We start from the raw sequence: 72089 nt of genomic DNA, 5'->3' as shown, positions 1-72089 counted from the left end.
CTTAAATTCCACATATGAGTAAAATCATAATTGTCTTTCTCTGATTGACTTACTTTGCTTAGCATAATACCTTCTAGTTCCATCTATATCACGGAAAATAGCAAGATTTCATTTTTTGATGGCTGAGTAGTATTCCATTGTATATGCATATATCCCACATCTTTATTCATTCATCTGTTGATGGACATCTTGGCCCTTTCCATAGTTTTGCTATTGTGGACATTGCTGCTAGCACATTGGGGTGCAGGTGTCCCTTCAGATCACTACATTTGTATCTTTAGGGTAACCACCCAGTAATTACTGGGTCATAGGGTAGCTCTATTTTCAAGTTTTGAGGAACCTCCATACTATTTTCCAGAGTGGCTGCACAAGTTTGCATTCCCACCAACAGTGCAGGATGGTTCCCCTTTCTCCACATCCTCACCAACATGTCATTTCCTGATTTGTCAATTTTAGCCATTCTTACTAGTGTGAGGTGGTATCTCCTTGTGATTTTGATTTATATTTCTAGTATCTTCTTAAGAAGACTCTGTAGTCTCACTGGCGTGTAGCTTCCCCTAGTGAAAGAAGCCAAAAACCCAATTCTCAGTTCAATTCCAGGTATGTGTTCCCAGTGGGGCTTGGCATTAAGGCACTGACAAATCCAACAGCCATCTTTTGTAGGTTATGGTCAACATTAGGGCGAGCAATGAAAATTTAGCCAGCGACCCAGAGTAGGTTCTTCCCATGGTACAGAAAGTGAATTCATTGCTCATTGTTACCCAGTGTTTGGCAAAACTCAGTTAAAAGAAATAATACGATGCACTGCCTTAGGCATACATAACCCCTCTCTTTCTGGAAGGCCTCTGACACCTATCCCTGAACTCCAGGAATCTGGCTCTGTACATGCATCCCACTGCTGGGCATCTGCAGACCTGCCTTTACTCAATTCAGCTTTGGTGTAACGCTGTCGGGGCCGCTCATGAAGCCTTGTCACTTGGCCACTGTCAGGATGTCAAAGACACCACTCACCACATAAAGCAGTTCAGGAACTCGCAGGAGAAATGTATTGCTTTTGATGACAGCAGGAACAGTGATACTTGTCCTGAGCAATCCATTTGTTTCCATTTTATACACAGTGTGAATTGGAGAACTCTAGAGTTCCCATTTGCACGTTGGTTTCCTGAAAAGCAAGCCAGATCTGTAACAAGTGTAGTCTGCTTTCTGATGGTCGTCTCATTTCTGGCTCTACTTTTTTTTTTTTTTTTAATTCTCTCAGCCACTGTTTTCCCTTCTCCCCTCTGCCAAATTGGTATTATCTTGCTGTATCCTATGCACCTGTGTAAGTGGCCTGACATACTTTTTAAAAAATAATAAATTGGGTAACAGAAAAAGAAGTCTGAAATAGTATGGCACAAACTGAGAAGCAGGGTTGGCATTTAGAGCAAGGTGAGCCCCCCAGAGGGACAGGGCAACTGGGGAGGCTGGCAGGCAGAGGGCCCGGGAGCACACCACAGGCTTGAAGAGAAGTGTGCTTCCAACCACAGGGCACACATGCCAGGGGACACACGCCAGGTGGGAGGAACTAGACAGGGAGGAGCTTTGTCACCCTGTCATGCAAAGTCCACGTGGGGGGACACAGAAAAGCCTTGGGACACAGAACAGGATGGGAAGACTGGCGTGGACTTGAAAATAGACACAGAAGTTGAGGCACAATGTGGGTCACATCTGACCTTCCTTTTTGTGTGACAAACACAAGTGTCCTGGTTCCGATCCTCAGGAGTAAGGGATGGAAGTGGCAGAAAGGGGATTGTGTTAGTTTCCTACAGCTGCCACAGACTGAGGGACTTAGACATTTATTTTCTCCCAGTTCTGGAGGCTAGAAGCCCAAGACCATGGTGTTGGCAGGACTGGTTTCTTCCAAGGCTTTTCTTGCTGGCTTACTGGTGGCCTTCTTTTGAGGTGCACCTACATGGGATTTCCTCTGTGTACACCCACATATCTGCCCCCATTCTCCTCTTCTTACAAGGATAATGGTCATATTGGAATAGGATCCACCCATACATGCCCATTTTATCTTAATTACCTCTTTAAAGAGCCAATTTCCAAATGCAGTCGCCTTCCGAGGTAATGAAGGTTAGCACTTGAAGGCATGAATTTGGTGGGGTGAGGTGGGGGGTATCACAATTCAGACCCTAACAGGCACCCACAGAAGCTTCTGGAGAAGGTGCAAAGCATATGGTAGCTAAAATACAACATGTAAAATGCCATTTGTCTCTGTGAGATGTGGCTCCCTGGTGGAAGGAGGCTGGGATAAGTGAGCAATTTTGGAGAAGCATTGGCCACGCAGCCTGGCCTCTGAAAATCAAGGTATCTCCCATCAATGGTATCAAGAGGCAGGGATGAACTTTGGGCCTCATGGAGGGAACAAAGGAATTTTGCAGACGGTGACCATGACGAAGACAACACACTTTAGGATTCACCAATGAACGCAATAAGTGATAAAAGACATGCAGTGGCTCAGGATAGCCACACAGAGTCTGTCATCACTGAGCTGGGCGGGGGGGGGGGGGGGGGGGGGGGGGGGGGCGGGAACATGACCAGCATGACTTAGATGGTTTTCTGGTCCTACCAACACTGACCTTCTATAGACACTCCACTCTCTGGCTGAGAGGGCCAATTTTCTCTTTTCTGCTCTCATCCCTGAGCAGAGAAAGTTCACAGACTGTGCTCACACACCGTCTTGATGTCTGGAATTGAGAATGCATTGTCCGAGTTCTGTGAGAGTAAGGCTTTGGTTATTCTCAATTTTCTCTGAAAAACAAACAAACAAAAAAACAAAACAAACAAAAAAAACCAACAACTGTGTGGCTGCCTTCCATTTGATCCCATGATCCCATTAACCCTGGGCTTGCCTGTGTAGTGCGGAGCCCTCTCTGCCTCTCTCATCTGAGCTGGAGGCTGTGTCTAGCATCTGTGTGCACTTCGTAGAAACAAAGTGGAAACATCACCAAACCCCGCCTGCCCTGTGAATGGGAAGGAAATGTCACCTCCTTTTAAAAAGGTTGAATTACTTCCAGTTGTGGTCCCATCTAAAAACTGAATCCTTCATCAGGAAAAAACCTAGATCCCATGACATTTTCTCTGCTACCTATGAAATATCCTCTTTCCAATAATAACTCCTGACATTATAATTTAATCACTTCAATATTGGGTTTGTTAGATGAGCAAGGAAATCCTCTTTCTGCCTCTACTATAATCTCTTCAAGGTTGATTTTTTAGCTTCTGTGCTACTCCAGCCACACAACCCCACCAGAGTAGACAGCCATCCCCGCAGGTTATACCCATTATCCACTCAGATGATTAAGGGAGCCCTCCATTTTTATTCTAAATGGAAATTTTTTGAGATGAAAATATTAAATGGATAAAGATGGGCTTCAGATACAATATGGAAAAGCTTAAGCTTGAAAAATAGAGAATTCAAAGTTATTGAATAAAAGGTGGAGAGTCAGAAAATTCTGGTCGTATAGCATTCAAGGCAGATAAGCCTGAGGTAGGGTCAAAAAGGAGGAGGCTGGGTTACTAGTCACAGCACACCCAAACCTGGGGTGACAGCTGATGTGCGTGAACTCCCCAAAGCTGCATGAAAATGAAGGACCCCAGAAACAAAGGAGGAGAATTCAGAAATAGCCAGAATTAGGAGAGAAGGGAGGGGAAGGCCAGCCAAGATATTGGAGGAGGACCAGGGCTTTGAAAGTGGACCCTATGTCAGAAAATCATGCCAGACCCTCCTGCTAGCAGGAACACCAGACAGGCCACACGACAGGGCGATCCACCAGCAAGCTCCTGCAGGAGAGGATGCTCCCAAGAGAAGCTGTTTGCCTCCTAGCCCCCTTGTGAGCTCCTCTCTGCCCCGAACAGCTTTCCAGCCTGTCCTCGGGTCCATACTGATGGGGGAACAGCCGTGATCTATGCTGTCATTGAAACTGCTCAGCACTACCACCTGGCTCCCTCGCCCAACGGGGCGCTGCTGATTTAGTGATATTGTCCCTGTTGGTGGGAACAAACTGCCCAAGTCTGCAGTGAAAAATAACAGTCAATAACCTTGCCCGTCCAGAGAAGAATGGGTGAAGTCAGGACCTCTGCTAGAGCATGTTCCCTTACATCCTCCCTCCACCTCTTACTAAGAAATCAATATCTTGCCTGTGGGAGGACTGTGTTTTTTTTTTAAGGGCCCACAGTGTGAGGCCAGCATTGGGAGGGAGGGAGGAAAGATGAAGGGAGGGGGGCTGGTGGGTGGAGGGTGTGCTTCTGGGCAGCATTTACCCTCTGTGACTGTGGCCACCAATGAGCTTCTGAGATTCAGTTTCCTCATCCATAATAAAGCAGGATAATAAAGCCTCCTCTGTAGATTGTAGAGAAGAAAATGTACAAAAATTCTTACAACATGGGGAATGCTTAAAGGGGGGAGGCAGCTACTGCTGTCATTAAAAAAAGAAAGTCACATTTCCTGACCATATTCTTTGTGTCAGGTAGCACCTGGAAAGTACTATTGATATAAATTGCCTCACTTACTCTCCATATCTGCATTATGCAGTGGATATTGTTATCTGGTCTGAGAGGCACAATTATTACCCCAAGGTCACCTGGATGGTAAGGGGTGGCCCCAGCTGTCACCCCCAGATCGGCTTGTCTCCAAGGCTGCTTCTAGCAGATGACAGGTTTAGCCAGGTTTCAATGGCCCCAGGGTCAGGGCATTTGGCAGGAACACTATGATTTCCCTAGACTCGGACAGCCTCCCTGTTAACGAGCTGGTGCTGGAGTTGTTGCTCTGGAGACGGTGTAGGTCGCCGCACATTTTCAGTAGCACCTCAAGGGGCTTGGATGCAATGTGCATTAGGTTCTGCTCTGCTAACAGAATTCCACCTTTAAGTTGTTCTGCTGACTACTCATAGTTCCTTCCCCCTGGATTTGTGCAGAACCAGTACAAGTATGTTAGCCGCACATCTGTTCTCTTGCATATGTGTGCATGCACGCACACACACACACACACACACACACACACAAAGAGCGAATGGGGTGCTGGGTGTTTGTGTGTGTGTGTATGTGAATGTCTGTAGCTTAACTTGCTCCTTTTCAACACTAGATTCACGACCCATATTTGGGATCCTTTCCCATGGTGAGGAGGCTCCCCCACCCCTCATTATTTCTTTGCATAACTAACATATATTCTGTAACCTCCAGCAGAACAGGCCTCCTCTGTTCTTCTCAAGACCAGACAACTGTTCATTTTCTACACATGAAATTACCCAGTTGCTCTTTCAAAATCCATTGCAAGCTGGCCTCCCTCACTTGAAATGGCCAAATGGCCAAAACAAAAAAAGTGTTTTGTGGGTTTTTGGGGCTTTTTTTGGCCATTTCGGTACAAAATTTACAAAAATAAATCATAACCCCAGAGAAGTCCAATTCTGAACCCAGGCCCCTGATGTTAGAGCCCTTGCTCAGACCCATTCATGCCAGCTAAGTACCATTTGAGACAATGATGATGAGAAAGTAGATTAGCAGGTACCAGGGCTGGGGAGAAGGGGGGAGGACAGTGCTTGATGGGTACGGGGTTTCAGTGTGGGATGACAACAAAGCTCTGGAAACAGGATAATTGGGATGGTTGCCCAACATTCTATGTGTGCCACATGCCACTGAATTATATATTTAAAACACAGGAGCCAGAAAACCATAGCTGGGGGCATCACAATGCCAGATTTCAGGTTGTACTACAAAGCTGTGGTCATCAAGACAGTATGGTACTGGCACAAAAACAGACACATAGACCAATGGAACAGAATAGAGAATCCAGAAGTGGACCCTCAACTTTATGGTCAACTAATATTCAACAAAGGAGGAAAGACTATCCACTGGAAAAAAGACAGTCTTTTCAATAAATGGTGCTGGGAAAATTGGACATCCACATGCAGAAGAATGAAACTAGACCACTCTCTTGCACCATACACAAAGATAAACTCAAAATAGATGAAAGATCTTAATGTAAGACAAGATTCCATCAAAATCCTAGAGGAGAACACAAGCAACACCCTTTTTGAACTCGGCCACAGTAACTTCTTGCAAGATACATCCATGAAGGCAAGAGAAACAAAAGCAAAAATGAACTATTGGGACTTCATCAAGATAAGAAGCTTTTGCACAGCAAAAGATACCATCAACAAAGCTCAAAGACAACCTACAGAATGGGAGAAGATATTTGCAAATGACGTATCAGATAAAGGGCTAGTTTCCAAGATCTATAAAGAACTTACTAAACTCAACAGCAAAGAAACAAATAATCCAATCATGAAATGGGCAAAAGACATGAAGAGAAATCTCACAGAGGAAGACATAGACATGGCCAACACGCACATGAGAAAATGCTCCGCATCACTTGCCATCAGGGAAATACAAATCAAAACCACAATGAGATCCCACCTCACACCAGTGAGAATGGGGAAAATTAACAAGGCAGGAAACCACAAATGTTGGAGAGGATGCGGAGAAAAGGGAACCCTCTTACACTGTTGGTGGGAATGTGAACTGGTGCAGCCACTCTGGAAATCTGTGTGGAGGTTCCTCAAAGAGTTAAAAATAAATCTGCCCTATGACCCAGCAATTGCACTGCTGGGGATTTACCCCAAAGATACAGATGCAATGAAATGCCGGGACACCTGCACCCCGATGTTTATAGCAGCAATGTCCACAATAGCCAAACTGTGGAAGGAGCCTCGGTGTCCATCGAAAGATGAATGGATAAAGCAGATGTGGTTTATGTATACAATGGAATATTACTCAGCCATTAGAAACGACAAATACCCACCATTTGCTTTGACGTGGATGGAACTGGAGGGTATTATGTTGAGTGAAATAAGTCAATCGGAGAAGGACAAACATTATATGGTCTCATTCATTTGGGGAATATAAAAAATAGTGAAAGGGAATAAAGGGGAAAGGAGAAAAAATGAGTGGGAAATATCAGAAAGGGAGACAGAACATGAAAGACTCCTAACTCTGGGAAACGAACTAGGGGTGGTGGAAGGGGAGGTGAGCAGGGGGTGGGGGTGACTGGGTGACAGGCACTGAGGTGGGCACTTGATGGGATGAGCACTGGGTGTTATTCTGTATGTTGGCAAATTGAACACCAATAAAAAATAAATTTATTTTAAAAATAAAATAATAAAATAAAATAATAAAAAATAAAACACAGGTGCCTGGCTTGGCTCAGTCAGGTGGAGAGTGGTGACTGGATCTTGAGGTTCTGAGGTCAAGCCCCACATTAGGCATAGAGCTTACTTTTTGAAAAGTGCTTAAAAGCTTTTTATGTGATGCATATTTTTCCATATTTCAAAAAGAAGCCAAAAAGAGAAATAGTGACAATAGTTGTATTGCACCTCGTTTAACTTTGCCAAGCCTTGGCTTCCCCAACAGCATGATGGGGGGAGCCGTACATCTTCCTCAGAATATTGCTATCGCCATGAAGTTCTACCACAAGGGATACACCTGGCCCCACAAGTGCCACACTGTGGAGTTCAGCCCACGTCCTTCCCTTTGCTCTGCCCACCACTCATATCTTCACTGATTACTCCTCAGGCACAGCTCGAGGGGTCCAGGCACGTGTGCCCTACATGGGATGCCCGTCTGCTACTGAAAAGTGGTCACAGGCTGCAGATTTCCAGCACTTAATAGGTGCCTAATGAATGTTTGTGCAACTAAATTAGATTGACTAGATAAACCGCAAGGGAGCAATAAAAGGCAGTCAGTGCCCTGTTCTGAGGTGGTTCCATGTATCAGGGATGCTTACTCCACAGGGGATACAAACAATATTTGTTGTTGATGAGGCAACTCTGTGGTTCACTTGATTTCATTCCAAATTTGGACTATTTTTTAAAAGCTGCCTTTTTATGTGCAGTTTTACTATCTCAAACAACTGGAACCAGTGGAAAGAGGCATTTGGGGAACCATCTATAATAAAGGAAATGGCAGTAATAGGTACAAGAAGCAAATTCACGGGGCACAAGCTACTTAATCTCCAGTTGGGCATGTACACTGAAATCTGAAAAATGAAAATAGGCATTAATTGGATCCACCTTTCATTTTTAAGGTTGCACGGAGTCTATACACTCCTAAGCATCATAATTAGGTAATTTCAGTTATACAGCTTTTAAATTCAGAGCAGGGAGCATAAAACTTTATGCCACAAATCTACAACTTCTAAAAGTACACAGTCATTTTCATTTCACATTCTGTTAAGGTCAGTGACAGAGACTTAAGTGTGCAGAGAGGATCTAGTGTGATTAAAACTCTGTTGGTTCTGAGGGAAGGTAATAGGAATCTTTTGTCATATGCTGCTGTTACCATTTCCCTCTGTCATTGTCACTTGATGGCCACACATTCTCAGTCCCAGAGAAAGGCTTCGTCATTCACCCAGACACTCAAGGGGGAACCTCTTGCATCCCAGAGACATCCCCACCCACCCACCCACCCCACACAACTGCTGCATTCTGCTGCTTCTAAGACCTGCATGTGTTATAGACCCACTCACCCACCTCTCTCTCTGTGGGCACTACTCAAGCGCCAGGCTACTCTCTCACACCCAGATAGGAAAATTGTTGCCTATCAACTCTTTGAACCCTACACCATCATCTACGCTCCTGGTAGGGAGCTCTCAATGGCAAACCTGGTTGTCCTGGCTGAGAGTCTTTGGTCTTCCAGTAACAGAAACTCACTCAAACAGTAGGGAAATGTATGATACATGTAATATGGAAGAGGTGTTTCTTTCTCAAGACAGGTCTCCTGTTCTGTGAGGTTTGATGGTATCATCTGGGGGAGAAGAAAGGGGAACACGTCTAGTACTGGTAAGGGGAAGCAGAAATTGGAAAGGTAATGTGAGTGCAAACAGTGAACACTTGATCCTGGGCCAGGACCCTTGGAGGCAGAGGCTAGGTCTCTCGCATACCTCCAAGGCTGAAAGAGTGACAGTCCAGGTTGGCCCTGGGGGAATGGCTTCTTGGCTGAGCATGGTACATGTTGCAGTTCCTTACGTGACGAGGAGCCACAGTGTCTGGGCAGGGCACCTGCGTATCACTAGAGGGTAAGACTGGTCATGAGCAGGGAGTCTGCCTGGCAAGGGGAAAACAGCTAGCCCCTGTGCTGCAAGACAGAAGCAAATGAGCTGCCCCTTTCTGGACACTGCTAAACATCTAGAAATGTCTGGACAGCTAAGGGGAAGAAGGTGGCAGAACTATGAGAGAGAGAGAGACAGACAGACAGAGAGTGGACTTCCTACAAATTAGGGAATGTGGGGGAGATTGATTACTTGTGTCCCCTGTCTGCATGGCCCTGTGGGCTACAGGCAGACAGGCCTTGTCAGGCGTTTACAGTACAGCTGCTGGTGAGTGGAAGGGTAGAGGTGGTTAGATGAAGGGGATCCAGGTGATGCCATGACTCCAGAATAACAACCATGCCCCATCTTTCTCTGAAACCTTCCAATCCTCATCCCATGAACTAGACCAATAGTTCTCATACCGTAGCCAACCAAAGAGTCACCTGACTGATCCGCTGGGCCCCATCCCTGACATTTTGGTTTGGTAGTGAGGCTAAGACCAGAGAATTTGCATCTCCAAAGCCCACCAAGAGGAGACTCCTCCTTAGGCCATACTTGCTAGCTGCTGTGTACAAAGATTAGGTTCTGAATGCACTCTCTCTTCTGTCTCTTCCAAGCTGAAGGGCCAGGATCCACTTTGTTACAGGGAGATCTCAGGCTAGACTGCTCAGTCTCATTCTCTTTCCCTTCTAGCCAAGTGTCAGAAGTGGTAGTTGGGCCTTTAGGAAGGAGGAGCCTGACCCTTTATGTTCAGTCACCTTGCAATTCTCCACGTTTCTCTCCCTCCCTCTCTCTCTTGCATTTCTACACTACTGGCCAGTCAAATGTGCACAAAAACGCAAGATAGAGGATTCTCAGGCTTTGAGCTTAGGATGCATACTCCCATTCATCTTACCAAGTTTCCAGTATTGGTATTTGGAGGAAAAACCCAACCCAAAACCAGTGAATAAAAATGCTAATTTTCTTTGGTCATTGTTCTTTGTTCTAAGGGCCATGCATCTAATCGCACCAGTTGGGTAGAACTCAGCATTCCTGCACCCCCTGGATGTCATCACAACATTAGCAAACCTCACCCCTACTCTTTACAGGGCCCATATCATAGCCTGGTGGAAAGGCTTGGGCCCAGTGTCCTATAGTTGAGTGTCTATTCCTGGCTCTCACCCTTAATGGCTTTTGTGCCTTCTTTCTTCCATGGCCCAGTGGGGATTTCAAACCCCCCGTCACAAGGTTATAGGGAGGCATAAGTGAGAAAAACTTTCAAAGTATTTTGACAAGTATGAGACCTCAGCCATCTCTGCTATGATCTCATCCTTTACAAGGAACACTGAGCCTGAGTCTAAGCGTTTATCAAAAAACTCACAGCCTGGGTGCTCCTTCTGAGTCAAGTACCTATTCTTATCCTGATGTTCCCAGTGATTTTCATCCCCTGTTCAGATTATTTTCCTCAATATGGCATAACACTGGCTGTTTGTTTTATCTTCAACCCCAAACCTAAAACAGGACTGGTCTATGTCTGCTTAGTCCAAAATGTATGAACCAAGGATCCCTGCCTTATACACACAAGGCAAATGAGAATCCGCCCATGATGATATTCTGTTACCAACTATATAATGAGACCTTCTTACAGCTGATGAATCAGCATTAAACATATCCTGGGGTGGACCGTAGAGATACCATCCAAACATCCTCTTGGATTCACAGCTGTCTCAACAAGTACATTTCTTTGTTGCCTCTTCTTTTCCGCCAGTCCTCAAGCTGCTACTTTCTGTGTGGCCACATGGTACTTTGGGAGGCTACTTGCACAGATCTGTACCCTACAACCCTTTCTGCAAAGGGATATTGCTACAAACCGGCTCACCTTAACAGAGTTTCCCAACAGGATGGGCTCACCTTGTAGCAGCCTCTACTTCACACTCCAATACAAATTGAAAAGGTGGGAGTGGGATGCAGATTGGATAGAAACTGGCTTTTTTTATACACTGAACACTCAGAGGCCTTGTCTTAACTTCAAAACAACCAATGCAATTTGGGCAATGTTAGCTCTTTTAATCCGATCAGGAAACAAAAGAGGGAGAAGTAACCTCAACTTAGTTGGTCACACAGTGTTGGAAACTGGAATTCAAATGGACAAGTTTGATAGATCACAAAGTCATTTGTCAAGATAGGAGTACAGAGGCATCCCTTGTTGTATGCTGAACCACCACAACAAAAACAGCCAAAAAACCTACTTGCATCCGTAAGTCACAGATATGCCTGTTGGTCCCATCCATCTCTCATCAACTTCTTTAGAAAGACTGACATCCAAACCTTCACAACATTCCTTATGTCCTACCACACCTCCAAATTTCTTTAAAATAGAACACTTTGAACATGTTTTTGTCTGCTCTCTTTCTTTCTTGGAACTGGGCAGGGACTCCTCCTTGGGCGCGCTAACCTGGCAGTATCTGCCATTCATAGCTTTAAAAAAGCAAAGGACTGGAGAATGGAGCATTGAGATTTTTATCATGGAACAGTATTAGTGAACATCAATCACAGGATTGTGGCAGGGGGCGGAGGTGGGTGTGGGGGAAGCATGAGTTGAAAGGATAGTGCAAATAAATTCCTAAAATCCTTCACCCATATTCTTAAGAAATAGTTGACAAAGAAAGCAGCAACTTGAGTGACTTAAAACTGGCATGCTGCATTTGTCCAGAAAACTTCTCCAAAAACATTTTTTAATAAAAGAGAGAGAGAGAGAGAGAGAGAGAGATCATGTATAATGGGAGTGAACAGAATCTGGACAGAGGCATTTCAAAAACCAGCTTTGTCCCCGAAACTCGTCAGTCCCATTGCTGTATGCCATAAGCATCCTCATCCCCAAGCCGTGGTTCCCATACCCAGCTGTGAATGAGCAACTTCCAGAGATCTTTTAAAAATAAAGGTTTTCTCAGGTCTTATATTGATTGGATCTAAAGAGTAAAAATCCTTGAAGAGCAGGCCTAGGAATTGGTATTTATCTGACATTCACTTATATATTATTAGTTGATTGTAATGCAGCCAGTCACTCCAGGAACCAGTGGTTTTAGCGGACACTGGCATGCAAGGCAACTTTCTGGAAAAAAAAAAAAAAAGGAAAAGAAAGATCCTCTGCAATTTAAATCAGACTTCCTTGCTGTTTGAGATTCTTCTTGGAGGTCTGAAGACATCTTCTGCAGCGCAACAGCATAAGCTCTTTAGTATAAGTCACCTCTGCTACCAAGTCCTAAGAGCCACTTGTTTATTTTTAACATGTTTCCTGTGTAAGGAAATGCTAATAATTTTGTAGTATGATATTTCAATTTGTATTCTGGACCACAAAGGAGGCAACACTCTGCTGACAGACAACCTATCACATTCCCCTGGAGATACTTATAGGAAGGGAACATGGGTTCCCTGTGCCAGCTTTCCTCAAAGCTTCTCTCTATTCACATGCAAGTGTCACAGCTAAATTTCAAACCCTGGCTAAGATCAGCAATAAACGAAGGACAGTGAGCAATTTAATACACTTCCTATTCCCAAAGCTAGGTTTTTGCTTAAGCAAGCAAAGTGTTCTGGCTGGCTCCTCTTTGTGGGATAGTTCTAGCAAATAATATTTGCATAGCACTTTACGGTTTCCCAATCACTTTCCCTTTTAATACTATCTCACCTAGTGATCAGAATAACCCAGAAAAGTAATATTACTTCCTCCATTTAACCTACAGAGGCTGAGGCTCAGAGGAGCCTACTCAAGATCACACAGCTAGGAAATGGAAGAACAGGATTTGGAACTAGGTCTTTTGATGCACTCGTCCCACCTTTCGGGACCTAACTAATACTGTTGAATGAGTCAATGAAATGATGGGATGGACAGATGGATGGATGATCCTCTATAAAACCAATAGAATAGTGGAGATTCAAACTAACTTTAGTGTATACTATTAAGATATAACCCAGGCAGGCATCAGCACCTAAATAAAAACTCATCATTGGAAATGGGTTGCCAAGTAGAAATCTAAGGGGTAAATTTGCTAGTTGATCTTCTCTCAATAAGACGCTTGTCAGGAATTTCTCTTCTGAGCTGTCCCAGAGGTAGAAAAACATGATGATTGAGACTCTGCAACCGGGTAGCCTGAGCATGAATCCCAGCTCTGCTGTTTACTAGCTGTGTAACTAGCTGTGTTATTTGACTTCTTTGTAGTTCAGTTTCTTTGTCCACAAAATGGGAATTAATAATCATATATAACCTATGGAGTCCGAAGATTTTAAAAATTAGATGTAATGTCTTTGAGTTGTACCTGGTTCACTGTAAGCTTCCACGTGCCTATTTTATATTAGTAGAAATATCTGCGCACACATTATCATGTCTCAATTGTATATGTGAGGATTACTCACTAGATTTTAGGTTTTAGTTTGGGGATAGTTTTATACTCTTGCACGTGGAGATCTGCAACTCTGAAATGCAGCTGTCCTTGAGGAGGAAGAAGGGAATTCCCACTTGCAGAGGGAGTTCCACATGCAGCAAGACACTTTACACACACCATCCTACTTAATTTTTGCACCACCACAACAAAGCAGCTATCATTTTCCCTGTTTCAAAGATGAGAAAATTCAAGGTTCCGAGATTTAAATAAACCCTATCTGATAAGTGAACCAGAAGATGAGATCTAAGTCCTTCTTGTTTCAAGCCCTTCCTTTTTCAGACTGTTCCTTGTTCAATACAGATATGAACATTGCATGTATTCAACTCAAACTATAACCACATGCCTTCTCCCAAATCATGCGATAGGTCTCAATTTAGTCCCAGTCCTGGGGCAGCTCCCCACAGCCTGGAGGAATTGCTGCTTGGGAAATCAAAGAGCATAGTAAGACCAACCACCCCATCAAGTCACCATTAAACCAATACTTTCACTCAACAACAAAGGTGTGTCATGTGTTACAATATTCAAAATACTGAGGCTGAGAACAGTTCTCACTTAGAAGGGTTCTGTGATGATTGCATCCCAGCAGCCCTTGTCACAGGGCAAACACTCTGTAGCTGCTAGCTGTAAAGGGCAGTGGAGCATAAGGTTTAAGATCATGAACTTTGGGGCTGTGTTAAAATCCCGACTATGTCACTTCCTAGTGGTGTGACTTTGGGTAAGTTATTGAATCTCCATGCCACGGATGCTCTCCTATGAACTGGAATTAACAAAAGCAAAGGGTTGTTGAGAAGATTAAATGAGCTAATATAAATGAAGTCTTAGAACAGTGCCTGGAACACGTAACTGCTATATAACTGGCTGTTTTTATTGTTACCATTAAGAGAATAAGGAGTTGCCACTGAGGAGAAAAAAGGTTGGTGACATACAGAAAAGCAGCAGTTTACATATACTCCTCATGGGACTTTATACCGATATAACATCTTTTGGAGGTGACTTGGCAATATCCAATAGCATTTTAAATGTTTGTGTCTTCATGTCTTGCAATTTATCATTTCCATGCAGAGAATGTACACTGTATCTGTAACTACAGATATACTAGTGTGGATCCGTGTGTTAATGGAATCCACTCAGGGTAAGTGAGAACTATTTTACCCAATAAGGATATTCTATCAGAAACCTAGGATCAGTCTTTCAGGACATTATACCATTCTTCGATGGAAAAATATCAGAAAATCCCCTTATCCCCTTAAAATCAGGTACAGGACAGGATACCCACTATCATTGTTTCTAGTCATTATCATACTGAAGACTAATCCATCTGCATTAAGGGGAAAAATAAAGAATGGAAAGCAACTTGCTTTAAGTGTATGTAAAATGATTGTTTCCACATACCTCAATAAAACCTACAGAAAACTGGGCAGCCTGGGTGGCTCAGCAGTTTAACGCCGCCTTCAGCCCAGGGCGTGATCCTGGAGACCCAGGATTGAGTCCCACATCAGGCTCCCTGCATGGAGCCTGCTTCTCCCTCTGTCTGTGTCTCTGCCTTTCTCTCTCTGTGTCTCTCATGAATAAATAAAATCTTAAAAAAAAAAACCTAGAGAAAACTTATTAATACAATTACTAAGAGAGCTTAACGAGGTAGCTTGCTATAAGAATAACGTAAAAAATCAATTACTTTTCTAAACAGGAGCAAACAGAAGATACAGCTTTTAAAAAGGTGTATTTGTTATGTATTATTTCTCAATGAATTATTCTAAAACTTAATTGCTTAAAACAATAAACCTTTTTTCTCTCTTACCTCTTATGGTATTGAAGGTTAGGAACGTGGGAGTAGTGCAGCTGGATGATTCTGGTGCTGTCTCTAATGAGGTTGCAGCCTCGTGGTAAGGGCGCTGCAGTGATTGGAATCCTTCACTGGAACTGAGGATCCCCATCCAAGATGGTCTGCTCATATGGATGGAGGCTGCAGGCTTCAACCAGGCTCAGTTCTCTACATTTGGATTTCTCTGTAAGATGGCAGGAATATTCTCATGCATGACAGCTGCCTTTCTGCACAAAGAATGATCTGAAAAAGAACAAGGAGGAAGCCTTTATGATTTTGTCTCTGGATTTCTCCTGGTTTATCTTTTTCCTTAGTAGTAAAAGTCTCTCAGTCCACCTCACACCCATTAAGAGGGGAGTTAAGCTCTACCTTCTAAAGGAAGACATTTCAAAAAAATGTGTAAATATAGCTTAAAACTACCAGAGACATCATACATGATAGCAGAAAAATATAAGTTACTTAGGAGTAAATCTAATGAAAGGTGTTCAAAACCTTAAGGGGAAAAATTTTAAAATTTAGTGAAAGTTTTTTTTAAAGATTTAATTCATTTATTCATGAGAAACACACAGAGAGAGGCAGAGACATAGGCAGAGGGAGAAGGAGGTTCCCCACGGGGAGCCCGATGTGGGACTTGATCCCAGGACCCCAGGATCATGCCCTGAGCCAAAGGCAGATGCTCAACCACTGAGCCACCCAGATGCCCCTGTGAAAGATATTTTTTAAAGTTTTTATTTAAATTCCAGTTAGTAACATACAGTGTAACATTAGTTTCATGTGTACAGTGGAGTGATTGAACACTTTTATATAGCACATTAGAGGTGCTAATACAAGTGCACCTCTTAATCCTCATCGCCTAGTTAAACCCATCCCTACCTCCATCTCCTCTCTAGTAGCCATCAGTTTGTTCTCTATAGTTAAGAGTCTGTTTTTTGGTTTGCCCTCTTTTTTCTTTGTTGTGTTTCTTAAACTCCATATAAGAGTGAAAATCTTTCTCTAATTTCCCTTAGCATAATACTCTAGCTCCACTCATGTTGTTGCAAATGGCAAGATTGCATTCTTTTCTAAGGCTGAGTAATATTCATATATATATATATATATATATATATATATATATATATATATATATGTGTGTGTAGTTATATGTGTGTATTTATGTGTGTGTATGTATATGTATATATCACATCTCCTTTATCCATTTACCAGTCAGTGGACACTTAAGCTACTCCTGTAATTTGGCTATTGTAGATAGTGCTGCAAAACATCTGGATGCATGTATCCCTTTGAATTATTCTTTTTGTCTTCTTTGAGTAAATACCTAGTAATGCAATTGCTAGGTTGTAGGGTAGTTCTATATTTAACTTTTTGAGGAAACTCTATACTGTTTTCCAGAGTGGCTGCACCAGTTTGCATTCCCATCACCAGTGTAAGAGGGTTTCCCTTTGTCTACGTCCTCACAACACCTGTTGTTTCTTGTGTTGTTGATTTTAGTAATTCTGACAGGTGTGATGTGGTATCTCACTGTAGTTTTGACTTGCATTCCCTGATGACAAGTGATATTAAGGTCAAAGACATTTTTAAAAACCTAAATTAATGTAGGGACATGTTAAGTAGTCTCAATAGCAATTCTCTCATATGGATGTATTAAATGAATACATTTCTAATCCCCGCCCCAAACAGTTTTAAAAACAAGTTTTTTGAATTTGAAAGTGGATTCTGAAACTCAATATGGAAATTCAAAGGCCCAAGAATAGCAAACACACCCCTGAAAAAGCAAATGTACAGATTGAGGAACATGCCCCACATTTATAAAATTTTTTTATAAAGCTTGCTATCAGCAGTTAAACACATTGTGAGATTTTCTTGTCTGTTGCTCAGTTTGTCTATTTGAGACAGAGAGCCGAGAGATTGATACAACTACAGAAACTTGATATGTGCCAGGAAAAAACTTTGCAAATCACTTGGGGAAGAGTATATTATTTAATAAAGAATGCTGCAACAACTGGTCATCCATGGAGGGAAAGTGACATTGTATCCCTATTTCAGAATCTATCTTCAAATAAATGGATTCTAGGTAAATTTCAAACTTAAATGTAAAAGGCAAATCTCTGAAAGTATCAAAAGAAAATTTAAAGACATGTATTTGTGACCTTATGGTATTGAAAGGACTTCTTAGGTAGACATAAAAATGGTAGCTACAAAAAACTTGATATGTTTAACCACATTAAAATAAATAAAATTGAGGGGATCCTGGCTGGCTCAATGGTTTAATGCCTGCCTTCTGCTCAGGGTGTGATCCTGGGGTCCTGGGATTGAGTCCCACATTGGGCTCCCTGCCTGGAGCCTTTCTCCCTCTGCCTATGTCTCTGCCTCTCTCTCTCTCTCTCTCATGAATAAATAAAATCTCAAAAAAATAAATAAAATTGAGCACCAAAAAATAATCATAAAGTAAAAAAAAACAAGACACATATAAGAAAATATTTTTAGGATACCAACAAAATATTAGTATCCTAAATATGAAGTATTTCTCAATTCTCAAAAGTAGAACTATATGTGAATATTTAATTTTAATATGTATTGATAGAGAATATTTCTACTGTTACCAAGTTAGAAATTCAAAGGGCTCATATATATATATTATTACCCACTAGCAATAAATGTATTTTTTTATTTTTTGTCACTTTGAAAAATGAATAACAGTAACACTGAATAATTTTCATTTGTTTTATTCAGTATGTTTTGTCATACAAGAGTGGGAGTTGGCATCCTTTTCAAATGCCTGGTTCAACTGAAATATCTGCAGCATATATTCATTGGGTATTTGTAGGCTACCTTGTAATTTGTTCATATTCTTTTGCTGTTAGCTATTGTCTTGGAGCTATGAGCAAATTCAAAGAATATAATCTGTATATAAGTTGAAAAGCCAAGATAATGCTTTTGGTTTATTGATGCGATTTTGTTTCCAGAAAACCTAGAAACTCTAGTTTCTTAAAAAAATTGCTAGAATATGATAATTTGGTAAGATGACTCGACACAAGACAAATATACAAAAATCAATAACTTTTTTCTGTACTACCCATGAGTACCTAGAAATGGAAATGTAAGAGATATTTCATTGACAATGGCCAACAATGTTCATCCTCTCCTGAATGAGGGGATGATGAGAAGGAAGATGAACAGGAGAAGATGAACAAGCAAGGCTTGGAATTTTTGTAAATAAATGTATAAAATCTTACCAAGAGTCATAAGGTATCTCCAAATGGAAAGAGAACCTATTCTAGACAATTCCTCTACAATTTATATTCAGCTTAAAGCAAGATGGGGAAGGGAATGGGCCTGGTATATTTGAAGAGTAACTCAGAATGCAGGTCAGCTGGCACTTACAGTCACTCAGTAAATTTCTACTGGGTGCTTACTCAGTGCCATACTTGGCTGAACTTGAGTAATAATCCAGACCTGTCCCTGTTATCATGGAGCTGATAGTGATTTAACAGTAATGAAAGACAAGTCTCTATAAAATAATAAAACATGAGGGCCCATAGAAGAGACTTTAATGTTACTATACTCGTGCCATTTGTTGACAAACGGGAACACTGAGGCTCAGATAGGAGATGTGACTTATTAAAGTTCACACAACTAGTAAGGTATCAAGCTGGTATTAGAAGTCAGTTCTCTTGACTTCCCCAAAAATACCACTCTGCTTCTCAGATTACAGTCTGGAGGCTTAGACTATACTCCTGAGTGTAGTCTAATCCAGTACTTAGATTTTGTAATACAATTTATTTGTGTACAATACAGTACACAAAATTAGAAGTACCAGACTTGAGGGAAAACTAGACATTGTGATGTGTTCAAACTCAATATTTTGTTACACAACAAGCATACAGATCACATATGTAACAAGCTACATGTCACTAAGTGAATAAAGGTTATGTTTATCACTATCCTGTATGTATAAAATTATATGTAAAAATAGGAATGTGAAATTACACAGTATGTATATATAATTATGTATATGTAAACATATAGTGTGTGCATATATATAGATATACAGAAATATAACAATTTCTGGATAAATGTTCATCATGATATAAATAGTAATAGTAACTTGGGACTACAAAGTATGAGATGGATTTATTTTCTTCTTTGTTCATTTCTCTGATTTTTTAAAATATGATCTGGAATCTTAAAATTCAAAAGATAGATTGTTCTGGTATCAGGATCATGACCAATGGTTTGGAACAAATGTTCATGTCAGAACATGGATATAGAGATCACAGCAGAATTTACTCAACCAGAAAAAGAAATAAGGAAATAAATCTGTGTTTAGGACCAAACGATGCACCTTTCTAAAGTTCACAAATTATCAGAGGGAGCCTTAATTCTTGGTGACACCCTTAAGCCTCTACTAGCCCTGGACTGCCAATCTTTGAGCATCTTGTCACAGGAGGAAAGTAATGCCTACACAAGTAAATTCCTTTTAGCTTTCTTTCAGTGTCATACAGCTGAACATAATCCTTAAAGATGGGAGCAACATAGTCCCTTTAAAAGTATTTCACTTAATCATAGTTTGTGATGTTCTTGTGATGTTCTAAAATTGACCTTTGCTATATTAATTTTAGAACAAATCAAGAGTGAAAATATGGGGGCAAGGAAAATTATTATCTTTCTTGAAAGAGTAAGCTACTTATTCATCACAAGCCTTTTAGCAGCACCACGCACAGGGTTATATACAAGTAGTTGCTATGTCAATTAAAGTAATTTTTTATCTATTCTATAACTCTTTGTGGCAATGCCTTGCTAACAAGCTCCAAATTGATCTTTAGTCCAGAACACTCATTTTTCTCACAGAGTTCTCTAACATTAGTTGCACTGCTTTAGAGTCTAATCTACATCAACATGAGAACAATATAGCCACAAATATATTTACTTAAATCTATTATTTATGCTTTCCAATGAGTAACTCCCATACACCCATCCATCACCTAAGGTCTAAACTCCTCTGTTCTGATTTTGTGAACAACCTTTGCAATGCAGAAACATGATATTTTAGGAAGCTACATGGAAAATACTTTTCTGCACTACATAATTTTGCCATGACACGTAACTACTGACCTACTATCAAAAAAACAAACAAAAAACTTGGAGTTAAACTACATAGGCAATTTTAATAATATCATTAGGTCATTATTAATCATTCATAATCCCTTCCCCTTGCCACATTTATTAATCCTTAAAAGTTTTCAGAGAATTGTCCTCTTTCAGTATTCTTTACATACCATCTGTTCAGGCATATTCTCTGTATTCTTATAGGTTTTCACAGATGCCACTTTTTAAATTGGCAAATCTCCTCAGGAGCATCACCTGGCTCTCATCGTCCCTACTCCAGGGAGCCCCGAGTCATCAAGGTAGTATCAGAATCAGAGCAGATGTGCCATATTCTCTGGTATACTTCCCTCCCTTGGCAGAGTTCTTGAGTGCAAATTTTAAGGTAGAAAAAAAAAAAACAACCTTTGGGTATAAGCATTTTCTGCAAATGCCTTCTCTATGTGATCATGCAGAGCTCACTAGCATCATTTCTGCTCTTCTGGAGACTTGGTCAGAGAGAGTTTCTCTTCTCAGTGTAGAGAGAGCGGAAACAGACGTCCAGAGGCAGAGACCAGGAGAGAACCCTGAAACCAATGGAGTGAGATGCAAAGTGGTGTCACATTATACAAAGCTCAACTTCTTAAAGGTCAAGTGGGTCTACTCTACCACAGGAAATAGTCAACGTTCTGGTTTGGGCAGAAGACAAGATGTTATTTCTGGAAGTTATGTGAAATACGACTCGGATTACCTACTCAACACAAAATGGAGGACAGACATTTGCTGTGGAATTAGACCAGTGAAGACAGTTTGTGTAACTTACACTAGCTCTTCATTAAATGTCAAGATCTCATATTTAAATTACTCAGAAGGACCCCTACCAGATGTACAATTTGCTTGTTCCACATGGACACAACCTCAAGGTGAAACACTAGATGCAATGATGCTGAAACAATGTCAAGTTAGGGGGAGTGAAAACAGGGTTCCAGAGTCACGCATTCATTGATTGGACACCTCAGTTTCCTTATCTCTCAAGGGAACAGTGGAAACAGCCGACCACTGCGTCCCTCCCAGCTTGGAAGTACAGAGGGTCTTGTACACAGTATGTTTATGCTTTAGCTTGAATCACCTTGCATCTGCTTCATAGTGGCAAAATCTGTTGCATCAGTGAGGGGGCAGAAATAACAAAAAAGAACCATGTTGGAAGACTGTCTATGAATGTTTAGGGGAAATCATAAATGAGGATCAGAAATCAAAGTGAAGTCTTTCTAAGTAAGGGACACCCCGTTAGGGGCTGCACACTGAGATGGCAGCTCAAAAGTGGGGAAGGTATCCAAGTGGCCCAGATTCTTCATCTTTCAAAGAGGGGATTAAAGAAGATGGATGTGCTTGCAAGAAGGGGGTACACCCACCCCCCAGATTAAGCCTGATTACAGGACCTTGATGACAAGAACGTTTCCTTACAGCCTTCCCCTGTCGCCATTCCTCACCCTTCCTTTTTCCAAACCCACAGAAAACCTTCACTGGGTCAAAGAGGATTTCAATTGACTAAGACACTTTGCAATCAATCACGATTTCCATCCATTGCACATTTTACCTACAATGAGACAGGCAAATTTAAAGAGAAGGAGGTCAATGAATACTTCAATAATTCAGTTATCAGAAGAAATTCACCAGGCTTAACAAAAGCTCCCTCCCCGCCTCAAAAAGCTCCTCTTTTTCCTTTATTGAGAACTGGGGAGACTGTCGGTTTTTTTGTTCTTGTTTGGTAATTTCTTTGGTTTTTTTTCTGGGTATTAGATCTTCATCTCAACTTCCTACTTTACAATTATGGCCTCTGTCATTTACCGACAGGAACTTTGGAGACCTTAAAGGAAATGCAGCTTTCCAAGGGAATACTGAACTCTCTCTCTCTCTCTGCCTTTCTCAGGACTAGGTCTGGTTAAATTTGCAAAAGTAGTTGTATTCTCAGCAACTTTTCTCTTCTTTTTTTTTTCTATTTTATTTTTTTAATAAATTAATTTTTTATTGGTGTTCAATTTACCAACATACAGAATAACACCCAGTGCTCATCCCATCAAGTGTCCCCCTCAGTGCCCCTCACCCATTCACCCCCACCCCCCGCCCTCCTCCCCTTCCACCACCCCTAGTTCGTTTCCCAGAGTTAGGAGTCTTTATGTTCTGGGAGACAGAAAAGAACAACTTTTCTCTTCTTACCAGTTACTTTAGTTTTTCCCTTTTAATTCCAGGCTCTTCCTGAGCCATCCTGAACCTGAATCTGTTCTGAAACGCATTCCCTCCCCCCCCAAAATTACCCTCCACCTGTTCAAACTTCTCAGTCCCATCGCTCCATTCACTGTCCTACCCATATTACTTTTCCCCTGTCTCACTTCCCTTTAGTCGTAAATGTAGTAGGCCAGTTTATGCTGGCTTAAGGTCTTAAAAGTTCATGGCTCCTGGGGCCAGTGCATATTTAAAAGAGACAATTAAAAAAATAAAAATAAAAAATACATAAATAAAAGAGACAATCAAGACACAGGTCTCTTAATACTGCCCTGTCCAAAATGGTAGCCACCTGTCATACATGACTGTTAAATATAAATTAAATTTTAAGTTCTGTCCCTTCAGTAGCACTAGTCATGTTTGAGCCATAAAAATATTTATCAATGTATGAGTTCTATTCATCAGTGCTCCTTTAACATAAAGGAATTAATTTTCATGGTGGACTGTGAATGTGACTTTTTTCTCTGCTGTGAAATTCTCCAGGGCTTAAAAATGAATATCTGTGTGTTGGAGGCATACAATCAGGAATTGGGAATAATAGGTAGCTGGATGGGGAGATATGGCTATCTGTTCATGAACAGCAGGTGCTAGCATTTGGCATAGGCAGGCCAATTGAAAATAAAGTAGAGGGGTGTTCTCTTCTTATATTAACTGGAAAATCCTCCACAACCCATCTTACAGGTGAGGAAATTGAGATGAAAAAGGCTGAAGTCATTTTCCCAAAGCTTTGAACCAGAATGCAAAATCTTGTCTTAGTTTTAATGTACTTTGCGTTGTACCACACTGCCTATCAATCTCTGTCACCAAAGAAAAGCAGGCAGGATGCCCAGCCAGTGTTCCTCAGAGCCCACCAGTTTTCTTTCCCTTTGTTGTGGGGCTTAGGGTGTATCAGTGCAAAGTAGTATAACTTTCTTTTTTTTTTTTAAGATTTTATTTATTTCAGAGAGAGAGTGAGAAAGAAAGAATGAATGGGTGGGAGAGGCAGGCAGAGGGAGAGGGAGAAGCAGGCTCCCCGCTGAGCAGGGAGCCCAATGTAAGACTCGATCCCAGGACCCCAGGATCATGATTTGAGCTGAAGGCAGACACTTAACTGACTGAATCACCGAGGCACCCCCAAAGTAGTAAATTTTTTTTAACATTTTTGAGATAATTCTAGACTTACATGCAGTTGTAAGAATAGAGAGAGATCTTCAATATATTTTTCTTTTAATCTGCTACATATTGGACACTCTACTTGGTGCTGAGGCCACAGAGACAAGATTGTCTTTACCTTTGAAGACTTTAGAGGCTAGTGGGGAACACACAAGTGTGTAATTAACACAAAGTTGATTAAAACAAAACTGTAATGGCATTTTCACTTGTCAATAAGCAAATAGCAGCCAATAATGCGATTTAAGTGAAGGCGCTATGAAGACACTCCTATCCTTCAGGGCTAAGAACGAACAGTGAGGCAAATTGCAAAGCAAGCTGGCAGGAAGCGTTAAATATTTCCATCTCCTAGCTAGTAGTTCTGAGTGTCTCCTCTATGTCAGGCAGTGGACTAGAACCTGTGGAAAAGAAGAAAGCAAACACTGTCCAGCCCTCTGGAACTCAGTCTGGTCTTGTTTACAGGCAAGATAGCATTTGTGTGAAGAGCTCTGCTAGGCAGTCAAGCTGTTAGAGAAGCACATGTGTGAGGGACTGAATTCAGTTTTCGTGGATGCAGGGAAGCTGTCCTGGAGGACAGGCTAAGAGGAGTTAGGTCTCCACTTACAAAAGGTGAACATGAGTTGGCAAGAGGAAGAAGAGACAGGCTGGTGTGGAGAAAGACTGTCCTAAACAGAACAGTAGGAATATCACATGGGAAGGTTCAGTATTAAAAGAGAATCGCCTAAAAACAACAACAAAAAAAATCTAGCCAAACTGTCGCAAAAATTAACTCAGAATACAAAACAAGACAACCCAAAGAATGAAAGAAAAAATCTCTCATTTTATCACATCATTACTTAAAAATCATCATTTCCATAAAAGAGATTTGGTTTAGTTATAGATAGTACATCCACAATACAGGATATTTGTAGCTATTTAAAATAATGATTACGGGGGATCCCTGGGTGGCGCAGCGGTTTAGCGCCTGCCTTTGGCCCAGGGCGCAATCCTGGAGACCCAGGATCGAATCCCACGTCGGGCTCCCGGTGCATGGAGCCTGCTTCTCCCTCTGCCTGTGTCTCTGCCCCTCTCTCTCTCTCTGTGTGACTATCATAAATAAATAAAAATTAAAAAAAAAAACACAAAAAAAAAATAAAAAAAAATAAAATAAAATAATGATTACAAAGTGGGATTTTGTTTATAAAGATTTTATTTATTTATTCATGAGAGACACAGAGAGAGAGGCAGAGACATAAGCAGAAGGAGAAGCAGGCTCCCTCCAGGGAGCCCGAAGTGGGACTTGATCCCAGGACCCAGGGATCATGCCCTGAGCCAAAGACAGACACTCAACTACTGAGCCATCCAGGTGCCCCACAAAGTGGGATATTCTAAAAAATTAAAAAATGCATATGTGAAAATGTTACATGCAAAAAGCAGGATACATATTTTTATGTCCAATATTACCATGACCATGTTAAATACACATCTGTGTATGTGTAATTGAATAGAAAGACATAGGTTAAAATATTAACAGTGTCTTTGGATGGTCAGATTATGGGTAGTTTTTATGTATATGCTACTTTATAACCTGCTGGTTAGTCTGGAGTAAAATTGAGCTCCACAATTTACTTTGTGTGCAATCATGGGCAAGTCATTTAATTCCTGTGTCCCAGTCTCTTCATCTGCAAAAGAGGAATAGCATTTAATGATAGATTATTGTAAGTATTAACATAGCACAGTATCTGGGCATGCTATTGATGTTGTGTTAGTTTTGAGCGTCCTACTCTATTTTTTTAAATTCTTCTATAATGCACTTATAGAGCTTCTGTAATGGGAAACTTTTTAAGTCTCTCTTCATTAAAGTAAATGCCTTGGGGCACCCGTGGGGGTTCAGTCAGTGAAGCATCTGCCCAGGTCATGATCCCAGGGTCCTGAGATGGAGAGTGCAGCATCTGGCTGCAAGGCCAGTGGGGAGTCTGCTTCTCCCTCTCTCAAATAAATCTTTTTTAAAATAATAAAATAAATGCCTCATATTTCAAGTTAGTGATAGGTGTCACCTTAAATTAACACTGAGAAGGAGCAACAACCCATCTTGACGCAACACAGAGCTGTTGGAGAAGAATCGTTCAAAGAGGAGGAGGATGTCTGAGCTGACTTTTGAAGGATAAGGATCACAGGACAGGAAAGGCAAAAGGGAATTTAAGACAAATGAATCATCAAAGAAAGATCTGGAATCTCAGTAATTTCAAGGCAGAAGCCAGCTTTAAGATCATACAGGTTTCCCTCCTCCCTACAGATTCTTAAATGCATTCCCATTCTACTTTTGGGCAGTTGTCCTTGCTAGTAAAGTTTTCCATGTGTGGATACGCATCTATCCTTGCCCTTGGCAAAGGAAAAATCCAAGAGCAAAATCCAAGCAACATGCCCAAACCAACAGATGCATTTGCGTGTAAGAGAAAATTAAGTGTGGTCTGTCCAGGCAACACTCCCTGACGACTCCGTGGCTGTGGTGTTTGCACTTAGCTTTGAGATGCCTCACAAACATACTAACTCTCCTGTGTTTCAGTGTAAAAGCCGTGACAGCATTGAAAGCTTAAGTACGCACTGGCATATGACCGCAATGGAGAGGACATGAGAAATAGAATAGTGATACTCTTTTATAATAGTATGATCACTTCTGCAGAGAAAAGGCACTTGTTGACAGTATTCAGCACAATAGAAAGAAGAGATGAAATTGGAGAATAATTCAGTGCGTGTCTGGAGAAACAGCATTAATATTGTAGGCCATCCAGGGAACACAAGAAGCGCATTTAGGAACTTAGAGGCTGCACTAGGCCTGGTTAGGCCTTATCTTAAGCTTGGAAGTTTGAGGTCTATTGAAAACTGAACCAGGTCAGCAGGTGCAGACCCTATAGCCACTGTGATCTATCTGTCCAACGACCTGGACGCATAATTAAAACTGCATGATGTGATAGAGACAGCACTACACACCAGTGGGGGAAAACCAGATTATTCAGTTCATGTATTGGGACATGTGGATCAAACCCTGGAAAATGGAGTTGGGTCTCTACTTCACTCTTTACCTCAAAATTAATTCTTGATGGATCAAATCCTTAAATGTGAGAAGTAGAACTATGTGAAGAAAAACCTTTGAAATTACAGAGTGGGTGAAGACTTCCCTAATACGGCACTACGCTGAGAAGCCTTCAAATAAAAAATTTATATGGGAAAAAATAACTCACCAAAGGATCAAGTCAGAAATGAAAATTGCAATCCATGCCCCAGCTAACGGGTCTATTTTCAGAATATAGATACCTCTCCCACAAATCAATAAAAATGCCAACTTGTTGATAAAAGGCAGAAAAAGACATACAACTAATGACATGAAGAGATACTGAGCTGCATTCATAATGAGAGAAATACAAATTAAAACGATCCCACATCATTTTTCACCTATCAAATGGGTGGAGTTCAAGAAGTATGATGATGAGTTACAGATCCATAAAAACTTTATGAGGCAAATTGGCATCATCGATCAAAATTGCTAACATGTAGCCTTTGATCTGGCAATTCCACTTCTAATAATTTATCCTTTATTTACCTTTTTAAAAAATTATTTTTAAAGATTTTATTTATTTAAGAGAGTACAAACAGGGGAGTACCAGAGGGAAATGGAGAAATAGGCTCCCCACAGAATAGGAAGCCTAACATGGGGCTCAATCCCAGGACGCCGGGATCATGACCTGAGCTGAAGGCAGATGTTTAACCAACTGGGCCACCCAGGCACCCAAAAAAACTTTTTATTATGAAGAAATTCAAACACCTAGGAAAGCAGAATAGTATAATGAACTTCTATGTCCTCATAACTCAGTGTCAACAGTACTGACTCATGGCCAGTCCTATTTCCATGCCATGGCCATCTCCTTTGTTTCTCTATGCTGTATTTTCTTAGAGCAAATCTCAGGTATCATATCATTTCGTCCGTAAACACGTCAGTAGGTCTCTCTAAAGATATACAACCTCTCTTTTACCATTACAAGACCATTACCACAACTAAAAGTATTCACAAGAATTCCTAAATACTATCAAATTTCCAACTGTCTTGAAAACATTTTAGCCTTTTTGTTTGAATCAGAATTCCAAATAAGACACACATTCCTATCAGACAGAACATTATTTTAAGTAGCATTGATCAGGACACCTGGGTGGCTCAGTGGGTTCAGCATCTGCCTTCGGCTCACATCATGAACCCAGGGTCCTGGGATGGAGCCCTGTATAGGGCTCCCTGCTCAGCGGCGGGGGGAGGGGGGTCTGCTTCTCCCTCTGCCCCTTCCCATGCTCATGTTTGTGATCTCTCTCTCAAAAATGAAATTAAATCTTAAAAAAAAAAATAGAATTATTCATGCATGTGTAAGATGATATCATTTTTAATCTCTCCCCAAGGCATCTGTCAAATTTGTTTTGTCCTATCTAGTCAGATTTCTTGATGATCCTTCTTACATCTTGAACATGTATACAGTAATATATATGCAAGGTTTTAATTGCACCATTGTTTACAGGAGGCAAGATATAAAACAACCTGAATGCTTAACACTGTCAGACTACTTGCGGCTACTCTCAAAATGAGATAGACACTTACGTTCAGATATTAAAACACCTCTAAGATACATAGTTAATTGGAAAAAGCAACGTATAGGAGTATACTGTGATTTGTGTTAATAATAAAGAGCTATTCAGATGACAGATGGAGATGCGCTTTTGCTTGTATACGTTTAGAATATTTTTGGAGGAACAATGAAAAAGTATTCTGGAACAGTAACAGTGGTTGCCTCCTCAGAGGCACACCTGATAACTGCAAGTTCCATTTGTGAGAGAGACAAACTGTCCTCTATAATGTACCTTGTACCCTTTGAATTTTTTTTTTGCCATCAACACTTACTAGCTATTCAAAATAAATTGAACTTAGAAACAAATTTTCTGCTCAGAACAAATCTCTTCCTCTTCTCTGCTACCCACATATTTTTAATTCCCTCTTTTGTTGTGCTTGCCTAACTCCATCACCCACAAAACTGTGAGCGATTGTGTCCCCATAGAGTTCCCATCCCCAGCATCTAGTACTTTGCTTTACACATGGAAAGAGACTTTAAAAAATGTTTTCTTAAGTGATGTCTTGAAGAACAGTGAAGACCTTTTCCTCGGAGTAAAGTCTGGTCACCTTTACATGGGATCTAATGTAGCCACGAAGCAGGGGCACAAGAACATGTACCCACTAGTTCTGGGACTCTATCTGGAAACATGCCTTTATCACTCACAAGGGAGGATGGAAAAGAGAGGCAGAGAAACAGAGACAAAGGCAAATCAAGTACTGAGAAGAGAAGACTGAACTCCAGAGCAGTACTGCTAGGTAAAATCCATCTGCGGGAGAAAAATGTGATTGTGTGAAAGAAGGGGAAGGGGATCATCTGAGGTCTTGTGTGATGTAAACAAGGGGCTACGCTAGAAGGACACAGGCTTGCGATGAAGGGCGCTTCAAGCATTCTGGGGCCATTTCTGTCCTTGTTCCTGCAGAGGCTGCCATTTCAGGAGCTAGGCCAAGACCCAGGCACCCGTATTCTGTAGTTAATTCAGCTGATTTCACGCCAACACAGGGACACTGAGCACCTCCTAAGAGTTGCTGACATTTTTATTGGCAATCGTCTCTGCCACCTTCTGATTATCTACAGACTTAAGACCACATAATCAAGCCCTACGTCAGGGAGCGGAGGAGGAAACTAGCTAAGAGGCTCTAAATCCCTCCTAACGCTTGCCGCTTCCCTATCAGCAAGATTAGGGCAGCCAACGGCCATCTGGCCTGCTGAGACTCCTCGGGGGGCAGGCCCGGGGCCGCCGGCACCCGGTGCAGGCTGCTCTAAGGCACTGCAGGCCCCGGACCCGGTCCCGGCTGCCGTCACCAGCCTGGAGAGGCGGACCACGACCGCCGGGAAGGAGAAGCCGGGGGCCAGCCGCCGCAGTCATGCTGAAACAGAGCGAGCGGCGGCGGTCCTGGGGCTACAGGCCCTGGAGCATCAGCATCACGGAGGGCGAGGCGGCGTCCCAGGCCGCGGGCGGCCAGCACCGCAGGAGCGTCTGCTCCGTGGGGGCCCGCTCCGGCTCCCAGGCCAGCATCCCGCCGTGGACCGAGGGCAACTACAACTACTACATCGAGGAGGACGAGGACGGCGAGGAGGAGGACGACCTCAAGGACGCCCCCGGCGAGGATGAGCAGCCGCCGGACGCGCGCAGCGACCCTCCCGCCGTGTCGTCCACGCTGAACGTGAACGTGGGCGGCCAGAGCTACCGCCTGGACTGCTGCGAGCTGGCCTGTCACCCCAAGACGCGCCTGGGCCGCCTGGCCGCGTCCGCCAGCCGCAGCCGCCAGCTGGGCCTGTGCGACGACTACGAGGAGCAGGCGGACGAGTACTTCTTCGACCGCGACCCCGCCGTCTTCCAGCTGGTCTACAACTTCTACGCGTCCGGGGTGCTGCTGGTGCGCGACGAGCTGTGCCCGCGCGGCTTCCTGGAGGAGCTGGGCTACTGGGGCGTGCGGCTCAAGCACACGCCGCGCTGCTGCCGCATCTGCTTCGAGGAGCGGCGCGACGAGCTCAGCGACCAGCTCAAGATCCAGCGCGAGCTGCGCGCCCAGGCGCAGGCCGAGGAGGCCGAGGAGCTCGAGGAGCTCTTCCGCGACATGCGCTTCTACGGGCCGCAGCGCCGCCGCCTCTGGAACCTCCTGGAGAAGCCCTTCTCGTCCGTGGCCGCCAAGGCCGTCGGCGTGGCCTCCAGCCTCTTCGTGCTCATCTCCGTCGTGGCGCTGGCGCTCAACACGGTGGAGGAGATGCAGCACCAGGCGGAGCAGGGCGCGGGCGGCGGCGACCCGCGGCCCATCCTGGAGCACGTGGAGGTGCTGTGCATCGCCTTCTTCACGCTCGAGTTCCTGCTGCGCCTCGCCTCCACCCCCGACCTGCGGCGCTTCGCGCGCAGCGCCCTCAACATGGTCGACCTGGTGGCCATCCTGCCGCTCTACCTGCAGCTGCTGCTCGAGTGCTTCACGGGTGAGGACCAGCGGCCCGGCAAGGGCTCGCAGCGGGAGCACGACCTGGAGACGGTGGGCCGCGTGGGCAAGGTGGGCCAGGTGCTGCGCATCATGCGCCTCATGCGCGTCCTGCGCATCCTCAAGCTGGCGCGCCACTCCACCGGCCTGCGCGCCTTCGGCTTCACGCTGCGCCAGTGCTACCAGCAGGTGGGCTGCCTGATGCTCTTCATCACCATGGGCATCTTCACCTTCTCGGCGGCCGTCTACTCCGTGGAGCACGACATGCCCAACACCAACTTCACCAGCATCCCCCACGCCTGGTGGTGGGCCGCGGTGAGTACCAAGGCCCCGGCTTCCCCGCCCGCCCTCCTCCCCAGCCCCGCCGAAGCCCGTCCTCCCTCTCCTGGGTCAGCAGCCAGTCTGCCTTGCTTGGGGGCCGCTGCTCTCTCCAGGCCTCTGCTGCCTCCGGTGAATAAAAACATGAGTGGGGGTTATAAAGTTGGAAGGACACAGTCCAGTAAGTGACTGAATTCAGCTTGGTCCTAGGAATCTCAATCTAGATGTAGTCTTAAATCCCTGGACAGCCTGATTTTGAAAAGGATTTCTTGTTCACGTATGTGGGAAAAATTCATCATCCTCATTCTTACTCACCACCCACCCAACACTTGATGTCCTAAGTGGTTTGTAAAGATTCTCTTATTTCAGGATCACAACCCTGTGTATTTGAAGAAAACTATTAACTTTATGCAGGGAAAAAGTGAGACTCAGCTGACCAGTGTCCACCGTAACTAAAATCCCACTGGTTCTAGCCAAACCGGAGTGTGGAAAGAAGCATCTACAACTGAAACTTGCTCCAGTGTCACTGAAGTTCCTTCAGGATCTGGTATTCTTGCCCCATTCTATAGCTGGAGGAAGTGAGTAACAGAGGGTGTAGACACACAGCTAAAGGTAGCCAAACCCAAACCCATCCAATGACAAAATCCATGCCCTTCCTACAGTCAGCACTGCCTCCTTTATGCTTCATTTCTGGGGTTTGCCTTGCCTAATTTGCACAGTCTTTTAGTTATTTTTGTTGTTTTCTTCAGTACTTGCCTTTTATAATAATTTATGCCATTTACTCAAATAATCTGTAATGTCTGGTATGCTAGGCTAAATCCCTGGAAAATCCCTGAACCAATTACTGTACATGCTGATTGATAAATTGACATTTGTACATAGAGGGAAGAAGTGGGTTGTGATTTCCCTATTTTTAGAAGTAGAAGGCTTGTAATGCCTTAAAGAACATTAAGCAAATATAACCAGTTTTTCCCCATGTAAGGAACAAGGTACGTTCAATATTATCATTGGGTATGTTAGAACCCACTAACTGGTGTGAACTTCTGAGGTGAACCGACCCAGGGCTACACAGAACCAACCCAGAACTACAATGCAGTTCAGCAAGATGGAAGATTTGGGACTAAAATCTAAATCTAAATCTGCTAAAAATTAACTGTGACACTAAATAATTATGAAACCTCACTTCCTTACTTCCTGTCCTTAGTTTTCTCGTCTCTAAAAAGGGGTGGCTACAGAACTCTATAATTCAATTAGTCTTCTGTCACTGAAAAGCAGAGCACTCATATGTCAGATAGGATTTGTGAGCTTTCTTCAGTGATGGGATGACATTAGGCTCTTCCCAATGAGCTAGCCAGATGCTGCAATTCTGATCATATTCCAGGTGACAAAAGGTCATCTCCATAGTAGATAAACCACATTTACAGATGGAGCTGAGAGAGGATGATTTGTCCCCAGCAAATGACATTTATTTTGGAGGTGAGTAAAGGAGAAAGGGGAGGAAGAGCAAATCCACATGCTGATGATATACCTGCCAGGTTTGAGAGTCAAGTTTCCATTCATCCAAGTATCTTATTTTCAACCCACAAAACTTTTTAAAATTTTGTATATTACTACAAAATTTGGTAAGAATTCTGTTGCTAATAATTTTTCATTTTAAAAAACTTCCTGACGTGAATGCCTATTGATCCCATTTAATTTCTTGATCTGTTTAATGTGCAATGACACTTAAAACTTTCAAGTTACCCCCCTTTTTATGCTAAAATTGTTTGAGTTAAAAAAAACTGTTTTCCTTAAGTTTTACAATAAAAGTTGAATCGCCATTCCATTTTGTTAACAAATTTTAGCAATTATTGCTTTTGCTGATGCAAGTTTTATTTTGTGGCCATTGTCTCTATCAAGCACTATTTTCACAGGCCAAAATTTGCACGTTTCAACCTTACCATTGACCAACCTTAACCTTTATCAAAAGCCTCTGTCCATTTATTCTCTGAGAATTTTATAGACTAGTAAAAATCATTATGAATTAGATATGTCTGAACTTATCTATGAAAACTATAGGAGTTGCCCCTTGAACATTCAAATGCTGTGCTATGTCCCAGGACAATATAGATTAAGCAGATTCTTCTCCATACTTCTGATGGCATTCCATATTGTGGAATTTATCCATATTTTCGGTAGAGCAAAGAGAAAAGAACGCCATCAAAATGATGCAGACAGAATGTTTTGTTTCCCTTATGTAGATACCAAGTAAAAGATGCAAAACAAAGATGAATTCTTCAGAAGAATCACAAAATTCATCTTACTCATTCCCTGATCTAGAATTTTTTGATTACCTCCAGTGTGCCAAGTAGTATTCTAAACACTAGGGATACTGAGTGATAGAAAAACAAACAAACAAACAAAAAAAATGAATTTCTTTCCCTCATGGAGTTTCCATTCTAATGGAGAGAGAGAATATATTATTTCAGATACTGATGTGTGTCTCCTATGAGATAGTAGGATAGAAAGAGCTGGGTGCAGAATCTACCTTTGATAGGATGGCCTGAAATTTGAAGAAATGAGAAGAAACCCATCTATATAGACATGACTGAACAGAAATGACAATAAGGGGGAATCAGAATTAACTCCGATGCAGTTGTCTCCAAGTCTTTTATTGATCATGTATCTTGTAATTTAAAACTTTTTGAGCACATACCCATGGTAAATGTGTATTCAGCTATTCATAAATTACGTTATTTATTGTTATAATAATGATGCATCACAAACTACCCCAAAATTTAATCGCTTATAATGTCAAACATTGATTTAGCTTGAGTTTGCAAGTCAGCAATTTAAGCTGGTTTCAACTAGAAGATTCTTTTCATTTGGGCTGGTGCCAGTCACTCATTTGTCTGATGATCAGCTGGCTGACAGCTGGGATGAAAGAGGAGACTAGACCACATATCCTTCATCCTCCAGCAGGCATGTGCCCATGGCAATGGACAAGAGAGGGAGTGCAAGCTCAACCATGTGAACACTGTATAATTTTTTGTTCATGTCATTTGCTCAGCCCATTGGTAAAGGCAAGTCATAAGGCCAAATTTAGAGTTTAAGAGCAGACCAGATTATCCCATCCAGTGTAGAAAAGCAGTGAAAACTTTTATGGCAATGAGCTTAGAATCAGAAAGATATAAAGTATTAGGTCCACTGAATGGACATTTTTCCAAAGAAGATGTACAGATGGCCAACATACACATGAAAAAATGCTTAACATCACCCATCAGCAGTAAAATGCAAATCAAAACTGCAATGAGATATCACCTCATACCCATCAGAATGGCTAAAATAAAAAAGACAAGAAACAGCAAGAGTTGGCGAGAATGTGGGGGAAAAAGGAACCCTCGTGCACTATTGGTGGGAATGTAAATTGGTGCAGCCACTGTGTAAAACTATATAGAGGTTCCTAAAAAAATTTAAGAAATACTGTACAATCTAGGAAATCCACTACTGAGTATTAACCCAAAGAACATGAAAAGAGTAATTTGAAAAGATATATGCACCCCTATGTTCATCACAGTATTGTTTACAATACCCAAATTATGGAAGCAACCCATGTGTACATTGATAGATGAATAAAGATGTGGTATGTGTGCATATACACATGCACACAGCACAGGGGATATATATACTTAGCCATAAAAAAAGAATGGGATTTTGTCATTTGCAACAACATGGATGGATCTATAGGACGTTATGCTAAGTGATATAAACTAGAGGAAGACTAATGTCACATGATTTTTACTTCTCTGTGGAATCTTAAATAAAATGAATGAACCAACAACAACAACAAAAAAAGGTAGAAATATACCCATAAATACAGAGAATAAATTAGAGGTTGCTAGATAGCAGGGTGGTGGTGGGGGATGGGTAAAGTGGGTGAAGAGGAGTGTGAGCTACGGGCTTCCAGTCATGGAATTTTAAATGACAGGGATGAAAGGTAGAGTATAGGGAATATAAGCAGTGGTATTGTAATCAGGTTGTATGGTAACAGATGGTAGCATAACATAATGTGTAGGCTTGTTCAATCACTATGTTGTTCACCTGAAATTCATGGAACACTGTGTGTTGACTGTATTTCTATTAAAAAAATTAGATCCGTAATACAGTCATTCTACTGTAGTAAGACAGTGCTGCTCAAATCTAAGTACACATCAGAAAATATATTTCACAAACAGTTTAAAAATGAGGTAAAGAAAGGATTGGTAGTATCTTTCAGACTACAGTGCTGTATGCCTTATATATTCAACCTCATTAGAGACAGATTCTCTAAACCATCCTTCCATGTGCTATTAGTACTTTCAGACAACCCTAAAATATGACTCGTTTTTCATAATCTTCCCTCTCTCTATGCCAAGGATCCTGCAACCTTACTCTGTAAATCAACCCAAGGTTTTAAGAGGAATACAGTAATTTTCATTGTTGTGAATACTTCTCCAGCTGCAAAACAAATCCCTCATGGACACATTCATGTCTGCAAATGCTCACACATTAGGATGTAAGATGGCCCTGTCCTATTCGTCTGTCAAATGGAGAATATTTGTGAGCATTAATGTAATAGGAAACATATGTAAAATGCTAGCCTGTAGTACATCCACCATAAATAGAAGCTACCATATCTGTCTAGTTGATAGTCTTTATCATGTGGAAGCCATAACCTTTGCTTCCAGATTCATTTGGGGGAAAATAAAACAGAAGTGATTCCTTCTCTACTGGAAAAAGAGAGACTCTAAGACCTATGAGGGGGTCAGCTGTTCTCCCCTGGAAGAGCTTCTACGTGTCCAGATAAATAGGCACACACCTGGAGCCGCTCCAGCCATGTTGGGGCTCTCCTGGCTGCCTGGCTGCAGGAGATGCATGGCACAGCTCGGCAGGAAGAGTCAGCTCTGTAATGAAGCTGTCATCATTGGCCTCCAGTGCAGCTATGTTTTTAAGCAGAAAAGGGCAACCGGACCGTTCAACAGGCCATTTCCTTCTGAGCTTCAAGAGTAAGTTAAAACTATAGAAACCAAACAGGAAACTATGTCATGAACTCATTCCTTCAAAAACTAACAAAAACTCTTCAAAAAGAAAATTTATCTCTGGCTGAGGGAACAGATAATTGTGCCACAGAGACCTTGCTCCTATCTTTGTTTTCCCAAAGTATGCTATCATTTCCTTGCAAATAGATGGCCCTTACAAGATCGCTGAGATTTTATTTTATTTTAATGGATTGCTTACTTTAAGATGACCCATTTGAAGGTGAATCAGCCAACTTGCAGTCAGGAAAATGGTGGGGGGAGTAGATATTTTAAACAGATGGAATTTGATACAGGGTTATAGATACATGGGTGTTAGAAGGCTAGAAGAGAAGCAAGGGGAAACATGGAACAGCTTCCAGGCTTAGAACTGAGAGACCACATAGAAAGTAGAGTTACTCCAACCCACGAGTGCAGAGAAAGAGCCACTGAGCAGCTGTCATGGGGACTTCTAGGATAACACCATGAGGTTAGGGTCCCATGTGCCCAAAGATGCCTGAGCCACAGGTATCTGCTATACTGGAGAATGGGGACAGACACCAGAAGCAGGAGTAGAGACCCTTATTTCCTCACTCACTTCTAGTGTCCCCACACTATCTCATTTGTAGAACACAACCAGAAGCCAGTGAGCAAGGGCGTCTGGGAAATGTAGTGTGCAGACTCCCAGCTGCAGAACTACAGGAAAGAGTCCAGAAGAGTGTCACGCTTGGGACTGAGAGACAACGGGTAAATGTTTGGCACAGATAGCAGTAAAAGGAGGCATCTTCTTAGCTCTTTCAGAAATAGCACAGGACCCATAAATGGAGCAAAGGCTCTTAGGTACTTCTATGACTTTTGCTCCTGTGGACTTATGACTCTGGGGTAGTACCCCTTGAGGTCCTCAGACAATGATCCTCCTGTAAGCCAGGAGGACTTGTGGGAATTGGAGTTGTCGAGGATAGGCAAAAGTACCAAGTGAACCGTGGATGTGGAGGACACCACCATTATTGTGTTCCTTTCCATGGCTGGATAAATAGATCCTATATCTGCCTTAGTTTTTGCACACCCCCTTATTGTACAATTTACATACACATCGGGACTTTAACATACAGATGAGGCTGGTGGATTCTCTTTAAAGCCCTCTTCTCACCCATGACCTCATTCTAACAAAGCTTCTACCCCTCAAAACATTCTCTGAATTCCACTGGGGAATTATCTTTGGAGACTGTGATATGCCCCATTTACTTTTTTGAAATGGTGCCAAATCCTCACCTTTTTGAATGCAGATTTGAGATTTTAAAATATCAAGACCCTTGAGTTTAAGATTGACATCTAGAGTTATCCACCTTGAGGGTTAAGACTACTTGCTTCAAGTCATGCCACTGACTCCTCTGTGCAGATTAGAATCCAAAGAGGAATTCCTAAAATATTTGTAGCAATAACAGCATGAATAGGCTACGTATAGCCTTTGAAGCTAAATCCTTTAAAAGACAACATGCATTGAGATATGTAATAATTTTAGCCAGAAATTACTGGTCTTTACCACCTCGAATTGTTTGCGAACACTAGAAGGGGTGTTTGTTATTTTGAAAAATTGGTTGTGTTCCCTGGGATCCTATTTCCTACATGTGTGGATTACCAGGTGCCAAGATTTAATCTAGGCTTCATTCATTATGAAGGAAACAAACATTCCTTGTTAAAGGAGAAATACCAGTATAGTCATTCTGAGGTTTCAGAGAAAAACTGGATGCTTGTCCTCCCTATAATGTTGAGGCAGCCAAGATTTGCTGATTGATGGGTGAGCTTCTGGGGGAAAGGTCACATTCTGGCTTTTGGGACCCAAAGGCTAGGGAAAATATGTAAGCCTTCCATGGAATGGTACGTTTCCAGTTTATTGAGTGGCTGAGCCAGCCAGTGTTTTCAGGATATTAAGATGGATTACAGAAACACTGGTCACATTTCTAGACACAACTCCTCCTAATGGGAGAACTCACTCTGTGAGGTCACATGTGTCAGTCTAGGGCCTTCCATTTTTCATATTCATGAAGGGAGAAATGGGTTTGGTCACTGGAACATGGAGAAGAGTCCCCGAACACTGAGAAATTCTGCATTCCTCTTGGAAGCAAGGAGCAAGCACCATGTCACTAGTTGAATCAAACTGTCCACAGAATAGACAGTGCAAAGATTAGCTTTGCATTTTGAACAGATTCTTCAGAACCAGTCAGACAGAGCCTCCTAGCAGAAGACATCTTTTCTCTAAAAATAGAGATCCAAGATACACAAAAATATTTAGGTCATATTATGTGCATCAAATATTTAATCTCCCTTAAGCCAATGCTCTTTGCTTTTGACTCTTCAAAGTTCAGCCAAAAAAAAAAAAAATGAAGTCGAGGTTGAGAGTGAAGGAAAGCCAGTGTGGGGATTGATGAGAAGTTTAAAATAGGCACTTTGGCTCAATTATCTTCCTCTGCATTCTCCTAGCCTCCTGCCTTCCATCTTGCAGGCTAGGTAACCTCAGAGCCCCTGCTTTGGCCTTGCATGGATGCTTCCTGTCCTGAACTACCCCTTCTTGTCACTTGGCCCTATACCCAGACTCCCTGTAGGCTTCCTCCAGGGCCAGTAGACAGAGGAACTCAACGTTCATACAGAGGTATGAGTGCTGTGCTTAATAACATATGAAAGCCATGGTTTAGTTCACGTACCTGGACAGAGACCTGACTTGGGTCTTTTATTTCAGATATGGCCAGTGACAAGACACACACACACACACACATACGTTGAGATTAACCCACAATCTCACTGTACCACTGCCTCTCCTCACCCTTTGCAAAAAAGTAGGAAACGAAGATTCTCTCCTGGAGCCAGAGTGTCCCCCACCTCATTTCCCTGCTGCTCAGCAGGATCCAAGCAGGAATCCATTTCTATAGCCCACAGGTCTAAAAACCATGAGAACTAAACATTATCACTCACATAGTCAGCACCAGGCTTTCCTTCAGTCCGTTAACACCCCTATGGGGTAGGTACTACTATTCTCGCCATATTTCACAAGTAGAAACAGAGCCAGAGAGAATATAAGTGACTTGCCTAAGTCACACAGCTGGGAGATGGATTCAGAGCCAGGTAGCCTAAGGCCATCTCTGTTTCCTCAAGCTAGTCTATATCATCCTGCCTCTCTTAGGTGCTTGCTTGTATTCTCCTACCATGGGAAGGGGCAGCCCACCCTCAGTAGGTCTCTCACTGGAAATGGAGCAGTGAGAGGTAGTACATCCCCCATCCCAAAGAAGAGGTCAAGCTTTCACTTTTTCATGGTCTGGCTGGAGCTATGGTTCTTATCAGCAACACCAGACTGGCCCACCTGGCCCACTTCTCCATTCTGTTCTAACTAATCAGTTACATTTAAACTAACCCTTATGTCAAAACAAAAAATGTTTATATTTCTAAGTTAAACACTTAGTATGGATCAACAGGCTAACTGTGCATTTTACTACCATCTTCCAGAAAATCATGGCAACACCACAAATCTATGAAGCAAATGGTGCCCCCTGGAGTTGTGCAATGCACAGTGTTCAACTAAGCAACAGCCCTGCCTACAAGCCTTCTAGTAATTTAGTCAATAGTCTGGGGACCAATGGGAGGCTCAGTACATGAGGCTTAAAAAATAGGCCCAAGAGATTTTCCCAGGTTTTCTCTGGCTACACTGACTGATAACTAGTCCCAGAGGTATCTGCACTTTAAAACAGAAGCTTGTTAACCTAAATAAATCTCTAATTAGTAGAATTTAAAGTGGTGTGCAAGAGTGATAGCAGAAATTTCATGCGGAGTGAACACATTTTTGGACTGTGATGTCTTACAGAAAAGTCCCTTTGCAAAATAATGAGTGTGTTTCTCTAGACATTTGCAATTAAAGCACCTTCATAGACAATATCTCATTTGAATGACATAATAACTCTGAGAAGCATTATAATTTTCTCCATTTTAAAGATGAGAGAAGAACAACAGAGGAGGTTAATACTTTTGTGTGCCTGATACTGTGTTAAGTGCTTTGTGTTCATTTTCTTATTTAGTCTTCAGGAGAAGACTGTAGAGTTGGGTATTTTAGATGAAGGAAGGCTAGCGATGGAATATTTTCAGTGGGGAAGGGTCAGAGTTAGGACATGGACCCATGTATGACTAGTTCTAAGCCCGAGCTCTTCCCAGTACATCTATCTTGTGGGCAAACCCTGAAACCCTGGTCCTAAAGCTGGCCTCTCTGAGGGGAGGCAGAGACCCACATTTATTGAACCCATGCTACCCCAGGAGCTTTACATATGGTATCTTATATGCTCTCCACAACCCTTTAAAGCAGCTATGATCTCTGTATTGTGTATGAGAAAACTCGTAATAGAACTTAAACCCAAGACTTGCAGCCCCACAGCTTGTGTTCTTTTCATGATGCAGATCCTGCAGGCAAACCTTCTAGTACCTCCTAAAGCTGGCTCTGTGGGACCCATTACATGATCTGTCTGTACCTTCAGGGAGACAAAACATTTTCCTGCTCAATTCTCTCCTGTCTTCTCCTCCATCACAGTGCTAACGGTTCCTTCCCACTTTCCTTCCCATACAGGTGAGCATCTCTACTGTGGGCTATGGAGACATGTACCCAGAGACCATCCTGGGCAGGCTTTTTGCCTTTCTCTGCATTGCTTTTGGAATTATCCTCAACGGGATGCCAATTTCCATCCTCTACAACAAATTCTCAGATTACTACAGCAAGCTCAAAGCTTATGAATATACTGCTATGAGAAGGGAAAGGGGAAAGGTAGAGTTCCTGCAAAGAGCCAAAAAGAAGATGGCAGAGTGTTTGGCTAGAAGCCACCTACAGCCCACACCAAGGCAAGAGAGTTGATGTTTCAAAGGAGAGATGGCTGGTAGACCCTGTGAACCTCAAAGTTTCAATCCTTTGTATCATCAGTGCAAAGACATGTGAGAGTCATACACAAAGGGCATCCAGTTCAGAGCTCTACTTCTGGAAATGTCCATCTTGGCCCCAACCGGGACTGCCTCATTTGTTCTTTAACTGTGTTGTAGGAGTCTGACATCCTACAACCTGCGTCACCTCCCCAGTGACACTGGTACCGAAAACTCCTTGACAGGAGCAACATCTTCAATTTCTTCTACAGATTCTCATGGCTTCTCAATAAATATGTTTGGACTCAAGTTTCCTCAAAGAAAAAAAATCCTTAATTTTCTAGAGAGAAACAGAATGTGCAGCATGAACTATATGAGCTTTAGAGTTAGACCAACCTCAGGCGGAAGCCCAGACCTACTGGATGCATGGTTTAGGGAAGATCCTCTACTTACCTGAGCGTCAGTTTCTTCAAATGTGAAATGTAGGTTATAAGACCTACTTTGTAATATCAGCATGAGGACTGGAGATAATACAATAAATGGTAGCTGTTAAAATTATGTAAGTGGTTGTCGTTGTCTAATACACTTTCTAGGTGGGTGGTTCTCAGCCCAGGGACATTGGTCACCTCCAGATCCCCTTGCCCTGGGGATATTTGGCAATGTCTAAGCATGTTTCTAACGGTCACCACGGTGAGGGAGGATCAGAGTGGCTACTGGCATTTCATAGGTAGAGGTTTGGGATGCTGCTCCACATGCACAGGACAGCCCCATAACAAAGAGTCATCTGACTCAAAAAGTCAATGGAACCAAAGCTGAGAAACCCTCATCTAGGCTGATCATGGAAGGCCCCAGACCTGCTCTGTAACATACCCAAGTGTGCTAATCACCTTCCCTTGAGAGGCACCCGGACATGTCCTCTCCTTCATCTTTCTATGGGAAAAAAAAATTTAAAAACCCTGCCTTTTGGATAATGTTCTGGACTGAGTGCTAAAAAGAAGGGAATTCGATCAATATAGCCCTCTGCTCTGGGCTTGTCTGTAAGTCAGAAAACCAGTCCCCACTGGGTGCTGATGCTTTCTCGCCCTGCCTTCTCTCCTCCTATTTCCTTCCTCCCTCCATAGGACTACTGGAAATCAAATTCCTGGAAATTAAAGTCTTGTTTGAACTGAGCAAACAGAGCTCACCCCTGCAACTAGGGCTTTTGCCCTGCTGACCATCAAATTTGTCTCAGGGCACGAGTGGACCTATATTTGTACAATCAAAGTAAAAGTAATTGTTTTGTGTGTTCTTACAGTGACAGGTGCTGTGGGTTTTATTTCATATTATGTAACTTCATTTAATTCTTAATGCATCCTAATTGAGGTATTATATTTCAAGTTTGTTTAGGAGGTCACAGAGGCTCAGAGAGGGTAAGTAATTCCGCCAAGTTGACATGGTCAGTAAATGATGGGACTGGGTTTCAAGCCTAGGACTATCTGATTGCTCAGAATCTAAATTTATGGTTCTCAAACTGAATCAGCATCACCTGGAGGGTTTGTTGGACAGATTGTGAGCCCCACCCCCCAGAGTGTCTGATTCATTGGCATAGGTGAGACATGGCAATTTATTTGCATTTCTACCAAATACTAGGTGATGCTGACATTTCTGGTCCAGGACTATGTTTTGAGAACCAGGAGTCTAAATAAATTCACAAAGAGCTACGAATACAAAACTAGTGTGCAGCCAGGAAATTACATGTAAATCTCCCTGTTATTCCCAGGTGTCTTTCACATCATAAATGGGGTCCCCCTTATTCTCAGGTATCTTTCACGTCATCATAAATGGGATCCTGAGATGGTGCCCCACATCGGACTCCCTGCTAAGTAGGGAACCTGCTTCTCCCTCTCTGCCCCTCCCCCTTGATTGTGCTCTTTTACACATACTCGCTCTCAAATGTTTTTTTAAAAATCATAAGTGACCTGGCATCTGAAGGGTAGACAGAAGCCCAATTACTCAAAGGTTGCTAGATAATATACAGGATGTCCAGGTAAATTTGCACATCAGATAAATATTTTTAATAGAAATATGTCCCAAATATTGCATCATATATACTTCTACCAAAAAAATTAATCTATTGCTTATCTGCAGTTCAAATTTAAGCAGGCATGTCATATTTATTATCCAGCAAACACTACTGTTTTTGAGATACAAAATTTCCTCATATGGATGGGAATTACCACCCCCCCCCCAAGTCCTAAAGCTCCACCCAAACAGCAAGATGCTCAGCTGGGTGGCACTTCTCTTCCCTCTTACTAAATAAAAGAGGGAGAAGTTTCAAATCTGATTCCTTGCCAGAAACAATCATGAACCCAGAGTTGCAGCATGCAGGAGGTCTGGCACAGAGCTTATATAATCACCTGACATGCTCAGGGCAGCAGCAGCAGCCCCTCCAGTCCACCTCTGATCTTCTAGCTCCTCCTGAGGTCTCCAGTGGAGAGGTTTGTTGATGAAGTGCATTTGCTGGACTGTGAGGGGCAATGGGAACAATGAGAAGAGTCGATGTCCATCATATACTTTCCCTGGGCTCAGGGCAGAAGAGATGCCCTGATGGAGAGAGGTGGGGACTGGTGGGGTAGGCGAAGATAGGTGGGAGAGCACTTGGTGAGGAAGAGGAGCTGTTCCAGGTCCCTGGGAGGGGATCCAGTAGACGGCGGTGTGCCACTCCACACCCCCATCTGCTTAGACAGCTGTATTCTACCTTCCAAGAGAGACAGAATGACAGAAGGGAGTTAAAACCAAACCAAAAAATAAAAATTCTACAAGCCCCACTGTATTCCAGGAACAGAACCAAAATTATTTCACTGAATCCTTACAGCCCTGTGAAGTAGGTCTCAAGGTTGTCACTTACAGAGGCTTGGCCACACTGAACCTGACATAGTCGTTGGATCTGGATGTGAAACCTGGCTTTGCCACTTACTAGGAGGTTGAATTAAAAATGGCTGAGTATTGGTAATTCCATACCGTATAAGCTAACAGTTGTATGGTCATTTAAATTCTCTGGGCTTGTTTCTGCATCATTAAAGTGGAGGTAATTATGTCTTTGTCAGGCTGTGTGGTAATTACAATGTATTAACAACCCTCAGTACACTGTTTTGCACACATGTTAAGAACTAAATAAATGTGGTCTGCAATTATCATTTTGCTGGCTGGACAAAACCATACAAGCCCAGATAGGGTCACCTGTTACCAAATAGAGGATTCTGTAGGTGAAGATAGTCCAGGAATAGGATTCAAAAAACTATCTGGGGCTATGAGGAGGATCTAGACTGGTCTGTCCAGTAGAACTTTCTATAATGAATGAGAATGTCTTGTGCTAATACAACAGAGCTGGAATGACTGTTGAGCAATTGAAATGTGGCTAGTGTGATTCAGAAACTAAATTTTTAAATTTAAGTTTAATTTCATTTAAAATTTATTTTTAAAAATATTTTAAGTTATCTCTACACCCAGCATGGGGCTCAAACTTACAACTCCAAGCATCAAGAGACACATTTAGTAGACTGTAGGCTAAGCCACCAAGTGCCCCTAATTTCATTTAAATTGTGAATGGCCACACGTGGCTACAGTCTGTCATACTGGGCAATGCAGTCATGGGCCTTTCTTCTGCCCTCCTGGGGGCATCTGCACTGAGGTTAGAAGGAGGGTTTGGCTTTTGGGAGGGTAGTAGGCCTGAGAAAAGAAGAAAACATGACAGTCCCCTGTTCTGGCTCAAAGCTGGGATGCCTTTCCAGGAAAAAAAGGACACATTGGAAGTAGATGCTATCAACCTGATTGGTGGCCTGGAAGAGCCTCCTTTGAAGAGCAAAGATAAGTCTACCAAATCATGCACAACAGAAAGAGCTCTCAAAGAATCATGTCTATCCCTTAGGTGGGTCCCAAGCTTCACCCTGAGGGACTTCTGGGCTCCCTCACTTGGCCCAGCCCAAGACCATATACCATTCTCCTTCAACTTCTAACCCAACCTGGACCAAAAACATTTCCTTCATTTCACCTCAGCTTCAAGGATATAAGCAGCCATATTCACAAGGCACCTTTCTTAAGAACAAGGGAAAACATTAAATTATTACCTAAAAACCAATAACTGTATTCCCTAAGAGTCTAGGTCCAAGAAAGTAGGTTTAAGTTTTGCTGAGCTTCAAACTTGCTTCTCTCAGGCTGATCTCCTGGCCCCCAAAATCAAGATGATGGTGATTCCCTCTGTTCAAGTCCTCCCTCTTTTCCCTCCCTGTTCAACTCTGATGTGACTCAACACATGAGTACTTTACCTTATGTGTCTATTCTTGTGTGCTGGGCTTTTTCCACCTATCCTTCTAGATTCATTATTCACCCTTCTCTGCCCTACTGCAGAGTCCAAGGGGTCTGTCTCCTGTATCTGTACCACCCAGGCTCTCTTGCCCTCTAGCTGGATATCAACAGATAAGAGAACATTCTGGGCATTACTCCCTGTGTGCTACTATCCTGAGCAGCAGCTGAGTTCCTACAGCCAGACGCCAAGTTAAACAACCCTCCTGTTTGGCCATGGGTTCCAGGGACACCATCCCCCCTCCAATTGTCCCTTCAGGCCTACAAGTCCTAATGGCCTCTTGCTGTTGCTTGTCACTGAGCGTCTTACCATTCTCTATTGATCCCCCTAATCCCAAACATACCTCTGTAAATAGAATCTTTATTATAATCTCCTCGAAAAAAACCCTGAGTGTGCTAGCTATTTCCCATTGGAATCCTGACTAGTGTCTCGTCTACCTTGAGAAAAATATACTGCTGTATTCTTCTGAAAAGATGAGGGGTTTTAATCTGAAGATTCATGTCTCCCCAAAATATCGCCCCAGACTGAGAAACAGAGCCCTTAGATTTATAGACTAGGAGTATATCCAGCTCACAGTTGTTTGGTAGGGCAGTGATGACTGGCATCCTTAAGTGCCAATAAATGATTCATGCTTCCTGCCAAAGGCCTCTAGCTCTGCTCTCCTTATGAGTTTTCAACGACAATCTGTGGCATTCCCTTCCCCAGCTCCATCCCACACATACTAATGGATTTTCATGACTACATGATGGAACACTGTGCATAAAATAAGTGGGAATATATGCGCCTAGAAACAGAAGTTTTGGTGCCCTCTGAAGACATCAAGAAATCATGTTGGCCAGGCTCCTATCTTTATTCCGGGAAGGTTTTATTCACCTTCCTTTGTAAGTGATATAATTGAGACCCAGAGAAGCTAAGAAAAATGCCCAGAGATGGCACACATCTGTTTGCCCTGTTGCCACCCCCTTTTTATGCCCAGAGCAGAGATTCTTAATCACATGACTCCTTCCCATTAGAGAGTCTTCTCATCACAGTTCTCTAGCAGCCAACACAGATCTGTCAGAGCTGACACTCAAAACCTATTTGCCATCCTGGCACATGCTCAGATTTCAAAAATTAAGAAATCAGTCTCTATAGCCTCCTAGTGCACTCTTCTTTTCACAGGATTTCCCTACAAATCCAGAAAAACTGCAGACCATGCTAATGCTATCCTTAATACTATTAAGCCCTTGTAAATGAAACTCCCTGAGTCCCAGTTTCCTCATTAGAATATGGATATTATTAAGACCTTCTTGGGAGGATTAACGGCTATATGAACAAGAAGCACCTGGCACAATATCTATCCTAGGGTAGGTGCTTGGTTCACAGTCAGTTTTATTATTCATTTTATAAAAACAGAATGTCAGTGATGCTCATCATCCAGGGCATGCCCTTGTGTGGTGATTGTTAGTGTCCACAGTCATTGGGCTGTCCACAAATATTTTAGTTCTCTTTGAATACATGCACGGTAGATCACATGCCTCCACTATGTTCAACTAATATGTGGCCAAGTGGCTTGGTTTGGCCAAACAAACATGAGCAAAAGAGATACAGATTACTGCTTCTCTATACTAGTCCTCCTTCTTTAATGTGTTGTCAATTGTGGAAACAGATGTCAAAATGGAGCATCCATTTGCCAAGTTCTGTGAAGGACAATGAGCAGACACCAGATTAACCCCCATTAGACATGTAGTCTAAATGAGAAATATACCTTCATTGGGTAAAGCCACAGATTTTGGACTTCTTTCCAAAGAAGTCCAAAATCTGCCATAACCTCATCCATTTGGTAAATATTTCTTTTTGTATCAAAGTTCCAGGGAAGCTGAAACTTCTCCATCTCACACTAGAGAAGTGACTTGAAATATTCATGTGTCTTAAATGTTCATGTCCCCAAAAGTCATTTTCTTACTCTCCTTCAAAGTGCTGGATAACAAGTCTATTTAAAATGTATTAAATGCTCATCATGTGCCAAGCATACTCCAGTGATGTATATGAGCTAAAGGGCACACTTTGCACAAAGTCTGTCCCATAGTAAATATCCAAATTCACATTAATCATCATGGTCATCCTGGTTGTCATTAGTATGCATCGTCTTCAGTCCTTATGATCACCCAGTGAGGGGACTGGTATCTCCACTTGACAGAAAAGGAAAATAAGGCACAAAGCAGTTGAGCCATATTTGACAAGGTTTGGAAGGTCGAAAATAATGCAAAAAGGATTAAAGTTCAATTATACCTGAAACCAAAGTCATCGTTCTTTCCATGCTGCTCCATACACTGCCCAGTGAAGACTGTCAAATTATTTGCAGTGTACTTTGCTGACACCTCTCCTTCCCCTGGTGAGGTAGGTACTCCACCATCAGACCTGTCCCTCAGTTCTACCAACTACAACTATTGTAGGTTATTTCATGAAGACAGAGAGAGAGAAAAACTGGTCATGCATGGAGATTAAAACTTGGCATCTGGTAAAGAATTGTTTTTCTACCAGCTTCAGGATTCACTATCAAAGAAGGGTTTCTCCCTCCCTCTTCCTTCAAATTTCTTCAAAATCTCTAGGCTGTCATTTAGTTCTATTTCAGACATAGCACAGGGCAAGGGACCAGTGATAAGTTTGCCCTGTCCTGCCCATCCCCGTAGAGCTGAGGCCAAATAGAGAGGAAGACAGAACCCAAGCATGGACAGACCCACCAACCGACCTCCACTCACTATGTCTTCCTTCAGGCCATTTATTTCATTAAAGCACAGGATGCTCAAGGGAACCTCAAGAAAAGGGACAATTTCATTTTTCCTACACCTTGGAAATTAAAATTCTTTCCAAAAAATAATTTGCTTTGTTCTTCAAGAAAGCTAAGGAGAAGAGAAAAGGGGTCAAGGAGTGAGAACAAAATGAGAGGCAGGGAGGGATGGAGGGAAGGAAAACAGACATATAGAATGGGAAGAGCAGGAGATTAAGACAAGAAGGAAAAGAGCAAGAGCAGAGTAGAGCAACAAGACTGTTTCACAGGTTTTTTTTTTTTTAATTTTCTTTTATTTTTTTATTTTTTGTTTCACAGTTTCATGAGATCAGCAACCTGCCTGAATTTTCATCTTTTTTCAAAATTTTGATTGATACTATATTGCCTGCCAATCACTCATATCTGGGTTTTTCATCTGGGTGAGATGGGGTGGTTCCCTTCCCTGACATCCCACCTACATCCTCAGAAAAATGGGAAGGAAGAATTTTCTAATCGAACTGACCTGGGTTGAAAAATGTAGCCCTAGCATATCTTTTTCAATAATAAATATCAATAACCATGCATGTGCCAAGCACTGTTCTAGACATTGAACTACAGTGAACAAGATTTCCTGCCCTCATAAAGCTTCCAGCCCGGAGAAGTATAAAGGAATATAGGTAGTATTTTAGTGATAAGTACATTGAGACAAATAATCCATACAGAACAACAATACTGGGGGTGGGGGGCAATGTTAAAAAATGATGGCAAAGGAGGATGCTGGGGTGAAGCCTTTAAGGAGCAGAGGAGTGAACCCTGCAGGTATTTGCAGGAAAGAACAAACCCCAAGTACGAACACCCTAGGGCGACAGCATACTTAGGGTGGGCATAAGGATCAATGGATTGTAGGTCCTGGTGCTGTAGAAGAATTTTCATAGTTCAGACAACAGTGAACTGGAAAAATAGAAAGTGCTAAACAAAAAGTAGAACATTTGAAATCAACTTTAAGGTACAGCTTTAGTTCCCTTAGTGGCATGTTCTGGAGTAAAAGCATGTTAGTGAGAATCTGAAGTAAAAGAGCCATTAAAGGAACCCAGAGACAAGGGCATTGGAAGTGTCATCCATGTAGGTGTTAAGGTCACCAAGAACTGGACAAGAGTGGTGTTGAAGAGAATGATGGGGACCTGGGTCCTACTCTTCAAGGAATCACTAGTGTGTTAAGAAGGGAGAGGTTATCATTTCAAATCTGGTTTGGAGTAGAATGATCTGGAGGTAGGAGGAGACTTATCTTACTCCAGGCCCAGTAGTTAAGGGCTGTTCGAATGGAAACCACCACCACCACTTGAGAGGACTGCAGGTTAACAGGGTCGTCTGGGGAGAGTCAGATATCAATGAGCATCATCATTTCACTGGAGAATAAAAAGAGTACTTAATGTGCAGGTGGACCAAGGATACGCAACAATCTACATGGCACAGACCACCCAATAGCTGATTGGCCCATTCAATGGTGCCTCTACTACAAAACATGTAATACATTTATTAGTAAGTGAGCGCATTCAAAATTCAAAGGACACGTTAAGGTATAGGGGGAATTATGATGATTGATGCTAGCTCCAAGGCCCCCAGTGGAAGGGCTGTAGAACTTGGGAAGGGTAGGAGTTGGGGTGGAAATAGGATGTGTCAGAATCAAAGTCCAGGTGCTGATATTGGAGGTCCAAGCTTCATATGGCACTTGCACAAACATGGATGAAAAGGCAGTGAGACGGTCCTGCTGGTCTCAGGGCAGGTGGTGGTAGTGAAGCTCTGGGTATGGAAGGTGGGGAAGACATGAAGTCCTGGATTCACCATCTCTCATATTGATAGAAGCACAGAGTAGGGACAAGAGAGAATCTTATCTGGAGCACCCAGTACTTACAATTCCCTCTTGGCCCTGGAGACTGAGGGAAGGCAGGCCCTACATTCCAACCTCCTCTTGACTCCTGCCACATCCTAGCTCTGTGTCCTTAGGCAAGTTACTTAACCTTGCTAAGCAAGTTTCATAATTCGTGAAATGGTCCAGTAATACCTATCTCACAAGGTTGTTGCAAGGCTTAAAATTAGACAACGTCCAGAAAACATCCAGAAGATAGAATCCAGCCTGTCATGGGCACTCAGATATTAGACCCATGGCCTGTGGCTCAGGTCACATGTATCTCAGTTCAGATCCTGACTCCACCTCTCACTACGGGTATGACCTGGGGTTAGTTATTTAACCTGCCTGAGCCTCATTTTGGAGATGTAAGATTTGGAGAGTAATACCAGGTATGTCGGTCTCCTGTAAGGAATAAATGGAAGGATAACGTAAAGAACTGTGACGTTTTGCCTTCTCTTCCTGGAAGACACCCCAACACATAAGAAAGCGATTCCCTTCTTTTTATCCCTAGCTATTTCTCAAGTGAATCACCAGGCCTCTGTATCCTGGGGTCCCTTATCTCAGGGAAAATTAGGAACTTTCTAAGCTGTTGTCAGAGCTGCTACTAAGGCCTTCTTTTGGGAGCTGGAGCACACAAAGGGGTGAGGTGGGATCACACTGAACTGGAGAGCAACAGAGACTAGACTATGAGTAGCCCAAATGCAGGAGAAGAGAGGTGAATATCCTGAGACTAGGGACAGAAGCGGCCTGGGGTCTGCAAGGAAAGGACAGAGGCCCTGATTGCTCGTAAGGCAGACCTGGGGAGGTGCAGGATTCCTCCTAGGACAGATCCCTCAGTCATCACTTCTCTCTCCAGTCCCACCACAGTGGTGGCCATTTCTGCCACCTGGAAGTGGAGGACACCCTGTCATGTGTAGGGCAAGCATACTACCTCTTTTTTCCCCAGCTTATTCTTGGCTCAGAGTATAGTAGCCCACTTGCCCCAGATGCCATTAGATAGCTATGGAGTCAAGGTTGTTTTGCCCGCAGGTGGCCCTGGAGGCTGCTTCACCCAGTCAGCATGAGGTAGGGCAGCTGCCTTGCCAAACGTCATGGGTGGCTGTGATGAAGTCACCCTGCCTCTGGGGTGTCCTATTTCACTTTGCCCTCAACTCAGCCCCCAAATTTCAAACTCTTGCTTTCCACTCCTTCTTTGGTGCCTTAGAATCAATCATCAAGGTAAAACTCACTGAGGATTAATTTTCCCCTTGTATAAAGGGAAGAATTCCTATGGCACAGGATTGTTGTGACTCATATGGATAACACAAACCCTTGAAATGGATGTGGCCATTAGCCGATGCTACATGAATAGCAGGGGTGGTTGTGGGCCGTAGAACTAGTACAACTAGTAGTAATGGTAACACTACTATGACAACAGATAAGATGCTGGCTGGCCCAGATTTAACCAGTCCCACAGTCCTCAGGGTTCTGCTCCCAGCTTTGTCAGAGACTGCCCTGGTGACCTTGGGTTAATGCCACAACTCTGCCTTTGTTTCCCTATGTGTCAAATGGGGAGAGTTCCATCTATTTTAGAAAATGCCCTTGCAGTGCAAAGGGTCCTCAGGGAATATCTGGTCCCATCTTTCCTCCTCTGCCTCCCATTTTACAGAGGCAAAATTTGAGGCCAAGAATGTAAGGAAGCCTGCCTAATTCCTGCACTGAATACTCTTTCCAAATCCACATGAGCTTCATTTATCTTTGCTTTGTTTTGTTTCCTGGTGTGGGTTGGGAGGATTGGGGTTGGGAGAAGGCCAAGAAATCTGGAAATGTCGTATTCTCTTTCCTTGAGAGGCTTTTGATATATTGGGAAAGCAAGATAAATTCATGCAAAAAAAATACAAAAACTCTAAAACCAAAGTTTAAAAACAATATGAGAATTTCTTTGAAAAATGTGAGATATTTGTATAGACGAATTGTGGTAGCCTTCGTACAAATGGCCCATAGTGACCCCTACTTCTGGATATTTTCAACTTTGTGTATTCTCTTCCCACACAGTACTAGGGCTCATCCGTGTTATCAATAGACTACAGCAGAAGTAATAGTAGGTTGCACCAGACCTTAGGTAATAGAAGACTGCAGCTTCCATCTTGGGATCTCTCTGAACCACTTGCTCTAGCAAAAGCCAACTGCCATGTCATGAGGACATTAAGAAGTGATGGAGAAGCCCATATGCTGAGGTATCAGTCAAGAGCCAGAGGAGAACTGAGTCCTACTAATAATCCCACCCTAGGAGTGAGCAGATCCACCACCTTGAGGTGCAAGCCCAGGGGATAGCTTGAAGGAACCTCATGAGAGATCCTAAGCCAGAACCCTAATCCTAAACCAGAACCCTAATCGAAGCCAGGATTCCTGCCCCAAAGGAACTATGAGATAACACATACATGTTGCTTCAAGCTGTTAAATTTGGGATAATTTGTTATGTGGCAATAGATTGTTAATATGTAAGCAGAGACCATCATCATTCTCCATAGAGTACCTTCATGTGTCAGTCTTGTGATCCACAAAGAATAGGTTTCAAAGACTCAAGACAGAAGGTCCAGCTAGGAATTATGACAGCATTGGGCTGAGCCTGCCCTTGGATTGGTCCCTTGGAAAAAGGTGGGCTACACTGATGGAAAGAAAGTAGATCCCTCAGGAGAGCTTATCAAGGTAAACCCATGGTTTCTTCCCCCAAATGAGATCACAAGTTTCATATGTATGCCTGTATGAGAGAGAAAGCTATACATGAGTATCATGATGGAGCAGGGCTCTAAGACATGGCTGCCTTCCACATTGACCCTTAGAGGCAGATTCTAAAATATTCCCAAACAGGTAGGAATAAAATAGCTCCTGTGGAGTAGGACCTTTAAGCTGCTCCCATGGAAAAATCTGGCTGCTTCTGTGAACTAGGTTTGAGTTCTACCTACATCACTTAGGTCACTTGCCCATCCCCCAAATGGGAATGGAATCTTTTCTACCCTTTCAAAAGGATGCAATAAAGGTAAGAAAATGCTTTGTAAACTATAAAACAGGGACTATGATAATGACAACAAAGTTAGATCATATATATGTAAGCCCAAGAACAGGGCCTGTGTCCGCATATCAAGTTAACAAATAGTGGTGGCTTTTTTCCTATTAATAGGCTCACTTCTGGAAGAAAAAAGAAAAAAAGGAAGTAAAATCGTGGTGGCAGGTTTTTTCTGACTTGGCTTGTGCCCACTTCTCACTCCTCCCAGGAAGCCCTCAGTGCCCGGAAGCAACCCCATACACCCCATCCCTCCTAACTCAGGACTCACCAGGTAGAAAGCAGAGGCCTCTCTGCAGCTCTGCTGTGCTGAGAGCAGACAGGATTTGGATCCCAGAGCAGAGAACAACAGGGGAGCGTTTGACAACTTTTTCTCACTAAGATCTAAGATCTTCAGGCTCAGACTGCCTGAAGGCATGGGATGGAACAATAAGGACCAAGACAGAAAGGGTAGGAAAAAAAATACCAAGGTTCCTTTTATCCCTCTGCCTAGGGCCTGGGTACAGATTTCAATTTCTAACTCTAGGATTAATGGCAACAAGGCAATATACATCTGAAAGCAGATGTGCTTGTCTTGCAAGAACAGGAGTTGCTGTGTATTACAGGTTGAAGTGCATCCTCCAAAAAAGGTGTTGAAGTCATTAACCCTAGAGTCTGTGAATGTGTCAGGAAGAGGATGGTCTGTTTGCATTTAAAGCCTTCCAAGGATGGAATAGTTGGGCTAAGGCCAAGTGTTCATTTTAACACAAGACAAGTCACAGAATTTCAGTTTTGTGTATCTGCTTCTTATGGCTTCCCTAGGGCTGAGCAGAGGATACAAGTTAATAGGTGCATTCTACAGGTGCCAAAACACTGTGTTCCAGACACTGTATATGCCTGTCTACCTCCAAAAGCTCAAGTCTAGACTATCTGTTGTCAAGAAAAATGAATGGAATTCATTTTTTTTGGGGGGGGGGGTCTAAGTATGCCTATGTATGTATATGGGGTGGGGAAATTTTTCTCTTATTTGATAATTGGATAGTGGGCAGTTGACTGACTATATTCTCTACGTTTTTGGTGTACAGAATTTTACCTTGCAGATTTTAAATCCACACAATTTAAATATGTCAGGAAAAATAGTGAAAAATTTTGTAATGGGCAAAAAGATGAGTAGGTGTCCTTTTCAAAAAATGTTAGATATTTAGAGGAACTCTCCAAGGTTATCTGATTCTGAAGAGGTCTATACCTTTCATTGACTATTTTGCAATTCTATAGAGCTAGAAGTTAACTTTTGGAGGTCTAAAAGGATACAAACAATTCTAGTTTATAGAAAGGCAAAAATTTAGAGATGAAAATACAATGGATTATTGCCTTATGGATACTGAATACGTGTATCTTTTAGCATATTTTTGTAACATTTCCTTCTATAAAGAAATAAATAAGCCCCCTTTCCTTTTCTTTGAAGGGAAAAATATTTCTTTTCAAGGAATGGGAGGGGGCCTTGAGATATACTGCCAGCTAAGGGAGAGCATGATAGTCACTGAGGAAACGTAGAGGGGAGTCTTAGCTCAGAATAGGTGAGAACAGGGTGGTCCTTTAAGGGTAGCCTTTTCCAAATCTCAGATAAAATTCAGAATGAAGTAGTAAAGGATACCTCTATCTTGTTTTGATATTACAAAAAAAATCCAGACTTTGGACCTAACACAGCTGGAGCACTATTCATCAGGATACAAACTAATCTTTTTTTTTTTTTTAATTTTTATTTACTTATGATAGTCACACAGAGAGAGAGAGAGAGGCAGAGACACAGGCAGAGGGAGAAGCAGGCCCCATGCAACGGGAGCCCGACGTGGGATTCGATCCCGGGTCTCCAGGATAGCGCCCTGGGCCAAAGGCAGGCGCCAAACCGCTGCGCCACCCAGGGATCCCCCCAAACTAATCTTTTTTTGGAAGAAGTTCTTCCTTGACAGAACTCTATCATGAATTTAGAGTCACTTTAAATTGATATTTTTCCATAAATTTGGAAGTCCTTTGATATAAAATGTACCCAAAATGTTAATTGGCCAGTATCCTTTCTAACACGACTTCTATAAAGCTAAAGAGAAGTACTTGGAATTTTTCAAATTTTGAATTTATTTTCAAATTTTTTTTAGAGGGGCCTTATATTTTATTAGCAATACTTTGCTCAATTCAAGATATTTTACCCTTCGTAAAATATTTCTATGCATCTCCTAATTTTTAAACAAAGTTTCCAAACTGAAGTATTTTTTAAACCTTTTTGTTTGTTTTGTTTTTGAAAAATTTCTTCATGTAAAAATATTTGTAAATGGGCAGCCCGGGTGGTTCAGCAGTTTAGCGCCACCTTCAGCCCAGGGCCTCATCCTGGGGACCGGGGATCGAGTCTCATGTTGGGCTCCCTGCATGGAGCCTGTTTCTCCTCTGCCTGTGTCTCCGCCTGTGTGTGTGTGTGTGTGTGTGTCTCAAGAATGAATAAATCTTTTAAAGAAATATTTGTAAAGGCTCCACCAAAAACTATCAAGCTAAATGAATTCATTGAATATGCAGAATACAAAATAAATATACAGGAATCTGTTGCATTCTATACACTAATAAACTAGCAGAAAGAGTAAGAAAATAATCCCATTTACAATTGCATCAAGAAGAATATGCATTAATAAATTTAACTAAGGAGGTAAAAGATCTGTATTCTGGAAACTGTAAGACACGGATGAAAAGAACTGAAGATGACACAAATAAATTGAAAGATATTCCATGCTCAGAGATTGGAAGGATTAATGTTGTTAAAATGTCCATGCTTATCTTTAGACTCAATACAACCCAATCAAATACCAATGGCATTGGGGTGTTGGGGTGGTTCAGTCAGCTGAGCATTTGACTCATGGCTTCAGTTCAGGCTGTGATCCCAGTGTTGTGAGACTGAGCCCTGCAATGGGCCCCATACTCAGCACAGAGTCTTCTTGAGTTTCTCTCTCCCTCTGCCCTGCTCCATACTTTCTCTGTCTCTAAAAATAAATGAGTCTTTTAAAAAATAATATATTTCACAGAACTAGACTACTACTAAAATGTGTATGAAACCACAAAAGATCCCAAACAGCCAAAGCCAGATTGAAAAAGAAGAGCAAAGGTGGAGATATCATGTTCCCTGACTTTAAGTCATACTATAAAGACATACTGTAGTTATCCAAACAGTAGGGTACAGGCACAAAAATAGATCAATGGAACAGAATAAAGTGCCCAGAAACAAACCCAAGGTGTATGGTCAATTCATCTACAACAGAGGAGGCAAGAACATATAGTGGGAGGAAGTAATCTCTACAATAAATGGTGCTGGGACAAGTGGACGGCTATGTGCACAAGAATGGAAACTGGCCAGTTTCCATGGGAGTAACAACGCAGTCTGGGCAGGGGCCACACACAGCACATTTGGGTCACAGTTTGAGGAAGCCAGGTCTTTTATCATGGGCTGCAAGGAAACCTGCTTGACTTTTACCTTCAAAAGAGATTTTCTTTCTTCTTCTTCTTTTTTTTTTTTTTTTTTGTAAAGATTTTATTTAGAGCAGCCCGGTGGCTCAGCGGTTTAGCACCACCCTCAGCCCAGGGTGTGATCCTGGAGTCCTGGGATCAAGTCCCACGTCGGGCTCCCTGCATGGAGCCTACTTTTCCCTCTGCCTGTGTCTCTGCCCCTCTCTGTGTGTCTCTCATGAGCAAGTAAATAAAGATTTTACTTATTCTTATGAAAAAAAGTAGCTTTGAATTTGACAAGACAGATGCTTCTTAGTTAACATCACCAATAGATGTAACCAAAGGAAGGTGCCTCTTGACACACCTGGGATACAACCTTACTTCCCTGCTATTCCTACCCTAGATGCAAACTCTGAATTTCATCCGGCAAACACAAGTCAAAAGGCATGCTGGAATAACTCCTCAGTGTTCTTTAAAAATAAAGGTCAAGAATGGAAAAAAAAAATTGCTGAAGAACTATTCCAGGTAAAGGAAACTAAAGAGGTACAACAACTAGATGCCGTATTTGATTCTGGACTAGACTCTAAGCCAGAAAAAAGAAACCATCAGGGACATTAACATTACCAGAACAACTGACAAAACTGGAATATGGACTGTGGATTAGGAAACAGTTTTATACCACGGTTTGGAGAATTGTACTTTGTGTGAGAAAATGTCCTTGTCTAAGGAAAGACACATGTAGGTATTTAGGGACAAAGGGACATCTCTCCAGTTTACCTTCAGATAGTTGTAATATATATATATATAAAATATGCATATACATCAATATATTTAAAGAAAGAAAGAATGGGGCAAATACAAAACAATCAGCTAATCTAGGTAAGGAATATATGTAGGATACTTTCAACTTTCCTAGGAGTTTTCCAATTTTATTCCCTCCATCAAAATAAAGCAACACTTGTTTCTCTCACTTCCCTTGCTTTCTGATCTAAAACTCCAGGCTGGGTGGTGAGACCTGGACGAGAGACAGGAAATCTGGTTATAATCGTTACATTCAATGCGACCTTGCTGGGATACCTTGACCTAGACCCTTTCTCTCTCTAGGTTCCTAATTTTGTATCTCCATAAATGTGAAGTCGGCCTCTAAGATCCAAGGAATCCAGGACAGGCTGCCAAAATGGAAAGCCCTGAATGTTTTTGTTCACCTTTCAGGATCTTGCTACACATACTTCCAGATACAGCCTTCGTCTCCAATCCCTATCTATTTTTCCAGCTGCCTCTTGAAGTTCCCAGAGTAGTTCAAGTCTGTTGCTCTTGAGTTTCTCATCTCAGGATGGATCAGGTAAAGGGATGCTGCTTGTCACAAGGGATGCTAGCACCAAGACGACAATTTTGTATCTTGAGTGGCTAAGATATGTCAGAATGCCCAGTACTTATACTGTTCTTTTGGTGGGTGGTGGGGGGGGGGGCAAGAGGGTGTTGTTAAACAGAGACAGCAGCTTGCTCAGGGGACCTACTGACTTCAAAGCTGCTCTCAAACTAGAGAAGGGGGAAAAACTACTGCCCCCATCTCAAAGTATTTGGGTAAATTTCACCCATAGATCTTTCTTCAAATTGCCAGGTTGTGTCTGAATGAATATAACTAAGTGAAAAATTAAACTCCTAAAGTGTAACACCATTGACCATGGCTATGATACTGTTGAGCCGGGGGGGTGGGGGTGGGGGGTGGAGATTAAGAGTAAGACCTCTAGAGGTGCCTGGGGCAGGGCTCAGTTTCTTGAGCACTTGACTCCTGATTTTGGCTCAGATCATGATCTAGGGTCCTGGGATTGAAACTCACATCAGGCTCTGCGCTTAGCATGGAGTCTGAGATTCGCTCTCTCTCCCTCACTCTCTGCTCATACAGTCTCTAAAATAAATGAAATCTTAAAAAAAAAAAAAATAAGACTTCTAATTCCTCTTTCCCCTTTCCCATTCTGGGTTTTTTTTCTGTTAAAAAAATTACAAACAAAAAAAATAAAATAAAAAATAAATTAAAAATTATAAACATATGGAGTCTGAAAATTTAGCATAGTTAGAAGACAGTTAAATAATAATGGTTTAAAGTAGTTAAAATTAATTTAAGTAGGGGTGGAAACTACCACACCTAAACCAAAGCACCATTTTAGCCCTGTGCATATCACTTCCTGATGATCATTACACTCGATTTCAAGTCATTAATCACGTTCTATTTCAAAGAGTAGTAATTTGAAGTTAACCACAGTTAACTTCATAGACAAGAAAGTCAGTCAAGCTTTGTAGTCTAGACTGTGATATTAAGGTATCTGAATCTAGTGAATGAGGGGCTCCTGTGGTTAAGAGAACAGACCCAAATAGCATCTTAAGTATTCCCTAAGTAAATTTATTAAATAAGCAAAAAAGTGGGCTACCCAACTCAAAACAAATCAACAGCCATCAAACAAGAAAAGAAAAATAATGTAATAAAACTTACAAACCAGGAGCCAAGAACATAAGAAAACAGTTATGTGGAGCAGTTCAGAAGGGTCCAACTTTCAACCTTCCCCCTGCTACTCCAAAAGCTATACTTGTGTGTTTACAAAATCAGAGAATTAGCACAAATATGCTGAAATCTAGAAAGAAACAGATAAGTGGTATACAAATTTTTTAGAATGTATATCTTTACTTATCTATTTGAAAGTCTATTTGAGAGAGAGTGAAAGCACACGCACACAAGAGACTGAACAAGTGCAAGTTCACAAATGGGGGAAGAGGCAGAGGGAGAGAAAGAATCCCAAGCAGACTCCCCATTGAGCACAGAACTCAACATGGCCTCCACCCCAAATTCTGGATAGAGCTCCCTTTTAAGCCACGGAATATGCAAAATAAAGAAAGTATGGAAGCAAAAAAACAAACCACCTGCAAGGGTTGAAATTCAACCTGTCTCCAGACTCCTCCTCGGCTCCATTTCAATGCTGAATGACAAGCAAAGTTCTTACAAAGTTTTACAAAGTGTGTGTGGGGGCGGGAGGAGAAAGTGTAACTCCTTGATATTATACCCAGCCTAGACATTCTTTAAAAAACAAAGACAAAAAAAAAAAAAAAGACAACAGACAGAATATCTTAATATATGAAAGACGTCAACCAATACAGAACCAGTATCCAGAACTGAGCAGTGAAGACACAAAGACAAAAGAGGGGACTAAACGCTGAATCACATAGAATATGCAGCTAATCCCAGAAGTCACAGGAGTGGTGATGACAGGGTGAGCATTATGAAGCCAGTCATTAAATGAATCCACATGTTCATATATAAAACAACAAACATAACAGAATCGGAAGTTTGGAGAAGGGGTGACAGAAGAATCAATGTTCAAGTGTGAGGTTTCAAACAGGGAAGCAGTTGGTACAATTTAAAATTGGCACATAAACTTAGAGAACACCTCTGAATTCTTAATGTTTCTCATAATTTTTTAAATGTATCTTTCAAGAAATACTAGCTCTTAAAGTTAAATAATTTTTGCTTACTTGTTTCTATTCTGCTATTAACTTAGGTAAACTTCCATTTAATTATTTTCATCTAAAAATAACATGTATAGCAGGGCATTGTTTTTATTTTTATCTTTTTAAGATTTTATTTATTTATTCTTGATATACATAGAGAGAGAGAGACACAGAGACAGAGACAGAGACAGGCAGAAGGAGAAGCAGGCTCCATGCTGGAACCCGATGTGGGACTCGATCCCGGGACTCCAGGATCGTGCCCTGGGCCAAAGGCAGGCGCCAAACCACTGAGCCACCCAGGGATCCCCCAGGGCATTGTTTTTAAATAAGGGTTGTTACCATGTAATCTACCCACATTTTCCTCAAACTGTGTGTGTTCATGGGCAGTTGTTCAAGTAACATCAGTAATGGGTATTCCTGGGTGGCATATTTTGGATAGTTGTTCAATTATCTATGTACTGCTCTGAATTATTGAGCATACTATTTTTTTAAAAGCCATTGTAGTGATTCTATTTTAAAGGAAGATTGAAAATAAATGGGTCAAGTGGCTCATCTCAGTATGGATGATGACCACTTTTTCTCTGAACTTTTAAAATATATTTTCATTTTTTAGAAATGAGAAGTCTAGATAGAGTTAATAAAAAAAAGATTTGGGACCTCAAATTAGACGTTGTTTCTGGCATCTTCCAGAGGAAAGGCTCTGGACCCATAGGTCCACATTTGGACAGGTGCACTCTTGGACTATCAAAGAAGGATATTAAGATGCCATTACCTGTTCAAGATCACTCACCTCACCACCTTTGCTTTAATTTCAGGCTCAAAAAAACAGCTTTCCTACAGAAAGAGGGTTAACAGACCAACAGATTCTATGACGCAAGGGCAGAGACCTCGTGTGTCTGTTTATGGCTGTATTTACAACAGCAGACACTTGATGAATCTCTACTAATTGACCTTACACAAGCTTTGATCTGCTTGACCGTTATATGCTCATGATACAAATCACTAAGCTGACATTCTGGTTTATGCACTGGGCTCTGTGAGCTTGGTTAACAGTCTAAGAGATCAATCATCCGCTGGATGACGACAGAATTATGATTCAGAGTTTATAAGGCTGACCACCTATGAACTTTCATGACATCACTGCCCCTCCTGAGGGTTCAGTCCTGGACACAAGCTGGCCTCCCTCTACAGGTTTTTTTAACACCTTGCCACATTTCTCAAACCATTAGGCAGGGCACCAAATGTTATATCTACATTTTTGCATTTATTTGTATGTGACACTATTTTGGTAATTTTTGTTGTTAAAACTGATTTTTGCTAGGGGTGTCTGGGTGGCCTAGGGGTTGAGCATCTGTCTTTGGCTTAGGTCGTGATCCCAGCATCCTGGAGTTGAGTCCCACATTGGGCTCCCTGCAAGGAGTCTGCCTATGTCTCTGCTTCTGTCTCTGTGTTTCTCTGGTGGGGTGATAACAACTGCCTGAGGCTGGGAAGAGAGGAAGCATCCTGTGTTTCCACAAGTCACTGCCTATACTCAGGGTCCCTGCCAGAGGGCAACTATGGGGTACCGTGGCACATGGACCCTAATTGCCACAGCTCAGAAGCAGCATTCCAGATCATAGTAGAGGACTCTGAGGGGCTCTCAGGGGACAGGCATGCCCAGCAGACAGCAGAGAACCAGCTCTTTAGCACCACTGGCCATGATGGGGACAACCTCAGACCAGGGACCAGGTCCCTCCCATAGTCCTGCACCAGGTTTGCCAAAGATTCTCCTGTGTACCCAGGTTGAAGGCCACGGAGCCCTAAAAATGACTGTAATACTATCACAATGGGCTTAATCTGTTTAGGAAGAATCTTCTTACAGTGCTGTCCAATTTGTTTCTATTCTGTGGGAAATATCTATGGCTATGAACAAGAGCTGGAAGGGCAGTTAATTTGGTAGGATTGTAGATGGTTTCCCCCACCCCAGTTTGCTCTACTGTGTCTGTACTGTATATCTTGGTGGTCTATCTAGCAAAATCACATATGCTGGTGAAGATCTGATGGCAAATCCATGGTTAATGCATTCAGGGGCACTAAAGCATCTTTGGCTGGGCAGTGGGGGTGACAAGGACTCAGGGTTGGGGGAAACACATTCCCTATGTCCCGTGTTTTCACAATCATTTGAGTGCTATTCACAAAATAATATTCCCATGTAATCAATGGCTTTTCAGTTACTTAGCTTTAACTTGTAAGTCCTTTGTAAAAGCCTGATTGCTAGTCTTTATTTCAAATTGGTAAGGAATTATGGCACAGACCTGCCCAGACCTGGCACCTCTCCCTTCCTTGAGACTTTATGAGTAGCCATTGGATTTTAAACAAACCTTCTAGACAGCCCACTAAGAAGGGCAGCAATTAGTCTTATCAGTTATAAATTACCAACATTAAATTACCAACATGAACATAAGCCAGTATTTTTAGTTCTCTCTCTTCTCCCCCTCCATTCTCCAGGGACCAGGAATGAATAGAAGGTTTATTTAAAGTGATAGGAAGCAGTTTAATTGCAGTGCTTATCAGTGGGCACTGTTTCACTTAGGCTTGTCTACAATGAAAACAATCCCATCAGTCCCAAACCTGCCTTGCTCTGTTTAGTGGAGTGCCTTTCCTAGTGGAGATGCCAACTCAAGATCAAATGAAGATTCATGAGTTCAGCAAATTGCACAGTCTTGATTCTCCTTCCACAGTGATGTTCAATCAGGGAAATAAGACCTCCTGATCATGATGGATGAAATAATGAAATTCCACAAATCCAGTTCAATTTCACATCCTGTGCTTCACAGGAAGTCTTGATAATGTTACCTGTCAGTTGTGTGTAATGCTCAACTCACCATGTCTTTCATGTACATCTTCTCATTTCATTCTAAACGTGACTCTCAGATCTGGGCAGAGCAGACTTTTTTCACCCATCAGATAAGAAAGAAAAGCAAAGCCGAGAGCTTGTCCAAAGTCACATAGTCCACAAATAGCCAGGATGGAACAAGAACCCAAGAACAATGAATGGATTCCCTTCTGAACATTATAATCATTATGCCATTACCACTTCCTGGTTTGGCGATGGAGGAACTTGGTGACATAGGCCTTACTTTCATATTGTTTTCCCCCAAGGACAGCTGAATCAAGGAGATTTAGAAAGTGAAGGGCTAGTTGTATAGATGGTGTCCAGGAACAGCATTTTGGCTAGGAAAACTATAACAAAGCCATGAAAAAAAACATGGCCCAGGCCAGGGGTGTGGGTGTATCACCAACACCAGGGGATCCACAAGAGTGTATCTGCCAGTTCATGATTACTAATTTGAGAAAGTTCAGACAGACACTGAAAGATAAAAACACAAAATAAAAATGACTAGATAAAATGGCAGTAATTCTAACTAGGAAACCACAGAGATGTGTTTAGCTTTGGTGATGAGAACCTCAGAGGTCTTTATATCGATGCACCCTGCCCCCCAAAAATGTAGGAATTATCATGGAATTTCAATCCAAGATGAGAACTATAGTCTTAGGTATTTTGAAACCTTGGTGGGTTGATAATCTCACCTAATGGTGAGAGGCCCACGGAAAGTTCAATCATTTAAAAGAAATGCCTAGTAGAAGGGAAAGGGGAGTCAGATGAAATGTTTAAGAGTATAGTCTTATTTGGAAATCCACAGACCTGAAGTACACAGTGAAGAGCATGTATGTAAAGCACAAGGAGAGAGAAACCAAAGTTCTACCGGTGGGAGTATGCTTCTGATCAAAAAGCCTACAGCAAACATTATTAAAGGAGACACAGATCTCAAGATTGGAGAATAGAACTCCAGATTCTTTACATAAGGCAGGCTTCTAGACCCCTATGAAATAGCAGATCTGTTGAAGGAAAACAGATGTTGGCAAAATTACAAAAAAGAAAATGACAAATGTTATAAAACACTCCAACTCTAATCATTTCTGATTTCTCCCATGGCACATACCCAAAATCATCTGTATAAGTGAGGGAAGACTAGACACAGGCAATGTTCAAGTTTTCCAAGTGGGAAGAGGGACAGATTCCAGGAATGATAGACCCCTGGCAAGCAATAAAAATCCCACCAGAACTTCTAGCAGGTGGCTTGCCATTTAGAATGGAAAGCAGTGATCTTCAGGAGGCAGCATGGGTCATTAAGAACAAGTCAGGACACCATGACTTTATTTCTCATGGTGGCTGAACCAACAGGGGACAGGGATCCAAGGATGTAGAAGACCTGCCATAAGCAAAATTTCTGATGTTTTCTCATGATAATGGACAAAGTAGAAACATGGGCTGGATGTTAGTAAAAAGACCTAAATTTGTAGCTTGTTGGACTTGCCCAGAGGATGTTGATTGCTGTGTCCATGTCCAGTTAGAGAGCAGAGGAAATTTCTCATTGGCTTCTGAGCTTAATCCTTGGCTTAGTCTCGATCAATTTTGTATTAGTAACTTGAGTATAGACACAGAAGCAATAATGTGCTGAAGCTACCTTGTGAGAGCTGATCACTGAGTTTTCAGAAAACTTAGGAGGACATTGACATTGTTAGCTTGTAATTGTTCCCGAGGAGTATTTCAACTACAGAAATTAGTTAGCACTATAAATCAAGGCTTTTCCTTTCTCTTCCCTGAAAGAACTGGTTGTTAAACATTTACTGAATGGAAAATAGTTGTATTAGTTAGGACCCTTCACTAAAAAGATTGCTGGGTTTGTTGTTGTTTTTCTTTTTTTGTTTGCTTACACCAATTTCAAGTAACTGTCAAGTCCAGGTTAGATCTGGCTTTAGACAGAGTTGGAAGCTGGACTACTGACGTCACAAAACTCAGTCTCTCTCCCTCGGTTGCAATCCTGCTCATCTGCTTTCCACCCTGTTGGCTTCATCCAGTGGTAGAGCTCAAGGCTCTTATATCAATATGGCAACCTCAGTGGAAAGAAACCTTCTTTCCTAATACTTTGAGCAAAAGATCCAATCACCTTGGTAAGGGGAATAAAACACTCTGTTTAGCCTGGGTTACGTTCTCAACTCTGGGTATAGAGACTGAGAATGGGGAAGTGGCTGGCTAGCCCAACGAAAATTCATGATGCATTACCAGCAGGAAAGGAGATGTGTGCTGGGCATCCCAGGGACATGTGTCTACCAAGTACATTTACTTCATCTGTGAAAAAGCAGAGAAATTATAATTAAAGCTAAAAAAGTGTAATCGCAAGATGATTGAATTAATGGGCCTAGAATGTCCAATCAGGAAATTAAGAGCTATGTTATAAGTGTTTAACCACTCTTAGAGTATTGTATTCAGTTCTTGGCACACCACTTTACAAGGGACATTAAATATCCACAGGAAGGCTGATGAGGTTGTACTAAAACCATCTATGTAGAAGAACATATGAAAAATAGTTGAAGAAATCAGAGAATGATTGCTTACAAAAAAAAAAAAAGGGATGACTTCATAGCACACAGGATATCAGTCTTCAAATATCTGAAGTCTTCTTCTAACAGATGGTGTACTCTTGTGTGACTATAGCAGGTTGAGTCAGGGGACCATTGTTACTATCAAACCATTAAGCTGTCCAACAATTCAATGGGTGGACCCTTAAATCCAGGAGCAATTGGTTACCAGAAAGGTTCAAACGGGATTTGAATGACCCAACTTCTGGAAAGCCATAGAAGAATTGGCTTGGGACATTACATAATAGAATAGCGTTTTACATGGAAGTTAGGTTTTCAAGTCAGTGGGTAAGGTAAAACCACAGCTAGCCAAAATCACCTTGAAAATTACCTATAAAGCATGTTAACATAGATTGTGGGTTGATACATAGGATATATGTATAAATAAATGAATTTAATGATGCACAATATAGAGTACAATCATTTAAATACCAGCATCGCAAAATCCTTTGAAAGAAGTATGGTGACCAAATAAAGCAACTCTCCCATTTTGCATCCACTTTGGGCCACATGTTGACGGAGTGGAAAGTGGGTGCACTGTCGACAGCACCTGACTCCAACCTCCCTTTACTCTAAAGTGCATTTGGTAGATTCGGTCTTGTTATACCATAAGAAGTTTGACCAGCCTTTGGTCCTGGTTCCTAGAAGACAGACAAATTCCCTGGAATTTCCTAAGTAATGGAAGGGTCTTTGCTATTCATGAGCCTCTTGTATTACACTAGAGATTATGGTTAAGAGATGCAATGACCCTGGATGGTGCTGGTTACCAGTAAGACATGTGATTAGAGGGTGGGGCTTTGAGCCAGTCCAACCTCCAAGGAGGGAAGGTAGAGAGAGTTCAAGTCATGATCCAACCAATCATGCCTACATAAGGAAATCCCAGTAAGAACTCTAGGCATCGAGCTGAGTGGAACTTCCTAACTAGTAAACCCGTAGATGTTTACAGAGGATGGTGCACCCTGATTCCATTGGGAGAGGACAAGGAAGCTCCGCATTCAGGCCCTCCCAAGCCTTGCCCTATGCAGCTCTTCATTTGGCTAGTCCTAATGCCAATTCTTTGTGATAGAACAGTAGTCATGAGCACAGTGCTTTCCTGAGTTCTATGCATCACTTTATCAAAACAGAGTGCTGTGGGAACCTCTGAATTGGTAGCCAGTTGTTAGAAGCGCAGTGGTCTGGGGACTCCCGAAGTGTGGCTGGCATCTGAAGAAAGGGCACTCTAGTTGGGGACCATGCCTTTGAACCCACAGAGGCCCCACTCTAACTCTGGGTGATTAGCACCCAGGTTGCACACCGGTTGGTGTCAGAGCTGATCAAAGAAACACGGGATGTGGCTATAGTACCTCCCGTCTTTTAACTCCAAAAATACTGTTTCAGATAGAGACTGAACAAAATACTTTGATCTTTGCCCATAGAAAAGCCCTTATGTAAGTCTTCTACTATCTCACTTTATAAAACATACATTCAAGTGGTGCAAGAAGACTGTCACCTTCGAGTCTGTCACTCGTGCAATCTCATAATCATAAAGCTGCTAAGGTCTAGGAATAGACGGTCTACAGTGGGGTCTGGCCAATTAGTGAAAGAAGGCAGAGCCCCTTTTTCTACGTCAAAATAGCACCAGACACTAACAGCTAGGCAGGCATACAGATGGCCCCATGACTTAGTTTGACAAGATTGTTCCTTTCCCTTTTTATTTCAGAAAAAAAGGAAATCAAACCTATCCACTGCCAATTTCATGGAAGTTGAAGGGGAAGGGCACCTGACTTGCAGCTCTTTCAGGGCAGGAGGACAATGCGTTCTTTTCCCAGTCCCACCAGTCAGAGGCTAACAGCAGCAGTATTCATCCCAAACACAACGGGCTATTCAAACCCCTTGGGACACCCAGAGATGTTGCCCCTGGCACTGAGGGGCAGGCAATGAATTCCCAAAGAGAACTGGGATCAAAGGGACAAATGACAGGGGTACCATCTCAGCTGAGTCTAAGGAAGGACTTTCAGAGTGGAGAGGGCTTCTCAGGAGCTTGAGAATGAGCTCCCAGTTAACAGCATGGTCTAAGCTGAGGGTCACAGCCACATTAGGAGGACAAGCAGATGAGGAGATGTGCACACCTGATAAGGGGCAAGGACACCAAACATCTAAATCCTTGCAGCTCGGCCAGTCTCTGTGCTAACCGGACTGTTTGTACAAAATAAAACCAGGGAGGATAACCCCATGCAAGGAAACCTTTCAGTTGTGTCCTTAGCATAGCCATTTCTCAACCATAAATCCCACTAGAGTACCTCCTGCATGATGTTATTTAGGGCAGTTAAGGCAGATTTTGGAATTACTTCAATGCCATTTAAATTCATTATCTAATGCTAATTAAAATGATTTGTTTCTCTGTCACCAAGGAAAATCTTGTTAGGGAAACTGATGAGCTGCAGTAAGCTCTGTCACTGAGCTGGGAGCAGATGTGTGCTTACAGCACCACACATTCTACCTCACTGACAATTAAGGGGAAGAATTAACCTGGTGTTGTACCCAGCCTGGGGCAGGTTCTGAGGGCCAGCCAGGCACCTGAGGAGCACTCTGTGGGACAGCACGAGACCTGCCTCTGACCCTCTAGGTCACTTGGGGGGCAGTCACCTCATCTTTCTGAATTGGTTTAGATCAGGGTTTTTCAACATTAGATTCATCAAGGGAAACCCTTCAACAATCCACATACCCAGGGTCCACCACAGACGAATTAAATCAGAATCCAGGGAGACAGAACCCAGGCATCAGAATTTTTAAGCTCCTTGGGGGATGCCAGTGTACAAGTGAAGCTGATTACCACCGTGTCTGACAGCCTCTCAGGACCCCTCCAGCCATATGCCTGTCTGTCTCTCTCCCCATTTCCAGACTGAGTGACAGGAAATCACTGGCTTAGTTCATCACGCTCTTGCAGACACTGGTCATAATGAATCTGACTCAACAGAATTCCACAGGATTATCAGGAAGGAGGTAACTGTTGTTAAATCACAGCCCAGGTCTTCACGTTTTTGTATATGCCTAGCACATACTAGGTTCTCAGCACTCATTTGAGTGGTGCAGAAGCCCAAAATTCAATCTGCAATTCACCCCGTCTCTCTGCTTCACTTTGAGTGGCTTTCTAATCATTTTGCTGCTCTTGATAACTTAGCAAAAAGAGCTACTCATGTTAAATAAGGCATTGAACACCTCTTTAATAGAATACCCCCCAAATAATAGTGGTTTAAAAAAACAAAGGATTTCCCTAATGCATAAAACCCTGACTTTCAAAACATGGTCCTGGGACTAGCACGGTCTACATCACCTGGAAACTTGTTAAAAAAAAAAAAAAAAAAAAAAAGACTCAGGCTCCAAACTACACCTACTAAATCACAAATTCTGGGAGTGGGGCCCAGAAATCCATCTTAAATCATACAGGTGATTTGAGAACCCTGCCTTGATAAAAACAATTTGAGAATTGACAGTCCAAGGCTAGAATAACGACCCCATGAAGTTGTCAGGGACCCACCCAGGCTTTCCTCTGCTCACCGTTCCTCCACCCCAAGGGTAGAAACCTTGGCCACACGACTCAGTGTGCCTGCTGGAGTTCTAGCCATCACATCCAAACTTGAAGTAGGATGGAGAAAAGATCAGAACAGAACAGGACCTTATCTCACTAGCAAAAAACTTCTGAGACGAAGGCTAGAAATACTGTCTTCAATCTGGACACAGACCAGCTACCTAAAAATTGGGGTCATGTTTCTCAAGTATTAAGGAAACTAGTTGCTTCTGCCTTCATCACTCAACAATGGTAATAAGGAAAACCAGAACCTAAAGGAGTGCTTTCTACAAGTCCAGGCACTGTAATTCCACAGGGGATTACTGGTCTTTTTGTTGATGCAGGAGCTGGGGCTTGCAGCGGTGGTTTCACGGTGGTTTCACGCGCTCGCTGTCACATAACTAGGGAGTGGTGAAGAACTCCACCCGAGGCAGTTTATCTGCAGCATGTGCTCTTCACCTCGAAGCTGTGCTGCTCTGATGAAAGTGTTGGTGGAGATGAAAGCAGAGCAGGGACTTATTTCCCATCCATTCCTCATTAGCAGGAATAACATAGCATGGGTTTTGCCAATACTTAATGAGGTTGAGCTTGCAAAGCAACCCTCACCCCACTGCAAATGGCCTATTTGTTCTTTTGAAGACGGCATTTCAGTTCACTAGGACATGTCTGCAGTGAGGTCTGCACATGCAGCAGCTCAGGCTTAATGTGAAGGAGGATCCAGGGTTTGTGGGGCCTGTAACTTATAAAATTTACTATCTCCCCTTAAGGTTATGAATATGAAATTAGGTAGCAGGCTTCAGAATGGCCAACAATTAAGGAACTCTGATACTTAAGGCCCCCTGACTTCACAGGAAATCCGTTTCCAGCCTTATGCTTCCTCTGGCACTGCTAGCTGACCTCATGGGGCACGGAGGACACAGCCATGGGATGGCGAGTAGGCAACTGCCGACCATTTCATCTAGAATGACAATCACCAGTGATTTTCTCATTGTTTTATTAAGGATTATTTTAGGGAGACAGTGTGAGAGCGCAAGAGCACATGAGTAAGGGGGGTGAAGAGGTGGGGAAAGAGGGAAAGTACCTTCAAGCAGACTCCCCACTAAGTGCAGAGTCCTATTTGCACTTGATCCCAGCACACCAAGATCATGACCTGAGCCAAACATCAAGAGTCAGACGCTTAACCGACTGAGCCACCCAGGTGCGCCACATTGTTTTATTTCTACCAATTAAACCATTACAAAAGGAAATCTTGCTCTAAACTTGAACACGGATATAAGTAAACAGAAGTCAGGCTGCCCGATTGGAGCCCAAGCGGTTGGTCAGGAACCCTATCTGTTCTGCCTACCTACCTCCACATTCCAGCTCCCAAGGCATTTCAGGGCACCCTGGATCTTCAAGGATCCCATCAGAAAACCACCTCATCTCTTTAGAGCCCCTTCTTCTTGAGGGCAGAGGAGCAATCCAGAAAGTTTAAATGGCTCAGCCTGGGTCACACATCTGGTTGCTGGCAAGTTGGGGACCAGAATTTGTATCTGCCCACAGATCTTTTCATTCTACCATAATAATCCTGATTCCTAGGCCAACCCTCAAAATCCAGGCACTGAGCCTGGATACCTTCTCTCAAATGCATCACTTATCATATAATAAAATCAAAGCACAAGGGGTTCCCTGCTTCTCTGGTGATGGAGAACAGCCCTCTCCCCAAGTAGTCCTGGTGGAGGAGGGCCAAGTACTTCTGCTGAAGCCCCTGAAGGCTAGTTCCCTGGACTGCTGGTCCTTTCTCCCCAGCACACCCAGGGGAAGGCAAGAGACAGGGAATGATACCAGTTGGCGGTTTTACAAGTGAGAGGGGAAAAGGCAGGAACCCTTGGGGTCATAGGAACATGAACTGTATTTATAAATAGCAGACAGAAGCTGTAATACCCTGAAAAAAAAAAAAAAAAAAGATTTAAGGACATACCACATGCAGGCACCACAGAGATTTTATCTTTGATTTTTATTCTGATGGACCTAAATGTGGACTTCACAGGTATCCTCTTCATTTGCTAGGATCTCAAGTCTTGCTGACTGCACTTCCGGTCTGGGCAGAACTTTGAGAAACAAACTCCTCCAGAGAGACATTCCATTTGAAGTGGCTCGTTCCCACTGAGGTGTCACTGTACTTTCTGCCTACCTTGGTCTCACAGTAAACTTTCCTATCAAATGGCTGCTTTTTCTTTCACAGATTTTCTTGGCTCCAACACTTCTCAGGTGGGTCGGACTGCCTCACTTAGGACTTCTCAGCAAAAAGGGGAAATGGTCTTGTCAGGCCCTTCTTTTCTCAATTATCCAATCTTCCTTACAAATCCCAAGCTGGTGAAATCTTAATAGTTTCTGTAACCACAAAGTGAAGCTCTAAAGCTTTCTTTAAAACAAATTACACTTAGAAGGCAATCTGAATCTAACAGCGTTCCATAGACTAGTGTGTGGTGACTGCAGCTAACAAAATCTTGAGCAGAAATGCAGGTACCTCCTGCTTTTCTCAAGTTTGAGTTACACCACTTCATTTTCCTGAAGGACTTACATCAGTACCTGCTAATTGAAATACAAAAGGGATATCCACTTTTCAGAAAGAAAGGCAAGGTGAAAAGCTCAGTGTTTAGTGTGTGTTCTGCACGGAGCTTCTAGGGCAGCAGCAGGCACCCCAAGCAGGGACAGTGGCTCCACCAAGCTCTGTCCCCAGGAGCTACAGCCAGCCTATCTCAGGGGGCAGGCCACCCTAGCTTTATACTGCGTCCAGAAGTGTATGTGCTTTATCTTGATCTAATTTGTGCATCCACTAGCAAGATAGGTCCTAAGGTTTCAGAAAAGCTCAAGAGATTACTTTTTGGGATCTGGTAACACTAAAA

At 42.4% G+C, this 72089-nt stretch overlaps 1 protein-coding gene across 1 annotated transcript; it reads left to right on the top strand.

The window, feature by feature from the left end:
* Nucleotides 1-29870: 29870 nt before the first annotated feature.
* KCNV2 (potassium voltage-gated channel modifier subfamily V member 2) lies at nt 29871-41740 on the top strand. Its single transcript, XM_026001476.2, has 2 exons — nt 29871-31262; nt 40902-41740. Exons 1-2 carry the CDS (start codon nt 29871-29873, stop codon nt 41181-41183), a joined length of 1674 nt encoding a protein of 557 aa, XP_025857261.2. The 3' UTR covers nt 41184-41740.
* The last annotated feature ends 30349 nt before the right edge of the window (nt 41741-72089 follow it).

Source organism: Vulpes vulpes, unplaced genomic scaffold (genome assembly GCF_048418805.1).
Source record: "Vulpes vulpes isolate BD-2025 unplaced genomic scaffold, VulVul3 u000000648, whole genome shotgun sequence".
Taxonomy (NCBI): Eukaryota; Metazoa; Chordata; class Mammalia; order Carnivora; family Canidae; genus Vulpes; species Vulpes vulpes.
This window is presented reverse-complemented; position numbering and strand designations above follow the sequence as displayed.

What these genes read in the sequence shown, in the direction of transcription:
- KCNV2 (XM_026001476.2), top strand. Translation starts at nt 29,871, where the DNA reads ATGCTGAAACAGAGCGAGCGGCGGCGGTCCTGGGGCTACAGGCCCTGG. An exon ending in ACGCCTGGTGGTGGGCCGCG is followed by an intron (nt 31,263 to 40,901) that starts GTGAGTACCAAG and finishes CTTCCCATACAG; the next exon opens with GTGAGCATCTCTACTGTGGG.